Raw genomic sequence first — 53,861 nt, 5'->3', positions numbered from 1 at the left:
ACAGCTTTTTTTCAAAGTGAAAGTTCCCAATGAATCCTTTTTATTTTATTTTATAAATGATGCATTGCAAGTTATTATTTTTAATAATGTAGATACACAGCAATGAGCACAATTTCCTACTAGGAACATTGTAGAACAAAATCCTTCAATGTAAGCACCTTATTGACTGACCGCTGAATGCTGATGATGAAACAGCAGATTATTTAGGAATTTATGAATGCACATGCGTTTTGTACACTTGATTATATGTATTCACACTGGAAGTACGTTATTAATTCAAAAGTTGAAATCAATACTGCCGGTTGCACAATATGATTATGACCAACAAATCACTGAAAGTTCTTTTGAGTGCATCAATGTGATATGGATATGAATATGTGTGTGTGTGTGTGTGTGTGTGTGTGTGTGTGTGTGTGTGTGTGTGTGTGTGTGTGTGTGTGTGTGTGTGTGTGTGTGTGTGTGTGTGTGTGTGTGTGTGTGTGTGTGTGTGTGTGTGTACGATTATTGTAGCCTAAGTATTATCTGTATTTAGTATATTTTCTTGGATGTCTGTTATGAGGGATTTCACTCAGAGAGCAGTCTTTAGTTTGAAACGAGACTAATGCCTTTGACAAACATGGCTTATAAAACCTTGTCATAACAGGCTTAGGCAAAGGCGACACAATGCAAATCTGTGCAGACCAGTGTGTTTGTGTTTGTGAGTGTGCAGGTTTATGTTCATTTCTCCTGTATTTGTTGTTTCTTTCCATTTATTGTCTCCGCCAGGCCGAAAGGCATGGCGAGAGAGTATGTTTTGCACCCCGTCCGTCCGTGTGTGTGTCTGTGTGTATGTCCGTCTGTGAACAGCTAATCTCCAACACCGTTGGCTTGATCGCAGCGAAACTGTGCACACACACTCCCTGGATGCCAATTCAGAACCTTTCAACAAAAAAAAATCGGCAAATCGGTACACAGTATCTCTATAGTCATTCGAAACCGCTATTTCGAAACCTCTATTTCAGATTTTTCATATTCCATCCTGATTGGCTAAAAATAGCTTCCAAAGTTTGCAGAAGTGCTCCGTTTTGAACAAAATGCCTCAAATCATGATCACAGCATGCAACTTCCCTGAAATTCTGCACACACATTCCCACTATGCCGAGGAAGAAATGCCATTTCAAATTTTTTAAATCAGCCTCATGGTGGCGCTATAACAGGCCGATTCGTGTTTTTAGCTTTAACTGCACCGATCTGTATAAAACTTTGTATGCGCACTCCCTAGAGCATAGAACCAAGTGCGCCACCAAGAGGCCGACTTATGTAAAAAACTTTTTTTAATATTACTCCTTCCCATTTTATCCAAATTTCACGCAAATCGGTACACATGATCTATATAGTCATGTGATCAAGACGGATCTGTTAGATTTTTCATATTCCATCCTGATTGGCTAAGATTAACATCTAAAGTTTGCAGTAGTGGCTTGTTTTGAACAAAATGCCGCAAATCATGAACGCAGCGTCTGATTGCGGTGAAACTTTCCACGCACATTCACATTATGTTGAGGAACAAATGCCACCCTTTTAACATTGGCCTGTTGTAGCACCACCAGCAGTTCAAATTTAGCAAAACAAATTTTTAGAACAAAATGCCTCAAATCATGAATGCAGTGTCTGATTGCCGTGCACGGCCTAGGAAGAAATGGCACCCTTTTCACATTGGCCTATTATAGTACCACCAGGAGGGCAAAATAACCTACCTGACCTGGCGGAGACCTGTGCTCCGAGGAGCACTTGTTCTAGTCATTACCATTTTTTCAAATGGAGATCTTTTCAGGATTTGTTATCCACCATGGATTTTAAAGCTGCAAAAGATTCACCTATGTCCACTGGGAGACTCCCTCCAACCACTGAAGATGTGCTAGTTATATATACATATTCTACCATATAGATTGGTTAAAAAAATGTATTCACTAAAGAAAGTTCCATATTGCAGCTTTAATCTGTGTCTAGTTTAACTTTACATTTACTCAAGTTGTTTATTTGTTATTACTTACTCAAACACTATCTGTATAGCATACAGTATTTACATTAGGAGTGTTACATCAGTGTTGGTCCGTTGTTTTTCACATTGTGCATGTTTTTTTTATGGATTACTGCATACTAATCAGCAGTAATTGCCCATTGAAAAAAGGCTTTTGTTAGCAAGCAATTTTCTGGATGGTACAGTTTCTTCATGCCAATCATGGGTTCTCTAAAATAAATGTTCAATTCATGTACATAAGTAATTTAGACCATTGCAGATGATAAAAATTGTAAATGCATTGTATTGTGGTTATGTAGTGCGCTGCCTGTATCCTGTGGACATAAATGTTTTAGTTCTTTGTCTGGTTGGATGTATGCTGAGCCATATTTGTGTTGTGCCATGAGGCCTATCATTGAGTGTTTTGCTAAGAACCAGATGACAGGTGACAGAGAAATGTAAACATTGAAAGTGGATGAGTTACTTAGCTTAGAAGAGACTCCTCAGTCATTCCAAAGAGAGATGATTACCATGTGCAATTTATGATTGGGGACCTTTATTTTTTTTGTATTGTGTTTGACACAACTGTAAGTCTGGCCTGTCCAGAGAATGTGAATTTACAAAAAAAAAATACTTCTGATATAGATATATGTTCAAAATGTATTAAAAAAATCAGATGGACTAGACATATATTTTTCAGTGGTGATGTAAAACCTTTTCTTTCTCACATGTAGGTCTCTTGTAACAGTACCTGTCATTGCTTTGTCTCTCTGCACTATTTATTGTATAAAAATACATGACGTACAGATTGTCAATAAACTATTTTTCATGAACATACAGGTTTCTTCTTTTATTTGAAATTTACACAGGTTGCATGTTGAATTGTGAAATGTCACAAAAACTGGTATGAACGTCATTATGATAACATCGGTGCATCATGCAGAACTGTACACTAATCACTGCAAGATAGTATACAGCCTTTTCCCGGTTGTCATAAACTTGAAAGTTTTAGTCATTTAGTGCAATCACGTAGCTATCCTCGATTATGACTCATCTAGAATTTCTGCTCCATATACATTTACCTTACTGTGGTTGTGTCCGTTAGATAAGGTTAAGTAAAGCGTGTCACTTTGGCTGTCAGTGCTACAGAGATGAGTCAGAGTCTTAACGGATTTTAGTCTCAGGCACACAACTTTGCTGCGTCAGTAACAATAATCGCTATGGTAACACAAGGGGAGAGTTGCATCAAAGCCTTTGGATTGGTACGTGCCAGTAATTTTGGTAGAGTTGCACAACTGGTTTTTAATGGGTTCAAAATGTTCCCACTTATTTCCTCTTACAAAGACCCAAGTTCTGCAGGGTATATGAGATGCCATTCTGTAGCTGCAGCATGCCAACTGCTACCACAGAACAATAGAAACCACTGCAGTGAGGGAAATGGATGCAGTACAAAATATACCAAATGATAGCAAACAAAGATTTCAGAGCCTAGGGATGGCTTTAAATGTCATACTGACAGTCCCATCATAGTTGTTGCAATGTCTTTTGAGGAGGACTTGTGTTCCAGACGGTCCCATGGTAGCTTGGCCACTGCTGCTGCCTGGTGTCACGCACGTTCAGTGGGGCATAGGGGATCCGTGTGAGGCAATCTGCCAGTTGAAGAGTCGGTCAGCTGTTTTTTAGGAGACTATTATGGATGGTGAATAATGTCCAATTATCCCAATGGGTAACAATGTTGGTTGTTTGAGTTGGGATGTTTTGGAATGCAACGCGGAGCAGATGGCATGCAAGACATGCTATTCACAGACAAGCTCAATTTCACTATACTACAACAATGTGGAAAGATGGTATATTCATGTTTTACAGATATAACTCAATGCCACATGATATTATGGGCTTTGGTGAGATTTGGCATTTGTGCCCTGTGGCTCAGTTTTGAGATTTCTAACTCATCCATGTGTGTGTGTGTGTGTGTGTGTGTGTGTGTGTGTGTGTGTGTGTGTGTGTGTGTATGTGTGTGTGTAATTTCCCTTTTGATCCAACCATGTCTGATGCCTTCAGCCCAATGACCCGTGCTGTCTGTTTGGAGAGCATGTCACTGGCCCCGAGCTAAATCAGCCTTTTGTCTGTCCTGTCCTCCTAAGACAGGTTTAGGTCTCAGGCTCAGGTTGAGAGGCTGAGTCCTCTGCTCAACCGAGGGGAAGGCAGTGAGAAACTGAGAGTGGAGAGGCGAGAGACAGGTGCTGTTAGCGGTGGCTCATCTCATGCATTACTGATTTCAGACAGACCATAAATCGAATCGCATGGACTGCAAGAAGAAAAGGGGCTGTTTGAAGGGGAGGGGAATGGGGAGGGCTTAAGCAGATTCCTTTCCTATTCACAGCAGCAGATCAGCAATTCACGAGAAGAAAGAGTTGAGAGAAAAAGAGAGAGAGAAAAAGAAACAAGAAAGAGAAGAAAGTAAGTTGGGCTGAGTTCTGCAGAAACAGGTCCACCACAAGCAGCCAACCATCACATGCGGTGGATTTCCTCTTTGACACAGTTGCTTTGAGTTGCTTGGAGGGGCAGGGCCGCAGAGTTCATTAACAGCTACTGTAGCAGGACGGTGATGGTGCTTTGAGGAGAGTTCTACAGCCTAGTCCACCATGAACGTCAATGAACTTCAGCGCCGGGGCAGCCAGGACACTTGCATTCTGGACAATTCTCTGAGGAAGAAAGGTCGCCTGTGGTACCGCCGCTCACTGAAAGAAAGTGATGACAAACGGCGACAGACTGCTGGAACTCTACCCAGAGGCTGGAAACAGGTGAGCGATAGACCTATGAAGGGCAGCATGTGTAGTTCACACACCTGAACTAATATTCATACCAAGTGACTACGTTTTATACCAAGTGTAATATTGATACTTATGAGTTGTACTTGAGTTGAATTGTGCGATAGGCTACTAAGAAGCAATGAACTAACTGTTAATAACCACAACACACCAGCATCCCTTGACACAGGCACAAAGCCCTTTGACAATTTTAATCTTTTAGAGTTATGTAACAGACTAGGATCAAAATGTACAAAAATGTAGAATGCAATGAGCCAGTTGTACAGTGGCCTGACATGATTGAACTTAAGAGGAACTCTGCATTTCCCCCTTTGCAGACGAAACAATGCAACTCCAACAGTTTGATTGATTACTCTGACCCTCAGAGGTAAATATATAGATTTAATAGCTGCATAATCTTACTTTGACTCGTATTGTGAACTGCAAAGCTAACAACTATATATTTCTCATTTACACAGAATATCTATTGTTTTGGAGAAGCAAGACAATGATACGTATGGATTTGAAATTCAGGTGAGGCTCTTAAGGTTATACTGTTATACTGTATGTATTTTTCTTTATTGACGTTAATTTGGTAATATTGACTTCGTTTTCTGTGCCAATTTATTGCACTAAAATGTCTTTTCATTCTTGGTTACTTAACAAATTGGTCTGTATGTTTACCTGTTTTAAGTTGCTTTGAGTACGAGTGTATGTGGTGTTTTGTGATTGTTTGTTACATGTATGTGTGTAAAACATGTTGAAGAACTCAATAGAAATAATTGAATAATAATAAGGTTATACTGTTATTATATACAGTATTCATAATCATGTCAAGGTGAAGCATGCAGCAAACAAATATTTTTGCTACATTTTTGCTAATACTACATCCACATAGTGTCACTATGGATGTAGTATTACTTGAGTCAATCTTGTCTTGGCTGTTCTTGAGAACAAATTGTCTCCTGTTGCAGACTTACGGACTGCAGAAGCAGAAGAGCAGCACGGCTTTGGAGATGTGCACCTTTGTGTGCAGGGTGCAAGAGGACAGCGCTGCTGAAACTGCAGGCCTGACCACAGGTGAGCTTCCGATAATATACCTCCCACTGTGTGGCCTCTTTCACATCCTCTCTGCACACACGCACTCACTCACTCACTGACGTACACCCCCACACACACACACACACACACACACACACACACACACACACACACACACACACACACACACACACACACACACACACACACACACACACACACACACACACTTGCCGATCTACAAGCTCTCAACGCATCGATGCGTTGTGAGCTTGTAGATCTGCTATTTTCACAGAATGTTCGACCACACCATAGGGATGCTAATGCTATAGGGTTCATGTGCCTTTGTGTTCTTGCTATCTCTCCGTGTGTTAGGTGATGTAATCATCAGCATCAATGGGGCGAGCATTGAAGGACTGTCTCATCAGCACATTGTTGACGTGATCCGAGACTCTACCAACTTACTGAAGTGAGTAGCAAAGATTATACATGTATCTATATTCTATAATCATCGTTCTGATGAAGGGCTGAAATTATCGATTATTTTCTTAGTGATTATCCAATCGATTACTTTTTCAATTAATCGAATGATCAAGAAGCAGGTTTATTTTTATTTTCTATATATCAACAAATCGAACTGAAAAAAGTTTTTTATAACCAACTAAATCGATTTGTCTGATTAACCACTATTTTATAGTTTGCCTCAATGCAACGTGCTGTGAGCTTGTAGATCTGCTGTTCTTGCTATTTTTGGGGAAGAAAATAGATAATTTTGTATAATTTATTGGTTAGATTAACTGTCTTATATGCACTTTATAAAATCTGCTGTAGCTCCACTCTCTGGATACCAGTATTGTGAAACTAATGCACACCAACTGAAAGAGTTTCCTGGACAATGGTCAGACTCAATAATGATCTGTTTGTCTGGATGTGTGATTGCAGGATGGAGACCATCTGTGGGACTGTTGTGAAAAGGATTGAACTTGAGAAGAAGATGAGCTTGCTCAAGGTGCGTCGCTATGACACTGCCCATATTTGTAGTAAACATAGGTCTGTGGTTAGGTTAGCTATAGGTTTCATAAAGCCTCACAAATAGATGATAGAAAGCACTGGTTGACCTGTTGCGTCACCAATGTACAATAATAGGCTATGATCAGCTATTCCATAACTAAACCCATTCAAATTTGGACACAGGAACATGTGCACGCACACGCACACACACACACACACACACACACACACACACACACACACACACACACACACACACACACACACACACACACACACACACACACCATGATTTACCATCAATTTGAAATATTGCCCTATTAAGAAAATCATGATATTGGAATTATATGGTTCTATCTGCATGCAGAGTGGTTTTGAGATATTGAGATATGTCATAGTGTACCGATACAACCATTATCATCAATAATGGCAGTTACAACACTATAATTTTAATCTAAGGGCTCCAAATATTAAATGTACGGTCAACTGAACATTTTGTAACTATTTTTTTGTCCATACAGCAAACGTTAAAAGAGAAACGGGTGGAGTTACAAGCACTTACGTTACAGGAAAAGCGGCTGATGAGAGGTGAGTTTTTTTTTTGCCCAGCTGTCAAACCACAGCACTTCCTTCCCCACAATCATGATCATTTGTGCTTAGCTAGTAATACTCTGATGTAAAATCAAGTGCAGTCTTTAAGGTGAAGTACAAGAATAAGTTTCCCGGGTCAATTAACTAAGAAACTGTTGACACATTTCCTGTCTCTGGGATGAGCTTTCCTCTGAACCTGCTGGTTGATGTAACAGCTTTACATCAACCACATCCTGTACAGTTCAAATGAATTTCACATTTCACACAATTCACAACAACACTCACTTAATTCTCAGTCCATTACAGGAATTTGTTTTGATGACATTAGTGCTTGAATATACTGATACATTATGATGTGTACATACAAACATATGGTAGAGGGACAACAGGATCTCACATTCAGTACAATGAGTGAGACCATTTAATTTTGGCATAGATTATATATTACTGTACAAATATCTCTTCAGCTCTAAATCACAAACTGCAAGCAGTATGCAAAACAGTTGTGGTTGGCTAGTGAAGTGTGCAGAGTCCTGAGCAGACATACGAGAAGTACAAGTATAGGGCAAGTCCATATAAGCCATTGTCTGCACCCTGCCAGTCTACAATAATCATCTTTGCTGTCTCAATTATCCAACATATCACATTCTCAATCTAAGAGAAATTTATTTTGTATCCCCCCAGGTAACTTGAATGGAAGCTCTCTCCATCCCTCTCTGGAGTCCCAGGTGTCTTTAGACTCGCTGACAAGCCGCGGCCATGGCCAGCGTTTTTCCAGCGACAGCAGCTACAGGAGTGTGATGACTGAGGACAGTGACCAGGCCAGCAGCGTGTTCGGGGACCTGAACTCTCCCAGCTCATACAGCACTGCCAGCACCACTGATGACAGTTTATTCTTCTCTACAGATTTCCCAAACCCTGGTCAGATCTTATTTAGTCCTATCGGCTCCCATCGTATCCTCGGCCGCAGCCGCACATGCAGCTCCAGTTTGGCTGGCAGCAGCAGTTCCCTCTCCCCTTCCTGGGATGAAACCAGGGCCTCTACGTTATTTGGCACACTCCCCAGGAAAAACAGGCGAGGCAGCGTCCGCAAACATATTCTGAAGTTAATACCTGGATTCAACCGGTCAGTGGAGGAAGAGGAACCGGGACCAAATGAGATGGAAATCAAATGACAGTCCCCTCTGTGTCAGAAATGAACACTTGAGGGCACTGCCGTGCACACACGCACGCACGCACGCACGCACACACACAAAGAAGACAAGTAGAAGAACTTACTAAGAACAGAATTTAGAGGAAGAAGAAAATAGCCTATTCATTATTCATTTACGGGAGGACATTAGCTAACCAGAAAAAAAACATAGCAAGTGTTAGCCTACTTATATATTTGTGAGTGCTGATGACTTCATTTGCTTTTGCTGTGCCTCTTGGGTTGGTATACTCTGACTTTTTTCTTGTTATCAGGAAGAGAAAACAAACAAAAAAGTGCAAATGAACATAAAGAAGTATTCTCCATTGATAAAAGCTCATTTTAAGTGCTTATTCGTTCAAAGGAGAAAGGCACATTCTAAATTAGTTTGGAAAATGTGATAATTCATTACATAGCTCAGAGATAGACACTGGGGTTGAAAAAGCATTATGAAATTTTACATTACTTCCCCTTTGAGCAAACCTTTGAGTTATAGCCTACTGTATAAATGTAAAAAAAAAGAAGAGCCATTGTGAATGTAGCATTTAACTAAACGTATTGAAAGAGTTTCTGCTTTGCCATAATCACCACGAGTGATAAGCATTATTAATTGTGACTGTGAGAAATACTGTGTGCAGATTTTAGATGCTGTATGCATGTAGGCTACATGAAAACTGTAACGTGAATGTGATCTAAAATAATGCGTTTGACCTTTCATTAATGTTGTACTGTATACCTTAAAGTCAAAAGTGGATGATATATTATATGACTCTCTTACCATCAATTAACCTTTGTTGACAATATACTGTCATTTTGGCACGTTCAACATAGGAGGCTGAAAACCATAGTTCATACCACACTGATGAGAGTGAGGCTCAAAACAGGATGTGGTTAAGACTGAGAGCGTACTATTTTCATTTTGTACTTTCAGGTTCTGCACATCCTACTTTCAGAAATATACTACAGTGCAGAATAGTTTCCTTTATGGTGCAAATATGTTTTTTGTTCATTGTTTTTTCCCTCTAATGATAAAAAGATGCAATTGAAATGTTTTGATTTATTTGAATGATGCCTCTTTTGCTAATTTTCTTATACCCTACTGCTGTTAAAGCTACTGCATCCAAATATGCGGGCTACTCTTGGAATCAATTGAACAGAATTAAAACTGATAAATTGTTTCAATAAATGCAGTTGTGCCTCTTTTGATATTTGAGCTATAGTGTCCTCTAGTGGTCAATCAATGCAAGCATTTTACATTAGAAGAGAGAGCAGTGGTGGGAAAAGTACTCACAAAAGTATCAATACTGCAATGTAGAAATACTCAGTTACAAGTACAAAATTCAAAGTTACAAGTACAATTAAAATTGTACTTGAGAAAAGTACAAAAGTATTGGTATAACAATGTAGAAAGTACTCATTATGCAGAATGTCCCATTTCACAAGTTTTCAAATGTATAAAAATCGTTTGAAATGTATATGGCTGAAGTGGTTAATATATGTTTTGTTATAATAATCCAAATCAACAAAGTAACAAGTAACTAAAGTTTTCAAATAATTGTAGTGGAGTAAAAGTACAACGTTTGTCTCTGAGATGTAGTGGAGTAGAAGTAAAAGTACAGACATTTTGAAATGCTCCAGTAAAGTAAAAAAAATACTTCAAAATTGTACTTAATTACAGAGAGTAATGACCTAAGACGGTGAGCAGTTTTTTGAGTTGAACAAAGTTGAACAAAAGCGTACACGTATTAAATTTGATAGTTTTTAAAATAAAACCTATGTTCTTCAGTGTAGGCCAGGCTATAGTGTTGTATTTCATGTTGTTATCGAGTTTTGTCAGCATTCATTCAGACATCAATTTGTTCAACTTGTGATGAATAGCCACAATCGATTTACATGACTATTTGAAGCAGAATGTTTTTCATTTGGAGCAAGTGATATTCAAAATAAATATTCAGTGGTGGAGAGTAACTAAGTACATTTACTCAAGTACTGTACATAAGTACAATTTTGAGGTATTTTTTACTTTACTGGAGTATGGACTTTTACTTGTAACAGAGTATTTCTACATTGCAGTATTGATACTTCTACTTAAGTAAAAAATGTGAGCACTTTTTCCACCACTGTAAATATTATGTAGGATAATATTATTGGTTAGGGTAACCTATTTCTGGAAAGGTTCCTGCTTTTAAATAGTTCCCTTCCCTTTATATAGAGGCTATTGATGACCTTGAACATGAATTATGTGCAATCGGGTTCTGACTGCTTTAGTGAACATGAAACTGATGAGAATTTAATATTATTATCATTTTAATTTGAACTAAACTGAAGAAAAATAACAACCCTGCTACACTTCCCAAAAATATTTCGAATATTTCAAGGTAAAATAAATGTTTTTTTGGGAAGAAAACAAGGCGAGACAAAATACATTGTGTCCACCAGATGGCAATGCAAACTCATTCAAGTTCAAACATTGCAACCAACTGGGTGGCTCCACTGCATGGTGACCTATACTAATAATACAAAAGTTAATAATATCTACATACAAAGTACATTATACAGCTGAGTGTATTTATTTTTAGTCCAACATTTCAGAAGAACATTTGGTCCATTTCTTTAGAGAAATATCACCCTGTTAATCTCTGACTGTCACCATACACCAGAATTGCACTGAGATACTAAAACAAAAATGTAATCTTTCAGATTTCCTCTTTTATTAAGTAAAATATATGAATGTAATAATTTATGTATTCATTTTTAAAGGAGTTTAATAGCTGAGAAAAGTAAAATAAATAAATAACCGAAGGCAATCAGAATTTTGTTTTAGTTGAGCACTAAGAAAGTGTTGCAAGGTCAGGTAATTGAGCTACTTTTGAGTGTTATTTAAGAATTTAAGGTCTTTATATACACGTCATTAAATAAATACATTTCAATACGTAACAAGGCTCAACTTAGAACACATGGAAATAAATTCCAGTCTCATTAGCTTGCATTGCTGTAAATTGGACTAAACCTATGGCAGAATGTTAATCGTGCCTCATAATGTTGCTGGAGGAAGGTGGCCTGCCAGGAAAGATTAAGGAATCAGTACAATCTCTCCATTTGTGTATGCCAAAGTGACAAAGAGCCTTTATTGGCCCCACAACAAAAGTTCTGTTCTTCAGTGGCTCAGCAGTCAGCACACACAGAATTACATTGCGTAGTATAGCACAGAAAGACAGCGTGGCTATGCACCATTGATTAACATGCAGGGTGACATTCTCTCTCTACACTCTCACACTGTAGGATAAGAAAGTCTATTTTGATTGGACACAATGGCGAGCTGACCAAATTCAGATCCTCCTTTACTTTGGAAGAAGATTCTGCAAAAATCTACTTGACAACCTAGAACATCAGAGCAATTTGATTATTTACAACAGGCTTTGAAAACAAACAAACAAAGATGATGGAGACAGAACAGAGCATGGCCCCTCCCAGACCATCCCTGGATATGGGGATAGATGAAGATGCACTGGCTAGCCAGGTGGTGGAGATCATCAGTGGCATCACTCTAGGAGCCCTCCAGTCTCTGGAGGAGGCTGTGGATAAAGCTTCCCTCTCCCTCTCAATGGAAGAGGGAGACGACTCTGTATTCTACGACAACGAGGACCCCGCTTCTTCTAAGGACACACAAGAAGCTGCATCTGGTCCCTTTGGCACATCTGAGTGCGGGGTCGGGAGTCGTGTCTGCATTGATGCAAACAGAACACCTTTTCCACAGGAAGAGGATGCTACAGGTGGCACAGGTGCAGATCTCATCAGTGAAAATATGTCTTTGCAGATGAAGACAGATGAGTCGCACTGCGAAGCCCAGATGCCAGAAACCGAGCCCACAGACCCTGTTACAGAACATCAGCTCACCCTAGAAATGTCAGTCAGCGCCAGTGGAAAACCTGTTGAAGTAAATGACGGAACACACACAGGGCTCCAAACACAAACCCTACAGACAGCATCCACACAGGAAGGTAAGACAAACTCAGCATTACACTGTGAGCACATCAATAAACACCCAAGAGGGCTTTTTTTGGGCTATGATTATGGGTACAATAGTGATGTACAGTTATAGGTCCAAGGCAGTTACAAGACAGTTTATTGCTTAGTCAAGCAGTAGTTGTGCTTGTTGTATTTTGGTTCCTTTTAGCTATTATAAAACTGTTTGTTTTCAACCTTCCTCATACCAGATGAGGAGAAAGAGACACCATTGCCTCAAGACCAGACAGAAACACAGACACCAGCAATTGAATCCTTACATGTATCTGAAGAGGGGAGGGGAGCCGAGATGAATGGAGATACAGAGACCCTAGAGCTGATGCTTAGTGAGGAGCTCCAGGTATCTGGTGGGAGTCAGGGTGAGCTGGACCAGGAGCAGGATCACAGCTCCCAGACTTCCTCTGGATCACCCCAAGACTCCAAACCCGGCTTCTCCACTCTGCCTCGGGCAAAGAAGTCTGGACACACCGATGACAAGTCATCCTTCAACCATCACGACTCCTCCAAGTACAACACTGTTTCCTACCGCAAGATCCGCAGAGGTAACACCCGTCAGAAGATCGCCGATTTTGAATCCATGATGATATAAGAGCGGTTATTATTGCACTGTAAATATCTGTACACAGCCCATAAAATATTAAAATTGAGCATTGTAGGATGCTGAAATAATGAGCAATGTGGTTGTATGTCTCTCTGCACACAAACTAGAGACTTTGCTCTTACTTGAAAATATACTCGTACACAGTAAATTGACAGAAACCTTATGTAATTTATATGGCCAGGGTTGACAACAAATGCTATGACTCCAGTAAGGAGCATTCTATTCATAGCTGTTGCATGGTAACTGGGTGGAGAATGATCCATGGGACCTATCTATATCTAATCTCATAAAGTTTTTTCATTTGATAGCTTTACAGCATGAACCGTTTGATTACGTAAACCAGGTATTTGAACAGCAGATTAAAAAATAAGAGGCTTGAGGCCCTATAATCCTGCTAGCTAAATATTAATGACTGAGATGTTGGTTGGTAGTTATTAGAGCTTCAGTTCTGCAGAGACCCTGGATAGCATTCTCTGCATAAGCAACTATGATAAGTACATTAAGGAACCATAACAATCTCCCATATGCATTCAAGTAGTCTGTACCTAAATCTGCGCTGTTCAGATGGATTCTGTATTCTAGGAATAAGTTATTACATTTGACTTGAATGTTTTTAACACTTAATCAAGGTCCCTATTTTCCATCCTTAAGTAAATGTATAACACTATCGTACTGAATGTCTTTGTGGATTCAAATAAAGTAATGTGAAATAAAATAAAATGGTACAAAACCCTTTGTCATATCAATCATGTTTATTCTTACATTTTAATTACCCCCCCCCCCCATTTCATGTTTAGGTGATAGATAGATCACCAGTAAGAAAATCACAGCAAAGGTATCTTGAATCAACACTTCCCTATACTGACAGCAAGAGACATACCAAGAGAAGGTATGCATTATCAAAACTAAACCTTAATAATCCATTACTTTGGTTTAGGTTTTAAACCCCATTTACCAGCTCAAAGGTCTAATCAAACTATCTTGTGTAGTCAATGACATCTGAAGTCTCGGCATGTCTGCCTGATATGTATTACATTCATGGAAAAAACTCACAACATCGCATGCATTGGCATTTTATATAAAAGAATCATTTTTAACAATGAAAACAAAACTATCAGATAATGTTTTATCTTCGGCAGTCAAACCATATGTGGTTTGCTGTGTTATCAAATGGAGTGCTCATAAGTTCATCATCGAAACATCATTTTTATACACATCTCAGGAACGCCCATATTCCCATTCACCAAACGGAAGAGCTTTTTGAAAAAAAAAAACTGCAGGCTGAATATCCCAATATGTTCCTCCAGCACAGTGACTAGAGGCTCTCTTTCCACTCTGGGCCTGGTGATGTGACAAAGGCTGGTATCATCAACAAGCATTGCACAGTATGCCCACTCCACCTCCTGAGATCCCATAGTGGTGTGCTCCCCTTCAGGATACTGGTGGAATGAACACCGCTGCCAGTGCAGCATTCCACAGTTCCATGGGACAGGTGTGTGTGTGTCCACACTGGACCGCAGAGGGCCACTGAGAGTTTCTAGTTAAAAACACTTCTGACTTTTTAATCCCCATCACAGAGCGTGGTAGTGTGTGAACTGCCACTTCTGGAAGGCATTGCTGGATTCACATTGGCCGAGTTGGATAGTGTCACCCTGAAGACCAGCCTCCAAGCACATATGGGGAAAGAACTCTGCTATGAGGTGCTCGTCCTTGGCAAAAACAAAACAGATAATTAAGTTTAGTGGAAAGTATTTTAACATAGGTGTGATATGAGTCTGAGACACCAAATATTCTAGATTAGTGATTTTCAAAGACTGAGACAAGGTCAAACAACATTTAATGCCACTCATTTTTAGTCCTGTTTCAGCTTCATTTATGCTTGAAAGGCCAAGACACATTCAGGGAGAGAGAGAAGTTCTGTCATGACAGGTCTGGTACTGAATCTGGCCTTTGTGTTATTAGTTTCCTTGTACCACAACATTACAACAAAGGCATGGCAAGCAGTTTGTGGTTGCATGGAAATAAAGATAACTTTTGACCTGCAACCTTGGTTTTCGTCTGTCGTACAACTGAGCCTGTCACAATCATAAATGTGGCAACCGTTGTCGAGTGAATCTGAGTTCATAACAAGTAACTTCATGTTGTTCATCTTGCCTCACTTACCCTCCCCCCCGAGCCCCCCTTGTAAATGCTTGCCTCACTCTGTGTACATACCTCAATCACCACTATGCCATCTACCTGAGATATGAATGATTATGTCATTTTGACTTTGCCCTTGTGATTCATCAAAAGCTTTCCACACATTCTTGAGTTAATTTGCAACAGTTAAACGGAATAGGTTGAAAAACTAACGTTATGCATCAACATGGTGTCCCTCACTCTCACACACCCGTGCACATTACTATGTGCAATGTTTTGTGAGAAAATGTGAGAGATGCGAGTTACAGTGGCAACAATATAAATCAATAAATTAATAGGCCCCTATCCTAAAAAAACAACACATACATCTTTTGAGTCTGTATTTTGTGAAATAAATGTGTTGGCTATCATAAATGTATAGTCTACTGACACTGTCATCTTGCGTGACAGAGCAAGTGTATGAGAGAAAGGAGAGTGTGAAATTATCTTATGACGTGAGTTTTGTCATTTTATAATGAACTTTTTGACAACTGAGTAGTGAGAGACCAGTAGGTTATACAACTTTAGCATGCTCTTCTTATTGCGAAAAACACCCCTTATGGTGCTCAGTGAAGGAAAATACTTCAGTAAAACTATAGTTATAAATGTATAGAATCTACAACTATTGTGTAACACTTCTATTCCGCAATGCCTGCATGCAATTTATACACACGGGGAGGCTTTACAGCAGTTAGATTCTGTGTAGAAAGGCAAAGCCAACTTTAATGCCAGCTTTTTGTCATGCCAATATTAATATCCAGAACTAATATCTCAGTGTAAAAGTGGTTGGATGACAAGAGAAAAACACCATCCTCTCAATAGTGAATAACAATGGCTTAAGCCACACCCCTGCTGTTAGAAACTGACTGTACAGAGACGAAGATGTTCTGGATGAAAGAACATAGCTGTGGCAGACAAAAGAGAGTGCCCCGCCCAAAGCCAACCTACCAGTGCTGAGTTGGAGCCCTTGTGGAACCAGCGAAGAATCGGCTTGGCATTGTCACATAGCTCCAGAGTCAGGCTAGTGTGTTTGCCCTGAGGAACAATGCATAAATCTTGCTGGCGAATGTGCCTCATCCAGGTGTAATTAAAGTGCTGACTCTGAATTTTTGAGAGAAAGAAAGGGGGAAGAGTTTGTGACAGGCATATAATTAGGCTTCATGAAAACTATAGGTTATTCCAAGAGTAGTTCAGTGGGAGGGGGTGCTCTGAAAACCAACAAGAATGCATTTTGAAAGTCTCAGACTTTGTCTTGGCCTGGTTCTAGTCTTGTATATTTTTGTGCTGGGTTACTTGTCAGCAAAGATGACCATTTTGGATTATGACGAATGATAAATAAAATAAAAATCTGTGTAATACTAAAAGGAAAATGGACAAGAATTATTCTACAACTCTGAAGAAATAAAGTGCCTAGTATCACTTTAGCTTGGTCTGACTCTTGAGTCTTGACGGCTGGAATAATGTACTATACACATGCAAAGACACATCAGATAGCGGAGCAAAAGTATTTACCTCCTTGCTGAGATCACATATCTCAAATGACAGTGAGCCTTTTTGCAGAGCAAGGCATTTCCTTAAGCCTTGATTGAACACCTACAAAAGGGAGATAGGTAAAATAACAAGAATGTCACAGATCTGGAAGAACAGCACTAAAAGTATTTGTTCAGTCACTCATCGTGCCACATGACAGAGAGACAGAGCTTGTTTTCCTTCTCTGTTCCTTCAATAAACACTGACATTAGCTGTCACAGGCCAGTCTTTGTTCAATACGAGCACAACAGGCTCTTGTTTGGGTTGAGTCATTAAAGATCTCTCCACAGAGACATCACTGACTTCTTAGGGGACATATACAATTGTCTTTGTATTTAGAGAATGTTTTAAGGATATGTAAACAGGGTTAAAGTGAAAGCAAAAGTCAGAGCATTGTGAGTCGGTACTGAATACAAGCAACTGTTTGGAATCAAATCAACATACCAGGCCCTCTGCTTTGGTCAAAGGAGCATCAATATCTGGATATACATTCTCCAGGTACCACTTGAAGCTCTTGCACTTGAGCCTCTTCCTCAGCTCGATCTGCTCTGTGAGGTTGCCAATGTCAATGAGTTTCCTGTCCTGCAGGTGGTGGTAGCCATGGCCATAGAATAGGTCCTTGTATTCATCCAACCACACCTCGACCACCCGGGCTAGGTTACGCTCCACAGTCTTCTGCCTGTCCTTGGGGAACTTGTAGGGGTTCTGGCCTCTGAAAATGTGGCCCACTCTAGAACAGGGGATTATCTCAATTTCTCCTCCACACATCCAGATCTGTCCAGTGACAAAACATGAGGCAAGCATAGGACATAGTCATGAGGTTAGAAGTGCTGCATGGCACCTATACTAAGTATGACATCAACATGGATGTGTGTATGTATTGACCGCTTCACGTGAACATACTGTAGAGTCATGTTCATTTTGGAGGTCAAGAAAGTTTAGGCATTTCTGTGCTTTTTAATCTGTAGAAGCCATATGGCCATGGGTTGATCTCATCGGTTGATGTCAAGCCATTCGTTTTAGCAATTTTGCACAGATCAGTCATATATTAATTGTACTTTTTTCCCTAAATAACTTGTTTCTGACTCTTAATTCCAATTGAAAAAATATATATTTTTATATATATATATATATGTAAGAAAACCTCTTTTCAAAGAACATTTATTTGATTTCCTCTGTTAACTGACTTGCATGATTAGATATTGCATGCAAAATCGAATACCTCTAATGCCTGTGTTTTGATTATGTCGTTGCAAGGGATCTGTATTGAATGAGTATTAAATGAGCTACTTACCTTAAATGAAATCTCCATGTTCTCTCCACCCCATACATCCAGTCCAGGATCATAGGCACCCAGTTCATAGAAGTATTTCTTGTCTATAGAGAAAAGACCCCCAGCCATGACTGGACACCTGCATAATTCAAGGAGTAGTTTATTGAGCAGCAGTGGCAATCATTCTAATCTAAATGCTAAGATACAACTACATTTTGTTTGCTAACAACCACCACCTTTTGTACATTCAAACCCTAAGCAGCTGCAAAGTGCACAAAAAGCAACCAGAGTGTTGAGTTTCAATGTCTGTAATTGAACACTTGCCTAATTGGATCTATGACTGTCAGGTTGTTCTTCTTGATGTGGTTTTCTGATAATGTGCTCCAGCCAAACACCAAAGGCCATTTAAATATACCTCTTTGGAAGTTGTCGACAAGCACATAACTGAGAAGAAATCCCAACATGGAAGAATTAATACTTATGTCGAGATTTGCAGATCGATATGACATTTTCTTGTATACTCATTTCAACACTGCACAGACATGCATTATGACATTGAACAGGATGTGTTACACAGTCACCTCAAGTCCTTATCACTGATGACTTCAATAACTGGACATGCCACTTTCTTTCTGTCAACGTAGACTCTCTCTAACAGCGGCTCCAACCAGCCCACGTTGCATTCAACGTGGGAGTCAAGGAAAGTAAGAACCTCGCCTGAAAGAAAAGCAAACAAACTGTTTCAGTCAAACAGCCACATCTACAGGACAAGGATTCAATATATTTACTTAGTGTGGGTGAGGCACCATAATAATGTAATGATCACTTCCTGGAACGCTTTTCAGTGCCTCACTGATAAGACATTGTTTTATGTACACTTAGTAAAATAAATACAACAAACAGAAGTGTATATATGCAACCCTAATACAGTACATTAATAGATTTATTTGGGTGGACTACTAGTTGTGTGATTTGGTTGTCCATTGATGTAATGTAAGAAATGAAGAAATGAATAATCAGAACCCCTCTATGTAATGACAAGGGATTTCTGTTTTTGTACAGTATATATATATATATATATATATATATATATATATATATATATATATATATATATATATAGTATATTTACCTTTGGCAACTGCAGCTCCTACCATCCGAGCCCTGATTAGACCCTCCCTCTCCTTCAGACGTATAATGCGGACTTTGGGAAACTGGGACATGTACACATCCAGCTGTTCTTTCAGATAGTCTGTGAAAGGAAAGAACAGTGGTCAAACTGCAGCGCTCATATGAACACATTATCTATTTTAAAGAGATCATTTCTCTCTTCAAGAGAAAGTTGACTGATAATTGATATATTGATATCAGTATTTTTGTAAGATACTATGAAACAATTGAATAATAAGCTTGGTAAACATTTCTAATATATCCTATATTAACACCAACAAAATATTGATGCGTTATATTTCTTTTGTTTCATATTATTTAATTAATATATGTTACGTTTTTCTGGGTAGTTTACTGGGTAAATTTTAAGCAATTTCAAGATGTCTGTTTGGGCTCAGATAAGTTGTGATAAGCATTCCAAGCCATAATATTGTACATTACCTTATTACTAAACACACTATGGTCTACGTTAATCAACATATTTTCCAGGTTCAACTCCAGCCGGAGGACAGTGTTACATATCCTACCACAACCTAATACCTATATCTAAAAACAACAAAAACTGATGATTAAAATAACTAAAGCACTTAAAGTGCCTTTTTCCAGTCAATGATTAACCACTTAATCCATTAAGACCCGAGGCCGATTCTACAGATGCTTTAAATCAGTAGTTCTCACACTCATGATTTTTCAAAAATGTTCAGAAATAGCATATGTACAAGCTCGCAGCGCAGCACAAAGTGACACGCTGTGAGCTTGTAGATCTGCTATTTCTTTTATAGCCAACACAAGTCTTATGGTCCAGCCCTACAGCGAAATATATAGGGTTAAACCCTATATATTTCGCAGTAGGGCTGGACCATAAGACTTCAAATCAATATCACGATTATTTCAAACTTTTGCCTTGATTAGGATTATTTAAAATAGCATATCTACAAGCTCACAACGCATCAGGAGTCAGGACGCATTGTGAGCTTGTAAATCGGCTATTTTTGCTATTTTGTACGGCACCATTCTACAATGAAGTACAACAGTGTTAAGTGGTTAATCAGACTAATCAATTAAGTACATTTTGTGTGTCGTTTCGTTGATATATAAGAAATTAAAAAGCTATATAAAAAAACATGTAGGTTAAACTGCTTCTTGATTAACCTACATGAGCCAGATTAAGTCGTTATTGGTTCTAAATATTGGTTTCGATATATTTTCGGTTAATTGCCCAGCCCTACTTCATTGTACATCAATTAGCAAAATTCGACAATCTATAAGCTCACAACGTGTCACGTTGCGACGCGTTTTGAGCTGGTAGATTGGCTATTTTCACTATGTTCGCGTATTATGATATGCGCAGAATAAGGACACAAGGGACATGTGGCTAAATGTGCTGAGATATTTTCTTTTGTTAAAATAAGGGTTGAATAGCACTATATACTGATAGTAATCATTGCTATGGAGTGTTTGTTCAGTGGTCAGGAGTCTCCCCATCTCTCCAGCTCATTAAAGCAGAACATAGTCATACATTTTCAGGTGGGACACCAATTTCTTTCATCAGGAGAGAGAACTCATTTATCAGCTTAAACTTTAAAACGTCCCATATTGTCTGCTCATTTTCTTGTTTCATAAATTCCAATTTCACTTGTTTATCCTGTATCCTGTAAGAGTTCTCTCTCCTGATTGGATGAAATTGGCTTTAAGACCTGAAATGTATTTCTGTTCACCAGAGCTAGAGAGACGGGGAGACCCCTGTTACTGAACACTCCATAGCAATGATTACTATCAGAATATAGAGCTGAAACAAAAAACAAAAAAACACAAACGTTTTAAACAAAACAACATCCCTGGTATGTCTACATGTAGAAACATTTTCTTCTAAACATTCCATCACCTTTGGAGCTGAAGTCATCGACCAGGATGATCTCTTTGAGGAGCTGAGGTGGGGACCTGTTGAGAACACTGTGCACGGAGCGGAGCAGTGTGGACCACACCTCATCCACAAAGCAGAAGATCACACTGGTAGTGGGCAAATTGTCGTGGACAATACTCTGCGCACACCTAGAAAAACACCACTAACATTTCACTCACGGCAGACAGAAAAATGTGCTGTACAGAAGGATGCAGGATAAACAGTTTTACACTGTAAAATACTGAGTTAAATTAACATTGAGGATTTTAATACCATCTATAGTTCAGGGTCAGAGTGTCCTAGTTCATTCTTAAGGGACTCCATGCTTTTGATTGGTGTTTAAAATGAAGTGCTAATTTCCACTTAACCTAACTTAAAAACTGGTCTGTAATAATATACTGTGTGTGTGTACACACACTAGAGGTTCTATTGGGAACTCTGTATATGGTTATGGCTGAGTGATAGTGACATGAGCATTATACATACACATACAGTATATAAATATATATATATATATAATTCTTCTCATGCAAGACTCACGCCTCAGGTCTTGTATCAGGGATGGCACGGTCCACTGGGATCTGTTCGCTCAAGTAGACATTGAAGTGTCCTTCATTCCATCTCTTCTTCACCTCCCCGTCCTTGTCAATGGGAACGTTGGCAGCATGACCAAACTGGCCAACCGCATTGGCATCTCTAGGGGCATTAGTCATGTCAAGAGGGAGCACTTTGTGGACACCTGGTTTACGTGCAACCGTGGAGTTTACCTTGAAGTCCACTCCCGGTTTCAGGGGTTCCCTCACGTCAACTTTGACCTGCTTTTCCTGTTTCTTGCCATCCAACTCTTTTGTTTTGACCTCATTGGGAGCTGGGTGCACCGCCTCATTCTTGATTTGGTTTGCCTGTTTGTCAGACTTTGGCATGGGTTCATCCTTGCCTTTCTCTATTGTCTTTGAGTCCATGTTTTCAGCAGCTTTTTGAAGTGATTCCCCAATTTTATGGGGTTTCTTCTGTGAGGTAGGTTGGGTGAGGTGCTTTTCCTGAACACTAGGTGGCACTTTGGTAGTATTAGAAACCACTGCATGTTCTTTAGCTTCCTGTACTGCATGTAACATTACATGTTCTTTAGCCTCCTTTACTTCTGTGTTTGTCTCGCTCAGGTCTAGGTTCACTGCCATTTTGGCAGGTGCCTTGTTTTTTACAATTAAACTTTGCTTTGGTGTGACATGTTGTTGTGGTGGGGCAGCATTTTCATTATGCTTAGAAACGACAGATTTAGGACTGTCCAGCTTGGGTTTGACATGCCCTTGCTGTTGAAAGGAGCTCAGTTTATTGTCTCTCAACTTTTGTTCCGGTTTCTTTGCTCGGTGTCTGTACACTTCAGCGACTTTGTTCACCGCAACGAGTGGTCCTTTGCCCGCATAATCTATGTCCAAGTCCACCTTCTGCACTGGATGCTTAAACCCCCGGTTCGTCAACAGTGTCACTTTGGTGGCCTGTTGTTTCATGATCGCCCTTTCCTTGATCACACGCTCCTTCAACAGATGACTGTTGACATCATTCAACGATATGCGAAGTGCCGCCATGTCGAACAGTAGCCAAATGACAGAAGCTATGAAAACAAACGCCAGGACCCTCCCACTGTCCCTGAAGTATCTCCTGATCTTCATGGTCTTTCGTATTTTAAAAACGAAACTGGGGATCCAATAAAAGCAGGAAAGAACAACGACAGCAACAACTCAGATTGTCAAAATATCGTAGCGTAAGTGGCGCCACTCACTCATACTTATTACTGCGACAAAACGTTGCTGGTCTTTGGTAAAGTTACAGCTGCCTGCGTGGCACGTCAGTCACAGACGAGTCCGTGCACATTTTCGGTGACATCAACGGGAGGGACTCTCTCTTTCCTTGGTGTTTCGCCCAGGTGGGCGTGGTTATATGACTATCCCTAATCCTCCTAAACTTAACCTCACTAAAACTATGCCTAAACCTAAACCTAACCCTTAACTTAACCTCACTAAAACTACGCCTTAACCGTAACGTAACCCCTAACATTAACCTCACAGGAAGGAACTAGATCTATGCCTAAAAACCTAACCTTAAAATCACGCCCACCTGGTCGAAGCACCGAGAAAAGAGAGAGTCCGATCAAGGGAGGACCGCGCGCACACGCACACGGTGCACAGTCAGGGTGTCCTGAGTAATAAACTGCGGAGCGTTTCCTCCTGAGTCCCTGAGTCCTGTCACCGGACAAGTTGTTCTGTTTGGCTCAACTCACCCATAAGAAGAGAAGCGAAACGGTCGTTCCATATAAAAGCCAGCCTCGCCATGACAGAGTGATTCATTGTGGAACCACGACGTACGTAGAGCTTTCCTTCAACTTTGCACTCTTTCAGAGCACATGGTGATTGGACAGAGAGACACAAAGTTTCGGCCCACGCGGAGGCGGGGTGGCAACAAAGTGTCAAATATCCAAAGTGCAGTGGTGGAAGAAGTACTACATTTTTTTTACTTAAGTAAAAGTAAAAGTATCAATACTGCAACGTAGAAATACTCTGTTACAAGTAGTCCGGAATTAAACATATAGTGGTTAATGTATGTTTTGTAAAAATCTAAATCTACAAAATGACTAGTAACTAAAGTTTTCAAATACTTGTAGTGGAGTAAAAGTACAATATTTGCCTCTTGAGATGTAGTGGAGTAGAAGTAAAAGTACTGAACATTGAAAATACTCCAGTAAAGTAAACAATACCTACACATTTTAGTAAATGTACTTAGTTACTTTACAGTTACACCACTGCCAAAGTTATGTACTGTATGGAAGTCCGTTTCCCCTAATGTAAAGAAAGAAAGAAAGAAAGAAAGAAAGAAAGAAAGAAAGAAAGAAATATGTAAGTCAAAAGAAGCAACTTTCTCAAAATGAGTTAATAAAGTAAAAACATTTTGTGATCATAAGTCAGTATTTTGAGGTTTCTCATTATTAATTAATCACCACTCCATTATTTTAAGAAAGTTTATCACGTGTTGAGATACTAGTCATTATTTTGAGAAAGTTTCCCATTATTTTGAGATACAAGCTAGGTCATTATTTTGAGATATGTCATTTTTAAATACAAATATAATAAATAACAACGTGTTTAACCATTGCATAGCAGGCACATTTAAATACAGTCATCATTTTGAGATACAATTGTATCTAACTCTAATTAAAGTAATGTTTCTGATTTACTTGTCGATAATTTTCTACTCAAATTGCTGTAAAGTTGTGCTGTAAGGTTTTTTGTTGTTGTTAAAAGGTTAAAGCTCTATATTGTGATAGTAGTCATTGATGTTTTGTTTGTTCAGTAGTAACAAGGGTCTCCCGGTTATTCCAGCTCTTTAATAAGCAGACAATACATTTTCAGGTGGGTCACAAATTTCATTTATCATCTTCAGTTTTATCTGTTCCAATTTTGTCTGCTCATTTTTTCCATCACTTTCAATATCACATGTTTTTCCTCTTGTATCCTTTATGAGAATCGCTTTTGATTAGATGAAATAGGTATCTCGACCTGAAAATGTATTTTCTGTTTACTAAAGAGCTGGAGAGATGGGAGACAGCTCCTGAACATGAACACATTATAGCAAAAAGAAAAAAGTCACTTACACCACCTTCAATCTAGAGTAAAGCTCGCCCATGTCGATGTGGTTCAGCCCACCGTGTTGACTACTTGGTAAAGCTTTGTTGAAGTGTTGAATGAGAGCCTATGTACTCTGAAAACAGTAGTGTTTTAAATGGTCAAAATGTGTGTGATGCAAACATAACCAACTACTGCAGTTATCTATGGACAACTAGTAAAAGTGCAGTTCCAATTCAGGGGTGGACAGTATTAAATTTGCCTGTGGAACAGATTGAGGGACTAACATGACCCCACCAATGGAAAGTACTTAAATATCACCAGACTTGTGTCTCTCGCACATGCACACACACACACACACACACACACACACACACACACACACACACACACACACACACACACACACACACACACACACACACACACACACACACACACACACACACACACACACACACACACACACACACACACACACACACACATTCATAAAACCTGTATTACTGTGGCCATTAGGCAGTGATTAGTGAGGGCGACGACAGGTTTTTTCCTCTTCATCAGCAGACAATCTCCTGGGAGTCACACTGGCTCCATCCAGCCTATTAACAGTCCCCGACCTCAACATGAAGAGAGAGAGGAGTTGTACCTCCCCTGGTGGCTGCCCTTAGCCACACTACACAGGCTTTCATTAGCGTGTTAGCTAAATGATTGGCCTCAGGATAGCCCCCAAGCTCTGCAATGCATGTGTTAGTTTATATGTTCCATTCACTGGCCAATTTATTCATTTATTCATCCATTTTTGCATCCACACATGATGTGATCATTTGCTGAATTTGATTGCATTTTCTCTAAATTTAATGGCTGTGGGGTTAGGAAGACACTAGCCAGATAGAAAAGGTGACATGTTGTAGTGTTTGACTGTAAGTTTAGACATTATTTGTTAGTGTATAATAACAAAATCAGTTTCTGTAGTAGTCCAATAACCTGTGTTGTGACTTAATATTATGTAAACAGTATCCCACTGTTGTGACATAAATTATTTTGTAAATAACTATAGGTATTGTTTGACTTGACTGTGGAGAATTTTATTCTTCGGTGGTTCTCATGCTAGCTACTGTTAAAATACTGGGGAAAAAATATGGTTCTCCATTGGTTCTAATACAGAAAGTCTTGAAATTGTGTGTTGCTATGTGTAGAAATAACAGCTGTTCCACTTGGGATCAAGTACAGTACTGTAGCTTTTCAGTGTAGTTCTCCTAAATGGTCCTGTTGTGTAAAGAACCACCAAAGATTCCCTGGCAAAAGGGCACCTCTTGAGTCAATCACCATTACCTACTGGATTACACTGGGGGCCTGTTGACCTCAATATGGCCAGGTTTTCCAGTTCTCCAGCTGATGGTGCATTTATGTTGAGAGAGAGAGAGAGAGAGAGAGAGAGAGAGAGAGAGAGAGAGAGAGAGAGAGAGAGAGAGAGAGAGAGAGAGAGAGAGAGAGAGAGAGAGAGAGAGAGAGAGAGAGAGAGAGAGAGAGAGAGAGAGAGAGAGAGAGAGAGAGAGAGAGAGAGAGAGAGAGAGAGAGAAGAGAGACGGACAGACGGAGAGAAAGAAATGTAAGCGGTTGCTTACACTTCAACCTCTGGTACAGAAGAAATGCTACCCTAAATCAAGAGCTTTTAAATAGAATTGAGCAGAAGTGCAGCAGTGCATAGAACCTAATTTATACTTTGCTGCATGACTGTCATTCGCCAAAAATAACAGATTTTCTTTGTGACTCAATGGGTGTTTGAATTTTCAACCAATTTGAACAAAGAGTGAACAAATAGAACTGTTTCCATCATTGTAACATACTCGGTCATATCAAATATATCATCTTAGTATCATCATAGTATCATCATAGTATCCTATCCAAGGGATTATACAAAATGAAATACAGGCAAATGAAGGTCTTAAATTGACACTGGCATATGTAAAATGGGCTAAATGTAGTTGTAAGATATCTTTAGAACATGTTAATTAGACCCTGGAATTAAAATTACAACAGTTGGTCCCTGTAATTTACATAGAGGTCATGTTTTGCTAATACAGCAGTCGTTGAAATAGACAGCCAGCAAGAATATGGTTAAGTCTGACCCACTGACATTTTCAGCTCCAAATTATGCACATTGTGTGAATTAAATTAATTAGAGAATTCATTAAGAAATATGGCTTGCGGAAATGAGTACAATATTTAGTTATGTGATGTAATTTTCTTTCATTGTTAAAGCTAATTTGTTTCATAACAGTTCCTGCGGTCGTTTTCCCCCCTGTGTTAACTATGATGTATGTAATTTGTTAGCCATTTAATTAATTATGATTAGAATTAGTGAATGTACAGCTTGTTTTGACAGATGGTACCCATCAGGGAGACCTTTGCACAATTAACTTGAAATCAATTACACCCCCTTTTTCTGTTTGTTACATCTTGAAGTTTGTGTGGAAAATATCCATGGCACACACATCAACTGGACTGTACTCTGAATTTATCAACTGCTGTATTATCTATAATTTACCCCACAGTGCAAGCCAAATAAATAATTTTGATTTATTTCATGTGTCATGAGATACCTGAAGCCTACTAAAGCTTGTTCACTCTGTGACTGTGAGTTCAGACCGTAAATGTTGTACTGACTGTCACACACTGTATCTCTGTACATCTCTAATTGTGCTCCTACCAGTAAATGAGATGCATTGATTAATCTTTCTTGAGATTTTTCTTCTAAAAGGACGACACAGCAATTTGAGCAGAGTGACACTGACTAATGGATTTGGTGTTTCAATGTTTGACAAGTTTCTCCTCCCATACATGTTTGAGTTTATTGCTTAGTCTGCTAGATTTAGCACAACTTTGTTTGCAATCAGCCTGCAGTTGGCAACACAGGATAATCTAGGGAATCATTTGAGTACTCAGTCTGTACTAGAGTACTATACACATTTCAGGCCACAAGATGGAGCTTTTGCTCTGTTCATATTGCAATGGGGAGGGACTACTCTTCCACATAGGCTTCTGAAATAATTTGAAATGCAGAACAAGAAGTTCTGCACTTAGTAACTCTCTTTGCCATTTTGATAATAAGTTACACAAATATTTTGTATAAAGTCCCAATATATGTTTGAATAAATGAATATTGGATCCTTAAGGTAGAACAGTTTCAAAACACTATATGATAGTCATAAAACCACTATCAGTGATGATGTACAGGACAGGTACTGTAAGTACATGATACTGTGTTATATCAAACCATCTGCACAGTTTAAATCAGTGAAATCAAGGCTTTCTAAGCAGTGTCAAATACGGTTAGTCCTTACATAATAGTTCCATTTGTCATTTACCTACCACAAATGATGGATTGTTTTTTGATGTATTCTATTCATTGTTTTCTATCTCTCCAGCCTTTGAAGACAACAAGAGCACACACCAAAAGGAATTTTCAAGAGTTCTGCAGTATACAGGTAGAATATCTCTGCAATTATTGGCATTTGGATTTGTGCGATATGTTCCATGGTTACCTTGGAAGCAGAATACACTCTAGCTAAGGTGGCAATAGGGTTGAACATTGCTTGTGTCGTATTATACTGTGATTTATTTGTTTATTCATTTATATTTATTTATTTATTTTTGCCAAATTTCACTGACTGCAGACCCTATTTCGGACTATCAATCTACACTGCTGCTGTTAACTTTTCTTTTCTGAACCTTCAAAAGATGCCATAGATGCCATAGTATAAAAATATAATTGTTAATTGTTTATTAAGTCTAGCTTTGATAGAACAGAATATTTCTCATCGTTGTAGCGTAATTCCGCCATTTAACCACTTTTACCCAAGCATCCCTTTTTTGGGTAGGTCATAGGAGAAAACGTTTTTTAAAAAATGGGGGGGGGGGGTCTTTGAAATTTAACAGAACATTTTAATTGTTTGAAAATAGGACATAAATGGTTACGATGTCCACTGCCTTCCCCACATTCATTCTTTTGAGCAGGTGACATGAAGGTGATACTGATTTCCCTCCCACTGGACATGACTTAATGTCTGACATAAAAAATAACTACATAATTTGTCTCAATCCAAGGGGCTGACTTGGCATGGACAGCAGCAGACCTAAATGTCACACTATAATGAGTTCTGGCCAAAGGTACACAGTTAGGACAGTGCCCGCTGGCACCTGGGATGCCCACTGGCTAGCCTTTTCCCCCAAAGCCATTTGGACAACCCCGAGTTTGTTTTCTGCACACTGAGCACAAGGTTTTACGCGATGTGCATCCAAACAAAAAGTTTCAGGGCGTATAGGGTAGTATAACCTCCTGCATCCCTATTTTGGGAATGTAATCATTGACATTTTTAGCTTTAATTTTTTTTTGCCTAACATTTTCTAAAATAAGGAAAATAGCAGATCTACAAGCTCGTGCTGCATTGCACCGCGACATGTTGTGAACTTGTACATCAGCTATTTTCGCTATTTTGTAATAGGGCTTAATTGGTTAATGAAGTTTCAGTCTCAGCCCCTTTTCACATGAAGAATGGAAGGCAATTGAGAAGAACAGAATTGAATAGAGTAGTATATATACAGTACCAGTATGCAAATTATATATCTTATTTCATGTTGGATCCACTTATAACTCTCTTGTGATTAAACTTTTACGTTGATAATGTATTGCATGGCAGGGATAGGAATTGCAATGATCAGATAATATCCACAAAGTTGCCATTCTCTCAAAGGAATGCAGGCAGACATTTGAATTTGAGGAACTTGACTTCTTTTGTTGGATTCATATGAGACCTATTGGCAAACACGGCAGGTTTATTATCTTACAAAGGCACCGGAGATGAGGGAGCATTGTATCTAAATTAACTTTTTCTATTTCCTGGTAAATGAAATCAATTCCATCCCTTTATGTTTCTTTTCATCTGCCTTTTGTCTTGTTGCGGAATCTTTTCTCTTTCTCTCTCATTCATCTGTTTTGCCCTTTCCTTGATCTGATAGCATTAAACATATAATTAAGTCATAAAGGAGGGGACTGATGAGTGTACCAGATGGTAATTGCGTCCTACATTTGAATGAGACGATATGCATTGCTACAATTTACAGCCTTCGCCTCATATTTTATTCAGCAGCCTTTTATCTCTTTTCCTGCCGAATTATTCTGCAATAAATTTAGACATCTTATCAATAGCCAGAGTGATAGTGGCAGAAACATGGGAAAAATTTAGCCTCTGCCGTTTTATGCTGTTTAAAATAATTTTCCATAATAAAGGGCTTATCAGGGCTGCTCTATCACGGTAGAGGGGCGGATATTCTTATTTCTAGTAAGGCTGCCTTTGGTTTATGGACAAGCTGTCACTCTTCTGTTAGTCTGAAGAAATGCAAAGGGACCGAAGAAGTAGATAGTTAAAGTGAAGTTCAGTGGAGGCTTCTGAAGCTCAGAGGCTCAGTCACAGGCAGCAATAATTATGATACAAAGTCATCTTACTGGAGCTATAATCAACATAGAGAGGGTATGTTGTAAAATCATAATACGGCGCATAAGGAATTATTCATACGTAACTATTAGTAACTGTTCATAACATTATATGGATTTTTTTATTAGCGCTGTAAGGTGTTTCTTGATATAATGTTATACCTCTGTAAGGGTTGTAGATTTTAAGGAGTTTCCCAGATCCTAGTGCTCATTCCAATGTTTAGTTTCTGTGGTGCTTCTGGGTTTCTGAGTCCAGACTTAATCTCTATGTTAAATATCATTCTCAGAATTTCTATACTTAGACTAATCTAATGACTTTGACGTTACGGCATCATCATGGTCCTATACAGTTGGATGGCCAACAGAGGGACATTTATTTGAAACATAATTTATAATTTTAAAGACAAACTCTGATTCATGGGAGTGCAAGGATACAGTGGACACATACCTACAGTATGTTCACATCACTTGGCCGTCGCACTACTGCCAATATGTACAAATAAACAGATAGTAACCGAGGATGTAAACTAGTAACGCGACTAAGTTTGCCAAACCGATGTGCTTTTTATTCAAACTTTATCCTGTTGAATAACGCATGAGCTACAACAGGGATAGTGTGTTATCCACCTTTATGGTGAACCCCCTTCTCTTCCACTTAGTTTCTCCATGAAAACTTTTCTCCTACAGTAGCTCTCAGCAGATCAGTTGAATGGAGTGGTGCCAGGTGGAACTGCTTGTACAACTGACATGCTTTCCTCTCACCAGTCCCCAGTGAAGAGCTGGACTCCGCTGATATTTGAGAACTGGTAGCTGGGGCAATATAGGTTTAATTCTCTTGTTCCCCTCGACCTGCCAAGTACAGGAGCAGGGTGCCAGCTGGAAGGCTTTCACGTGTGTGTGTGTGTGTGTGTGTGTGTGTGTGTGTGTGTGTGTGTGTGTGTGTGTGTGTGTGTGTGTGTGTGTGTGTGTGTGTGTGTGTGTGTGTGTGTGTGTGTGTGTGTGTGTGTGTGTGTGTGTGTGTGTGTGTGTGTGTGTGTGTGTGTGTGTGTGTGTGTGTGAAAGAGGGGGAGAGAGAGACCGAGAGAGAGAGAAAAAGAGGCAGAGAAACACACATGACTGTCTCCAGACCTTGAAGGTGCTACAGAAGTGCTTTCTATACCCAGCCACCCCAGGCATTTAGTGTTTAGTCATGACACAGGTCCATTACCTTTAAGTACAAGTGCTTATGTTTGGTCGCCTGTTTTTACAGCCCCTCCAGCTCGGAGGGATTCTACCCGGGGTGACCCAACTCTATTTATTGACGCCTCTTGAGTTTCCACTTGCTGGTAATAGACTGGAAAACACAGATAATGTGTTTGATCGATCAGCGTGAACAAATTTCATTTGTGGGGATCAATAACAGTTTACAGTTGACAGAACCCAAAGAACTACATTTATCTGAGCCTTTTTTTTGTTTTTTTTGATTGAAGTCGTCTCGGCGAGCCAACAGTGTGGAGCAATCCATGCCGGGCCAGTATGGCAGGCATGGAGCCTTCTGTTCTGTTATTGCCAGCAATCTGTATTTAAAACTAATATCAGTGTGTGCTGCATGGCTGGGGGCAAAAGGCAGCAAACCAATCTGATATACAGTAGTGTTTCTTTTGGGTTCTTTGTGATGTGAATTAGAATGTGAAAAATAACAATTCCCCCCCATTTTTCACTGGCTATCCGTTTTTTTTTTCATGGGGGGGGTATAATGATTAGATTTCTTCCAGCAGAGCGTGATTTGTATTATGTTTTCGATGCGGTCGAAGCATAATAGAAAAAGTGATATGGAACCAAAGAGGGGCTGTTGGGGTGGGGTGGGGGGGAATTAACTGACGTGCAGAAGAAATACGTTTTCCACGGCTCAACCTTTTACAGTTTTGCTTGGTGTTTCTGCTTTTCATGATCATGCTCTGTGGAATGCCCCGAAGACACAGGAGCCGCTGCTCTGTGTCATACGGTTTATCAGCCACCTCTCTACAGTACCTCCTGCACACGCAGACCAAACAACATGAGATGGAAAGTCCACATGGATAAACATTTGACATGGTAGGTGATGCTCCCGGCAAGTGCTATTCAGAGGGAATTTACTGTGTATAAACTGGTATTGTCGCAGTAACCCTCTTATAGAGCCCCCCCCCCCCGTTTCTTTTACAACACAATAAAATCCTGAGTGTTAATGTACTTCTGAAAGTGTACAAAAGTGGACCCTTGCAGGTCAATTTGTATCCTTTCAGAGCTGAATTAGCACTCTGGATTTTGTTGTGTACTGCGCAGTAAACGTGGCTAACCTCAAGCTTGTCATTGTGTGTCCTATTTTACGGCATTCAATAATCAAGTTTTCATAGTTTTAGTTTAAGGTGGCCTTTCTATGCAGGATGATCTTAAAATGTATGAAAACATGACGATGTCTGAAGATAACCCTAACCCCCTTTGCTAAAAGCCAACTCTCTCTTTGTTTTTCAGCCTTCATTTCTTTCACACAATATGAACTGATTTAGTTGTTGGTCTTTGTGGGGGTTTCAGGGGGCCTCCAGCTAAATCTTTGACAATTAAGAACGAGTTTGTAATGCGTGTATAAATGGAACCAAATTGACCCATACTCTCTCAGAGTTAAATTAACACTTCTGGGGTCATTTTAACGTCTACTTTAGTGTGCACTCCAGACAGTTTTTAAGTTGCTTGATTCAATATTTAGATATTCATTAGATCAGACATGCCCCCCTCCTATAAAAGCCCATTCAACTTCAAACTCCATTTTAACCATGCTATACTCTAACCATGCTAAAACACACATCCCTGGTTCTGGTGGCAGATATTGTCCTTCTATTGTGAGGGGGTCGTGTTTTTTTCAATTAATTTTTTCCTTTTTAATTTTTTAATGAAAAAAATTAAATAAATGAAAAAAGTATTTGAAAAAACACACCCCCCTCATGCATTAGAAGGGCAATATCAATCGGCAGAAGCAGGAACGTGTGTTTTCAATGAGTCTGAAGTTGGGCTTATATAGGAGTGTCTGATAAAATGAGTATCAAATATCAAAATATTCAATCAAGCAACTTGAAAACTGTCTGGGATGCAAATAAAAGCCAGAGTAGACGTTAAAGGTAGTGATATATTTAGGTTAAAACAAAAAGGGTTTTGTTAAAAGGTTAAAGCACTATATTCTGATAGTAATCGTTGCTATAGAGTGTTTGTTCAGTAACAGGAGTCTCCATGTCTCTCCAGCTCTTTATTAAACAGAAAATACATTTTCAGGTAGGTGACAAAATGTCAGCCAATCAGCAGAGAGTACCCATTTATCAGCTTCAATTTCCAGTTTCCAGTTGAAGTGTTCCAGTTCAAATGTTTCTGCTAATTTCTTTGTGTCATCACTTCCAATTTCACTTGGTTAATCTGTATCCTGTCTGAGTTGAGTGAGTTCTATATCCTGATTGGATAAAAATTGATACCCTGACCTGAAAATGCATTTTCTGTTTAATAAAGAGAGACATGGAGACTCCTATTACTGAACAAACACTCTATAGCAATTAGTACTATCAGAATATAGAGCTATATAACACTTATTTTAAGTAGTATAATCTTCTCTTATAGGGTTCTCTGACACAAGATATATTTCAAATTGAGTTCTGCGGGCTAACACGTATACATTTCATGGTTCTTGACATGAAAATGTTTGAGAACCACTTTTGGAGAACAGGCAGGGATATGCTTTGGAGGCCATGGTAGGGACATGTTTCGGAGGACGGGCAGACATGGTCACTTTAGCACACTGAGAACAGGCAGGGACATGCTTTGAGTTTGAAGGACAGGAAGGGACATGGTTTAGAGGACAGACAGGGACATGGTTTAGAGGACAGGAAGGGACATGGTTTAGAGGAGAGGCAGGGACATGGTTTAGAGGACAGGAAGGGACATGGTTTAGAGGACGGACAGGGACATGGTTTAGAGGACAGGAAGGGACATGGTTTAGAGGACAGGCAGGGACATGCTTTAGAGGACAGGAAGGGACATGGTTCTTTAGAGTACAGGAAGGGACATGGTTTAGAGGACAGGAAGGGACGTGGTTTAGAGGAGAGGCAGGGACATGGTTTAGAGGACAGACAGGGACATGGTTTAGAGGAGAGGCAGGGACATGGTTTAGAGGACAGGAAGTGACATGGTTTAGAGGACAGACAGGGACATGGTTTAGAGGACAGGAAGGGACATGGTTTAGAGGAGAGGCAGGGACATGGTTTAGAGGACAGGAAGGGACATGGTTTAGAGGACAGACAGGGACATGGTTTAGAGGAGAGGCAGGGACATGGTTCTTTAGAGTACAGGAAGGGACATGGTTTAGAGGACAGGAAGGGACATGGTTTAGAGGAGAGGCAGGGACATGGTTTAGAGGACAGACAGGGACATGGTTTAGAGGAGAGGCAGGGACATGGTTTAGAGGACAGGAAGGGACATGGTTTAGAGGACAGACAGGGACATGGTTTAGAGGACAGGAAGGGACATGGTTTAGAGGACAGACAGGGACATGCTTTAGAGGACAGGAAGGGACATGGTTCTTTAGAGTACAGGAAGGGACATGGTTTAGAGGACAGGAAGGGACATGGTTTAGAGGAGAGGCAGGGACATGGTTTAGAGGACAGACAGGGACATGGTTTAGAGGAGAGGCAGGGACATGGTTTAGAGGACAGGAAGGGACATGGTTTAGAGGACAGACAGGGACATGGTTTAGAGGACAGGAAGGGACATGGTTTAGAGGACAGGCAGGGACATGGTTTAGAGGACAGGCAGAGACATGGTTTAGAGGACAGGAAGGGACATGGTTTAGAGGAGAGGCAGGGAGGGACATGGTTTAGAGGACAGACAGGGACATGGTTTAGAGGAGAGGCAGGGACATGGTTTAGAGGACAGGAAGGGACATGGTTTAGAGGACAGACAGGGACATGGTTTAGAGGACAGGAAGGGACATGGTTTAGAGGACAGACAGGGACATGCTTTAGAGGACAGGAAGGGACATGGTTCTTTAGAGTACAGGAAGGGACATGGTTTAGAGGACAGGAAGGGACATGGTTTAGAGGAGAGGCAGGGACATGGTTTAGAGGACAGACAGGGACATGGTTTAGAGGAGAGGCAGGGACATGGTTTAGAGGACAGGAAGGGACATGGTTTAGAGGACAGACAGGGACATGGTTTAGAGGACAGGAAGGGACATGGTTTAGAGGACAGGCAGGGACATGGTTTAGAGGACAGGCAGAGACATGGCTTAGAGGACATGGTTTGAAGGACAATGCTTTAAGTCTGCTGGTCCCTATGAATTATATTTGGCACAGGTTAGGGAGAGGCATGCAGTGCATATTGTTCGTGTTCATTTGAATAAGGACAAATGTCAGATTTCCATGGCTGCAGGCGGCCCGCATGTTAGATGATCAACTCTTTTGGGCCCCTGGTTGTGGGGTCATCAGTACTGCTTCCAGGTCACTGTCACTGCATGGCGGTTTGGGGCCATAATTGACCTTTTGACAGAGCGCAGGGAGACAGCCATTCTCTGAGGGCAGGAATAATCACTTTAGACTCGTGTCTTGTGTTCATATGAAAATAATTAAAACATTTTGGACCTCAGAATTTGTGTTTAGAAATGTTCTTATAATAAGAGTACGTTATTTTCTATTGTTTTATATTGTATTTTTCATCAGTTGTGGGTTTACCATTGTAAATCCTGTTTGTGGGAAACAGGTCATTGCAGATCAAAATACCATTATTGCCTGTGAATCAATGATATCTCATTGAGATTGGCTTTTTTACCAAAATATGATAACAACTGGTAAAACGTACAAAATAAAATATAATAATAACGGTATTGCTTTTCCTTGTTCTTAATATGCCACCGTTTCACGACTCTTTAGTCATCTCTGTAGTTTGATATATTCTGTTCACTATTTCCTTCTCTATATGCTGCCTTGTTATTTCAGCAGCTCATCCATCCCTTCATTCCATGTTGGTCCCATATGTTTTGGGGAATTAGAGATTCGTCATTCTTCTCATGGCATGGCGTAAAAGTGCCTCATTTGTCGCTGTACTTCTGCTTTGAGCTACGGAGAAAGGTTGAATACAGCCTACATCCACAAGCCCCTGAGCTCCCTCAGGGTTCCTTCCAGTTCAGGATCTCCAAAGAAGCGTATTTTTCACCCTTCACTGTGCTTGTGATTCTTCACAACAACAACACCCATGGCTATGTGTCTGTCTTCATAGCCCTAAACATAAGCTTACATTCACACCATGCTCTGTGTTTGCTTGCTTGGTTCTTACTACCTCTTCTCCACTATTGTTCTTCTTTTCTTTCTTTTATGTTTACATTTCCATTATAGTCTAAAGTACCACAGTTGCAGACACATGCACTGGTTTTAGGTTAATGTGCTATTAGAAATTGGTACACAGTCAAATCCTGACTGAACACTCAGGATTTTACAGTGTAGAACGCGTTTCCATTTACTCTCAAGCTGCTTGAGAACGCTGCTGTGTTAGGCCCAACCATTATGGATCGAATCCAGCTGAGAATGTGTAGAGAGAAATGCTCCAAGCATCTTTGTTGGTTTCTTGAAAGTGTTTACAAAAAAAGGCAGTGCGAATGCCAGGGGGCCAAGCCTTTGAGACTAGGGTATTGACATTATTAATTAAAATACAAGTCGCCTTGTTGCCCATGGGTATACAATGTAACACACTTGATTGAATCAGGTACTGGCAGCCGAGCCTTTTGTATTTTGCGCTTGAAGGGACGAGAGAAATTTGAGCTTGGCTGTATTTCTCTACACACACACACACACACACACAAAAATGTTTTGAGAAACAGTTGTAAGCTGTCATGGGAAGCAGTGGCAGACTTAAAAATCTGTTAAATCCCAGACTGGAGTCAGATTTATTCTATGATGAAAGTCTTTTCCCCCCCTCATTCACAGTTTCATAGTTACAGTAGAATCGAGGTGATACAAGCCTTATCAAGAACCCAGTGCTTTTTGGTGTGTGTGTGTGTGTGTGTGTGTGTGTGTGTGTGTGTGTGTGTGTGTGTGTGTGTGTGTGGGTGTGTGGTGTGTGTGTGTGTGTTGTGTGTTTACTGTATGTTCTATATAGAAAGGAATATATTTGGACAAAAATCCAAAAATATATTTTGGATTGTAAAACAGTATAGAGAGAAAAGGTAAAGATTTAAAATTTGGATATATTTGGATATATTTAATATCCAAAAAGGTCCAAAAACTATTTTCAAGGATATTATATTGTGGCCAGTTTTATTTTGAATGTACCTGTGAAATATATTTTGATTGTATTTTTTTCAGTATGGGTTTAAGTGTCAGTCCAGAATATTCATTGTTTACACCTGTCTTTAAAGAGATGGGGTTAGAGGTGGAGAGAGGCGGGTGTTAAGGATGGGGATGTTGGGATGGTGTGCTTAAGGCATTTATGCAAAAGAGAGCCACAACAAGTATACTATATATAGTACCACAGGTAGTTATTGCCAGCTGGAGTGTATCCAAGGCAAGGATGACACTCCAGTTGGGCAATAAGTTACCTGTTCAGGCCTGCAAAAAAAAGTATAGCAATATATATTAGCATATATTTTTATTGCACTGACTGAAACAGATATCCGATCAGTACTACACAGTTTGTGGACATGTCAGCATGTCAGCAGCTAGTACCCCTAACTAACTTGGATTGTAGCACTGCAAAGCAACTTACTTTGTAGCACAATTTTTTTCCCCACTCTACTTACATGACCATTTACCCTGTCATTTGTTGACTAGGGTTCATGCCATTTACTCTAATCTTGCACTTGTAAGTTGCTCCGCATAAGAGTGCCTGCTAAATGCCTACATTTTAAATTGCAACTGGTCCCTGAGGAGGAAGACTTACGTAAGACCACTAGTATGGAATAAAATGTAGCCACAGTCTCCATAAAAAGTGCTTTAATATATACAATACAGGCACATTTATAAACCCTATATACTTAAATGACTGGAGTCCCTCAGGGGTCTATACTATACCCCTCCTTTTTTCTCTCTATACCAAATATCTTTCTGGTTAAGGCACGTAACACATAGGCTTTGATGCCTGACAGCGTTTCCCCTGTCCCGGGTTCGATTTGCAGCGGATTTTCTGCATGTCTCTCCCCATTTCCTGTCTCTCTCCACTGTGCTATCAACAAAGGCGGAAAATCCACAAAAATATCTTAAATAAAGAATGAAAATAGCCCGATCTACAAGCTCACAACAGGTCATGTTGCGACACATTGGGAGGTTGTAGATCTGCTATTTTCGCCGAACATTCACCCCCAGAATAGCGACGCTAGATTCATTTTGTTAACTTCAGTGACTAGAAAACTGTTCTTTAACTTAATTTTTTTGTTATCTCTTGAACGTATTTGGCCATAGTTTAAAAATGAAATCTATTAATGTAGCTTACAGAGAGACTGCAGAAGGAGCTGTCGATGTTTGATCTTTATCATAATGTTCGTTTTATATACAGAACAACTGTTGGGAAGCTGGAGCATATATTTTGTGAAGGGCATTGTGGAATACCTCCATGCAGAGGTTAATTTAACTTCCTACTCATTAACATCTTTCTCATTATCCTAAGTTTATTCACCAAACTGCAATATGGCAGATCATAATATGACACAGTTATCCTAATTTAAAACATAATTTGCTTTACAAAGCAATATTTCTTCAGTCTCATCATATATAATACAATTGTTCTGCCCAAACTATAGGTAGAATGGTTTGGTGTCCACTCCAGCTCGTTAATGCCTACAGTATATAGCTTATGTCACAAAAGAGGAGTAAGAAAAACTCGATTAGTCTCCCTTCATGCTCATTAAGGCCCTGTCCTACAGAGGTGTGAGTACAGTATGTAATCTTCTAATTAGCACAGTGACAGAATAAAGGCGGTTCCTGTGCTTTTAGTGCTGAGGAGGGAGTGGTAATGGCACCAAATACTAGACAAAGGTAACCATAATGAGCCTAGAGATGCTCTGCGCTCGTGCGCGCCGCGCGCGCTGCGCGCGTGTGTGTGTGTGTGTGTGTGTGTGCCTGTGCGTGTGCGTGTGCATTGCCTGTGTGTGTGTGAGATAAGTTCCTTGACCATCTCAGGGTATGTAGGAAGAAGAAGAAGAATTTCTCTCTTCTCTTCTCTTCATCTTCATCTTCATGTGCTCTCCCTTCATTCCCACTGACCTCCAGTCTAGGTCTGTTAGATGTAGCCCCAGGTCATAGCTGACGAACGCATGACGGAAATATCAAAGCCTGCCCAGGGCTTTTACATTTGGATTTGTGCTCCAGATAATCACATGTGTGCAGATCAGTGCAGAGCACAGCCAGGGCCTTGTCTCATCTCTTTCATTCACCTGCCCTCCTTATGGCGCTGAATTCACAGAATCCATTTCTGCTGTCACAAGCAAATCGCAAGGTTAATTATGTCTTAATGCAGACCGGCCACAAATATCCAAAATGGCACATTCTAATGGGATTTTATTAATTGAAATAGTGCTTAGGCCAGATAATATATGCGCTGAAGGGAGCTTAGCATGGCGGCAACCCCGGCCGATCCGTTAGAAATAGACAGAGGGGAGAAACCTGAATCCATCTGGAGAGAGAAAGGATCTGTCAGTGAAGATGCCCAATTGTGTGAGATCATGCCTGGCTGTTCAGCATGCGAGATTCTGAGTGTATCGAGAGGCACAGCTGAGTGAGTTGAATAGTCTGCGGTCTATTGATAACTAGCGCCTGTTTTAAAATCCTGGCACAACAATGCAACCAGGGGCCTTCTGTGCACCGCTGTGCAACAATACCTTGCCTTCACTGGCGCCTCCGACGTAAACGATGACAAACAACAAAGGAGCTCTTTTTCATCTGCTCCTTATTCCTGGCACCTTTTGATAAGGACATTTCTCTAAGTTCACTTCGGGATGTATGTTTTATTATTTATTTAAAAGTTTTGGGGGTTCTATTTTTCAGTTTCTTTTGACTAAATAAATGGCGGAGATCCATGACAAGGACAATCGCAAAGCAAATCTTAAAATGTTTATGAATATACTAACACATACTCATCTTTTTCTCCTCTTATCTCTACCTACATCTTTCTCTCCTTTGATCCTAACCACCCCTTTGCCCTTATTCTCTTGCCCCCGCAATCACCCACCCAGGCACCCACCTCTTCTATATTGCCTCTTAGTACTCCATTCCTGTCTGTCTGCCTGTCTGCCTGTCTGTCTGTCTGTCTGCCTGCCTGTCTGTCTGTCCGTCTGTCCGTCTGTCCGTCTGTCCGTCTGTCCGTCCGTCCGTCCGTACCGTCCGTCGTCCGTCCGTCCGTGTCCGTCCGTCCCGTCCGTCCGTCCGTGTGTGTGTGTGTGTGTGTGTGTGTGTGTGTGTGTGTGTGTGTGTGTGTGTGTGTGTGTGTGTGTGTGTGTGTGTGTGTGTGTGTGTGTGTCTCTCTCTCTCTCTCTCTCTCTCTCTCTCTCTCTCTCTCTCTCTCTCTCTCTCTCTCTCTCTCTCTCTCTCTCTCTCTCTCTCTCTCTCTCTCTCTCTCTCTCTCTCTCCCAGTGGTTGTGGTGTGTGCATCGGCATGGGCCAGTAGCTTGGAGGTATGGTGGAGTGTAAGCAGTGTTGATGTGGATGGCCCCTGGTCAGAGGCCAGGGCCTGGCTGTAAAAAACGCAGGCTCTTTTGTGCGTCAGAGCTGGGTTTGCCAGTCCCAGTCCACCCCTGTCGCTAGGGGTGGGGAGGCATTTACCCACCACACGCATTCATTCCATTGGCATTGGCTTGATGCGGGGCTAAATGGCATTGTTACAACGCGCCTCCGAGAAGTGTTGACAGGTCCATATGCTAATTTTAATGAATACAAGAGAGCTGTGGTTTTGTCCGCCTCAACTCTGCTGTAGAATTCTATCTGCACCTAGACTAGCAAATATAATTGCAGCAAACTCAAATGAGCTCATTAGGAAATGTATTGAATTTACACATTATTTCCAGTAGTTAAGCTGAGTTATTTCCCCCAAGGACTCAATTACATACTCATTTGTGACTCAGGTAAATGGCTTTTCTTGTGACTTTTTCAACTGCAAAATTGTAGTCACTGAATAATTTGTAAGTAAGCTGTTGTACATGCACATCTATTGACATTCATTTCTGTGAGGAACTCAAAATGGAGAAGAAGAGGAAGAAAGGAAAAAACCAAACAAGATAACTACCCGCTTTTGTTCCTTTATTCACTTCATTTGATTAACTCAGAACATTTCAGTCTCTCGTGAATTATTTGTAATGTGGGCTCATCCGTCTTCCATGCGTTTCATGATCCTAATATTTTTGCTCACAACCGCCTTGTTGTCACTGTGTGATACATGTCATTTTGGTCAGTGAGAGTCTCTAGTCAAACAAAGTGTCATGTCAAAAGTGCAACAACAGCAAGTCATTTTCCACAATGGAAGACAGGAAGAAAAAAAAAGAGCAGAACAGTCAATCCAAGAGGAGGCCGGTGAGTCAGGGCTCAGTATCAGGGATTATGCCAGCCTACTGGGCTCAGAAATGAAAGTGAACATTCATCGACTGAGTCACTTCTTGAACCGTGTCCTTCCCAAGCCACAATGAGGATATTGTTGAGTGAGGAGACATGCTGTGGAAACTATGTAACAGAGAGGAGTGCCCAAAAATTGAACAAATCGGACGTCAAATTGGTGTTTGTTCTGTTCGAAAGTGGTCCGACTCGCTGGAAAACAACAAAGAATTTTTGGATGGGGTAAGCGCAAGAGTTTTCCACGGAGCTCTGTACAGGCTTGTGTTGGATGAACTAAAGTGACACTGGATTTTGGCAATGTTCCCGGCAGCATGTTGAGGAACTGTTTCAGGCAGTTGTACTGGAGTTCAGTGCTTGACATATGTTAATGATATTTTGGTATGCATGACTTATCGGTCCTCACTCTGATCTCCTCTCATAATTGGAATTGGAAGAGTACCGTTTGCCTCATTCTTTTCTGTATTCTTTTCCCATATCTGTGTCATTGGATAACGCACGTTAGAGAAAGGGAAGATGGGAGACAAAGTTGGAATGCTATGCAAACAAAGGCTGTGCACCAGAATGGTACACTCTGCCCTTGCCCACTGAGTGTGGCCAGCATGCCCACAGTATAGTACTGCTTTATTCATGACCCATTACGTGTCATTGTGTTCACCTTCCCCTTGTGACATAATTGTCCTATGGTTATGTGGACTGTGCTCTATAAGGACTGGGTGTCCTAGCTAGTCTATGGAGTGGCCATAGGGTATGTGGGAATGGGCCCTGTCCTGCCCTGGCCCTGCAAGCTCAGGTCCAAACACATCCTCTGCACTCCACTGTAAATACCACCAACAGCTAGTGGCATGCAAGTTAGTCATGCTTAACAAATTACTGGCCTACATGAGAAGGGCTCCAGTAGCCTCTTTGCCAACCAAGTTGCCATGCAAGTAGGCTATCTGGTTTACGGATATAGAGATGTATAGCAAAAAGGAGTTTTAATTCATTCTGATCTCATAGATTTTTGTTTTCTGTCCTGTAATGGTGCATTTGTATAACTTCAGCGTTAAACTAAGATTCAGTGTATGCCACACAATTGTGAGATTCCATCCAAATCCACATTTGGATGAAGGTCAGACTTGAGGGGCACAAAACTGTTTGATGCCACCCATTTTTGGTCTCATAGTCTCTCTCTCTCACTTACATATGCGCACGCACACACGCACACACACACACACACACACACACACACACACACACACACACACACACACACACACACACACACACACACACACACACACACACACACACACACACACACACACACACACACACACACACACACACACAGGACTCTGTTTGGAGAGATAGGAATTATCACTGTCACCTTTGAGCTCAGTAGCCTGTCTAGTGCTCATGGTATCACACATAATGACATTCAGTGTTGCCAAGATCACATTTATGATAGCATATTTGATACAGTTGTAAACCTGCAAAGAATACGCCTGCCTACGAGAATAAGCCCCTTTTTCAGTTTTAAACACAATCTATTTTCCAGTGTAAATCACTTGTCACTCTATTGCAAACGGAAAAGCTCCGACGTGAAAGAGAGGGGTGGAGAGAGAGAAAGAGAGAGAGTAAAGATTATCTTTTGGGCCATTTCACTGGCACCGTTGCGTGACAGAGACTGACAGCTCTTTCAGATGACTGACAGGTGTCCTTTGAAATGCCGGCGAAGCGGCCTCTGTTCAGACCGTTGAAATGCATATTTGGAGCTCTTATCATAAAGGCATGGATGGCACAGATAGGTGCCGTTAACATTGCAAATGGCTCCGGAATTATTCATTGTCAGTGTGGAGGGAGAGAATAGGAGGTTGAAGTTTGATTATTCTGCTCACACAATGGCAGGGTGCTTAATGATTCCTCTCCACCTTGGCAGCGGCATGTGCCGACTTCAGGCGCTAGCGGTGGGTGACACAGGTCTGGCCAAGTGTTAGAGCAAGATCATACGTCCGGGCCCCATTTTAATTTCTAATACATTAATCTTTCCCTCACAGATACTCCATGAATATTCCAGGGCTCCTTGTTTGTCAGGAAGGCTGTCTCGCTTTCATCTATTCAGGTGGTTTCATTCACTGTGAAAGCCAGCTAAATGGGCCCGATCAGTCAATGACAACCAGGGTACAATAGAGCCCAGTAACACGTCCCTTTTCTCCTTTCAGCCTTCTGATAGACAACCCTGACACCTGGTCCCTGGGGGAACCCTCCGCCAAGTCAGCGCTCTGTTCCTTGAGAGACTTCCCTTTACTTTATCAGCCCATAAAGGATTGTCACAGGTGACTGTATCAGCGAAGGTATGGAGCTGCTCCCTCTGACCTGCCCCGGCGCCATGCGGGTCGAGGCACGGCGTGCCGCATCGCAAGCGGATTAAGGTTGGCTTAAACGCTGTCATACAAGCGGGCTTGGGCACCTCTCATTTTTAAAAATGTTAAGCCTTTGTTCTCTCCCGTTAATTAGCATTGTCTTAAGTTCATTAGACCACCGCTCACGTTGTTGCTAATGAGGCGACGTAGACCACCTACAACGGCCGTAGCTTTGTAGAGTCTGACCTGACAATGGCTCCCAGGCTTTCTGTTTCATGGTGTAATGTTGAACACACACGCGGGGATGGATGCAGGAGCACACAGCAGCTCACAGCGAGACTCTCATATTCATCATTGGTTAAAGTCTAAACTCAAATACCATATTTTGATGAGAAACGGAAGGGAAAACATGTCATTTATATTTATGTGAAAATGAACATGCTTGCAATCTGCATTGAAATTTGTTGCAGATCAGATCCGTCCTTTCAAATCGGTTAGTAGCTGAGGCTGACGACATAGAGTGAAATTTCCAGTGACTTCGAGACTGGTGTAAAAGTTTGTTCTCTTTTCTGGGAGATATTTTAGGACAATGTGCTTGTGCTTAATTCAAATGAGCCCATCAGTCAAACCTCCCTTTTCTGCAGCTAAATGAGACTCACTGGGGCCTGTATTCTAGAGCCGCTCTCCATAATACTATAACTCAACAAAGAGAACACCTTTACGGTGGGAACTTAAATGTGCAATGGCATATATGGATATTACAAGTGTCAAGCCCTGTGATGTAGATAGGGTGCCATTCATAATTATGATATCTGATTTGGGCTCAGAGGGGACACTCTAAAGGGAGAGCGAGGGGAGAGCACCAATATTTTAATGGAGAGGAGACAGCGCTCTCCCTCAAGGAACATCTCCTGTGACACTGGCTGGTGGAAAATTGGGATTTATACTTCCTGTTTTCTATTAATATGGAGATGAATACAGGTGTTCTCATGTCGTAAAATTAGTTTAGCTCTTGCAAATTGCAATTACAAGTGTTGAGGGGAGAGAAAAGTGATGTCTGTGCAGAATTGCGGGCAAGAAAATGTGAGAAAATGAGAAAAATATCTGGATTTAAAATGAACATAATAACGGATAATTCTTAGCCTCAAGCACTCCCCCCACCCCCTCTCTGCCCCTTTTGGCAATCGTATCTTTTTGTTCTGGCGGTCGGTTTGCAGACTAGTACCCTTCTCCACGCTCCTCAGACACAGTAAGAGCGCAACAAATACGCTGTGAAATGTCTTCTTCAAGGGTGAAACCCTGGGAAGAGCTTCAAACCCCTAGGAAGTCGTCCAAAAAAAAATCCCGGCTGTCTTCCTAAGGGGTTTGCGGGAGGCATTGTTGAGCAGAGGGCACTTGTGAATGTACCATCAAGGTGAGGTGGGGGCACATAAATACTACAGCTGGTACGTTGTGAAGTGCGTTGTTGTCATTTGTAAAGTTTCGACTATATACTTTGAAACTAGAGTGTGTAGGCCTCACATAGAGTGGTAAAAAATTAATGATGAGCATAGGCTGGTGGAAACACAACAGCCTCACAAGACAGTTATGCGTAATTTATACTTTGTTGCAAGCCAGTGTCACGTGCCGAAATTTCACACACAATGTTGTGCGCTCATACATTTCGTACTAATTTCGTGTTGTGAGATTGTAGATCCGCTATTTTCGAACTAATGTATTCCAAGTGAACCGGATCTTTTTTAGTTTTAGTGGAAATAAACAACACTCACAGTTACACAGTACATGATCTGTGTTACATCTGTATAAATCTCTGCCTAACCATACTTTGAGTTACAGTATGGTTCACTTTAGTTTCGCTGCAGCAAAATTTCAACTCTTTGGAATGAAGTTATGACGATATAGAGCAATTTCAGCATAGCTGCTAAAACTACAAATCAAATTACTGATTTCTTTTATTTTTACATTTCTTTAGCAGTTAATCAAAAAGAGATTTGCAAATGTTTATGTCTCCCTCCACAGAGTTTTGTGATTTCATCAATATCACTATATTTTCAGCTCTGCAGTGTTGGGAAAACAAATGTGCCATTCATTTATAACAAGAAGCGCAAGCAGCAGCATTTACCTGGCACCGGGCAACTCGCTCACCATAGCCAATAATGGAGAGGCTCTAGTATTGAGGCGAGACATTAATTCACAGTGTCAACCTGTCCCCCTGGTATATTTATGATGCTAAATACATTTAATTAGGCGCTGGGGCCGCTGATGGGAGAGAAAATGCACTGTCAGTAAAAAAAGATTTGGTTACCTCTGATGCTTACAGGCTGGCAATGCTGCTTACTCATTTCCAATGACATGAGAGCCAAACAGATTGCCAGGGGAATTCACATCTTTCACAATCATTTGTGGCATGTGCATTATAAAGCCATCATGGCACCTGAAGAAGACAGCGGTACATTCTACTAACTACTGTCAAGCATTTGGTCTCAAGCATTAGGACTTATTAATTAACCTGCGAAACTGTTGCTCACGAAAAAAGAAATTGTTGTCTTAGTAGATTAAATTGACAAATAGTATAATACAGCATGCGTGCACCATGTAATAAGTGGGCGATTTGTTAATTTTAGTGCAGTCATCCCTGCCAGGATTAAACTGATGATGTTTGTAGACGTAGCTCAGGGGCTTTGTTAAGGAGGTCTTGATAAAGGCACTTTTCAAACTGCAAAGGTAGAGTAAGTTTTCTTCTTGGCGATAAAAGCAATTTCCGGATTGTTTAAGCCAATATGTTCTTTTACAATTTAACAAGCACTGCAAGAGAAGCTGTCCTGAAACATTTGACAAAACCTGCTATGTCAAACACTGGAAATTGTGTCCTGTTAATAATTTAACAAATATTAATTAATTAATATAATTTAGGCTCCAAAAAATACGCTCATATATATTTCATATATATTTCACACAGGTATACAAAATTATACAGAATGATCAGGTTTTGATGCAATGGCTGGCAGCCGAGAGTAAAGTGAGACATCATGTCTGTGTGTGATAAAGAAAAAAAAGAATCATGGCTATAGTAAATAATAGGCAGTCTTCATCTTGACATCTGTCATCCTAGTGGAAATGGATGGGGAAATGACCAGCTCTCTATCGGCCAAAGCACTGGCTGAATGATGCAAATAGAAGATAATGTCGGTGCTATACTGAATGACATTACTCCAAATGTAACGTCATTAAAAAGGGTGGGTATTAGCCGTGCTGTGTGCAGACGTAGTGGTGGTGGCGTGGGACGCTCCAGTTTGACTGACACACAGATTAAGTGCAGTGACAGGGAGCACAATAAAGTCATCAGAGAATGTGACATGTCAGTTAGAGGGACGAACGGATGAATTGTCACTCTCTGTCAGAGCCCATCCACTCCCTTATCCATGATGTCCCACACACCACCGTGGGAAAATAGGACAGCATTGGCGTTTCTGACAAATATTTATTCAGATGGAGATCAGGTATACCTACTCAGGCGTCCTGTGTTGGCCACATGTCTCTAGCTTTGTCCCCTGAAGAGGGGCTGAAGATGCGAGATCAGGCAAGAAAGGTGTTTGTTTTCACAAACCATCCTGGATTTGGAAAATATTTCTTACAATGAGACAAAGCTAGCACTGGAACATAATGCACAATTCAGTTGGGGAATTGTATTCTTTCTACTGGTCATGTTTTGTCCATGCCATATTATTTTAGATGTTTAATATTCTGCTTTACATGAGCAATATTACCTTCAAAGGAAATAGAAAATAAATGCACAATTTACCAATCAGGAAGGAACCGTGATCAATAGGTTTGTAGAGATAATGCAGCAATAGTTTACAAGATTGATTATTTTGTACATTCTTGAAGGAAAAAGCCTACGCTATAATGTTTCCTTAGAATCTGTGTTGTAACTTCAGTGTGGATCTAGTCAGATGCCTGAGCGTTTTGAGTATACTGGCTGGCCAAAAGATGGCAATGTTGCAGTGCTGAATTCCAAATGAGACTTGCTTGACCCTCCATCGCAGATTGGCCACTGCCTTCCCCGGTAGCAGTCTTGTCTCCAAACTAGTTCAGAAATTTGTCATCCTCACAAGGTACAATTGCACTGAAGTGTAAGAACTGTTGTCTGCCGCTAAAGTTCCAGCACAAAAGTTGATTATGCAGAGGATGAATCTAAAGACACATCTGGCTGTGTAGAGTAAAAGGAACTGGGCCACAATGCATTGAAGAGATTTTATTGTTTCATGTTTGTAAATGTTACGTTATTGGGTACAATTTTGATTGGACGCCATTGCTTTCTGTAGTTTTTATGAGCTTGGATTTTGGAGACAGAAGAAGTTGTCATATTTTCTTTAATCCGCACAAAATTGTATCTTTTCTACATAGCAGCTTTTATAGCTGTGAATAAATTAAAGAATTTGAACTTTATACTTCCAGCTTTTAAATATAGATATACTGCACCATCACTTTATTTGTGCAGTTTGCATGATATGAAATTGGTTTAGCAAGACAAAGTGTTATATGGACTTGTATGTTTTTTCTATTTCCTTGAGTGTTTCTGGGTAATTACAGACAGTAGGAAGGCACCGTGATGCGCTTTAGTGCATCCAAATGGTCACCCAGCAGGCAAGCAATTGGGCAGCTATTATAGGAATAAAATGTGCCTCTGTAAATGGATTATAGAGCTAGGTCACTCAGTGAAAGGGTTAACAGAACACGGCCGTTGAAAATAAATTGTCGATTTGCCACTCAACAAAATTACATCCTTCTCTGATGCTCATAGAGAGGATTGGGGAGAAGTCTTAAGGTTTTCATTAATGATGAACTAAGTGCTTATGTTCAAGAAAGCTCTGGAAAAAAAGAAAAATCATCTTTTTAACTTTGGATCCGCTCATGGTCTACTCCTGAAGAACACTTGTTTGTTCTGTTGTTTTGAAAGTAGCAGGAATAGAACTCTCTCCCATGGCCACTTTGCTGGTCTTTATTATTGGTCACATCAGGCTTATTGCCTTTAAACTGTCACCACTGTGAATGTTGCTTCTCTCATGGGATTTTCCTCAGGGACTTGTGTGAGAGCCTGGCTGGCTGGGACTACTCAGCTCTGTTGCATGTGTGCGCTCCTGTGACATGCTGTACTCACAGCACTGTGACAGAGCTTATTCACACTAATTTACATATGAAACAATCGCTCTGACATTCAAAATATCTGTGTAAGTGAGATGTGCCACTGTTTACAGTACAGTACTTACAAGATCAATTAATCAGGCATTTATCGTTCTGTTCATTACTACAGTTGTGCCATGCTCTCTGTTTTAGACCTCGAGAGTGGGACGCTGTGGACCCCCCCCCCCCATTTTGAACTGCTGCGTTCCTTTGGGGTATAAATTGCATTCTACAATAGGCTGTGGATGTTTTACTGCATAAGGTCAATACATATGAAGAATACAAGAGCTGAATGCTGGTCGAGCCTCAGTCAGGTAGCCTCTCTGCCTCAGGCAACTGTTGTTTATTGGCTATTGTATTAAAGCAAACCTGTGCCAGGCACAGGTTCAAATAAAATCCCCACACAGAGAGATACAAGCATAAATATTTCTCATGGAGAAAACAGCCTTTTCCCTCATTATTCCTTGTAAACAGATGAGAAAGGGAATCCTGATTTAAATGTTTGAGGGGCTTGTCATCTTAATTTAAATAATCTACATTATATATATATATATATATATATATATATATATATATATATATATATATATATATATACATATACAAACATTTACTGATTATGTAGTCATTCGCATGCAAGAAATTTCACAATAATTAGTTTAAATATCCCTTTTTAAATACCGCAGCCTTCTTGTGAAGTATGACAAACGGTGTGTAGCAATGGGGAAAAGACTTGATCTGAAGTGTATAGAAATCCCCAGATTTAGCCAGGAGGAGTGTGATTTTCTGCTCCTGAGCCTAATCCCACCATTCCTCCACCTCTCCTCTCCTCTATGCCAGTCACATTTTCTAATTAGCTTTCCCTGTGGAGGAAGAAGATGGATTATATTTTAATATCTGGGGCCTAAAATTAGTTTATATTTTAGCAAGTTAGCACTTCTTAGAAGTTGATTTACTCTTGAAGCTGTAAAAGCCGTGAGCTTGCAATTAATCATTCTCTCCGGTCTTGTTCTCAAGGAAACAGAGAGGCTGCAGTGTCACTAGCAGGATCACAATAGGTAAACACCTAATTTACACTATTTAGAAATCACTTCTCTAGTATTGTACAATGCATGACACTCGCTCCCCCGATTGTTCTGCCCTGCTCCAGTTATTAATTACAGTACACTTTTAACAAAGCGACATTGTCTATGACTAATCATCGACACGGCATGATTAAAGACGTTCCTCGCTTTTCTGAATTACTTCCTTCCCCGTCGCCCCCGTGTTCATTCATGAGCAACATGGCACTGCTTTTTCTTTTCCTTGTGGTCAAGGAGTCGGTTTTGCTGTTATCCGATTACCGGCGTCCTAAGAGGCTTTCACGGGCCCATCCATCAAGCCTAAGGGGCAGAGGGAGAGCCTCGACAAGGCTGCTGTAGTGATGTAAAGCACCCGAGGTTTCCACCACTGTAATTGTAGAGTGCGCAAGAAAATCCGGAGTCTTAATTTAACCCAGAGAGTGTAAAAATGTATCCTTCACTGATCAGTTTTTTTATACCCTCTGAGCTAAATTAATACTCAGAATTTTATAGTCACTGTTTTCCTTTTTTCTTTTTATCTGATGATGCACTCTGTAACCAGAAAGAGTGCTTATTTCATCAGAGGTCATGAGTCATGACTTCACTGTGTGTACCCTTACGAGGTTAATTTATGTATAGAAAATTACAACTGCTCAAATTACAATAACCATGTTCAACCTGGCATCCATATTCTGGGCATATAAATGTGAAAATCTTCAACGTTATTTTATTTTTTCACCCTCTAAAATATGTCACACGACAAAGTATAAATCAGGATTAAGTGGTTAAAATTGCATCCACTGAGTACTGCAGATGTTCACTTGATGGAAAGTTAGTCGGAAGATAATAGAATCTAGAGCGGAAGCGTGCCTGACAGAGGAGCAGGTGCGTAGATGCTGCGGGTCTCCTCCTCCCGACCAGTCCCCTCCTTCACATCCTCACATCAGCCTCACAGAGTGACAAGAGCATCTCCTCTAAGCCTGGATCTGGCAGAGCTTTGGCGTGGCGTTTGGTGACTGGAGCGGCGTCGAGAGGGGGGGGGGGGTAGGGGGTGGAGATCATCGGCATCTCTCCCAGGGAGATGAGCAGCGCAGGCCAATTTCATATGCAGGGCTCGGCCCCTGGGTCTGGGTGGAGGTGGGTTGGGTCCACCCAGTATCCTGGCTTCATTAATCATCCCGCCATGGCTTACCGGCAAACCCCCTCTCCGCCCTCTCCTAGACAACCCCTCGGATTACACAGAGCCAGCGAAATGTCAGCCCAAATCTGAGTCTTGATGCAGATAATCATTTCAATAATATTTCTCCATTTGTGCCCCTGATGCCAAGGGAATAGAGCTTTTCCACTGTCAGGTAGCACATAAGAGTACAGTTGGTGGGAATACTTGACTCTGAGCCAGATGGCTTAGCCGTGCTCGCAGCATATGTTCAACAAGCCGGCCTGTGCTGGGCACACGTCACAGCTTTATTAATTTGAGGCAGCCAAGAATGTATATATATTTACCTGATCCCCCCACCTCATGCCACTCTCCTGGCTCCCCGATGTTACCTATGGAGAAGTTATTGAGACTAGGCTTTATTAGGGTTTGCAGGATGGGGAAACCATGATGAGGATTCTTAGCTGATAGCATGATAAATGTCATAAGCGACTGATATATTGTCTTGTTAGTTGTAACAATTGCAATATAACAAATGTTGTTCCTTTCTGCAAAATATTAGCTTGCTACTTACAGTATTATGTCAAGAACATATGGGTGCAAAAGTGCATTTGATTTGATTTTACAATCTCAATATTTATGAACCAAAATATTACGCCCAATCAAAGTCAAAAACATGTTGATGACATACTGTACATTTAATTTACACCATTGCGGCACTGGTCGTTCCAAAGCAAAGCAAATGACCATTTAGATGCATGAGTATGCTTGGGTGCAAGACAAAAGAAACAGTGCTGCACAGGGGGCCAAATTTATTCATTACCACTAAGTTGAAGTTCCCTTTAACAGCCCTGTGCTCTGCAATCCCGGGAGTTCTTCTTTCAGTGACTTATGGTGGTGCGAGCGGGAGAGGGAGGAGGGGCGCCGGAAATGTCAATAGAAATAGTAAGTGTGAGAGGGAAGGCCTGCCTAATTAGTGCCCATTTAGATTTTATGACGGCTCTGAGATCTGCTCCTCCTGACAGAGAGCACTATAGTTGCATATTGTCCTAGCCTGAGGGAACCATAGGAAAATCCAGATTTATTGTACCTATCATACCAGCATATTTCATTTGCCATTATGAGATGCCATCTCACAATGATGCTGGATTATTTATTACAGATTAAATTGTGGGACCTAGCTGGTTGAGGAAGATTCCAGGGTACCATTCCTCTTATTAACTTCTTCATTATCTGCCTCTCTGTGATCCAAAAGCTCCCTCCTTCCTACCTGTGTTAACAAATACATTACAGATTGGACAAAGCTTAAACTGTTTTTCTGTACCTCTGTGTTTGCTTCACAACTTTAGATTGTATTTCTTCTATTTAGGGAAGACAATAATGCATTCCTTGTATCTGCATTTGCACAAAATCCAGGTGTACATATTTTCAGATTCACTGCAAATTAGTTTGTTAATAGCCATAATAATTAAGCAGATGGAAATCACGAACACCTCAATCATTGTGAATTGTCGCTCAGAGTTAGATTTAAATTAATTAAAATCGACATTGTTCCTATTGTAGGCACAATGGCACATTATCTCCACCAGCATTACATTCATGTGCTTTAATTTTGCATTTATGCATTTATTATTGCATCGCATATAATTATGTCCTTCAAGCCTTGCCTAACTCTGCCTTGCTTTCATCCTTCTGTCTCTCTACAGTAGCCAGATGCTCCAGTGGTTTTATGTCTTTTGTGGATGAGGTAATGTTTATTTACTATATCCCTTAAACCCTCGGATGTTGGCATTTATCCTATTTACACATCAGTATTACTTCTCCATGAAGGCCTTGAGAGTTGCATTTAAGTCGTTGTGTAGGGGCGGTATTAAAAATGCACTCCATACCGCGAGGGGAGATCGTCTGGGAATAGCTGGGCCCTGGACTCCCATTACCCAGTATAAAAGTGTCAGCCACTTTAATTACATTCATGCCTTCCCCAGTCCATTTTACTGCAGCCGCAATCTGATTTCATGCACAGCTCTCAAGCCTCTGTCTCACCGCTTAGCCATCGGTGGTGGTGAGATTAGCATCTAACTTGCGTTTTTGTAGCCTTTTTTT

At 40.5% G+C, this 53,861-nt stretch overlaps 2 protein-coding genes and 1 long non-coding RNA gene across 3 annotated transcripts; 2 read left to right on the top strand and 1 right to left on the bottom strand.

Annotated features, from left to right (window-relative positions):
* Positions 1-4,398: 4,398 nt before the first annotated feature.
* Positions 4,399-9,841, top strand: cytip (cytohesin 1 interacting protein). The gene is made up of 8 exons (XM_080413043.1): positions 4,399-4,803; positions 5,148-5,197; positions 5,289-5,343; positions 5,784-5,889; positions 6,226-6,319; positions 6,793-6,859; positions 7,383-7,449; positions 8,137-9,841. Exons 1-8 carry the CDS (start codon positions 4,645-4,647, stop codon positions 8,625-8,627), a joined length of 1,089 nt encoding a protein of 362 aa, XP_080269169.1. The 5' UTR covers positions 4,399-4,644; the 3' UTR covers positions 8,628-9,841.
* Positions 9,842-14,327: 4,486 nt separating this feature from the next.
* galnt5 (polypeptide N-acetylgalactosaminyltransferase 5) lies at positions 14,328-23,669 on the bottom strand. Its single transcript, XM_080413036.1, has 10 exons — positions 21,863-23,669; positions 21,305-21,471; positions 19,382-19,501; positions 18,831-18,966; positions 18,574-18,693; positions 18,271-18,388; positions 17,421-17,750; positions 16,959-17,039; positions 16,395-16,547; positions 14,328-14,977 (listed from the first exon to the last, which is right to left on the bottom strand). The coding sequence occupies exons 1-10, from the start codon at positions 22,990-22,992 to the stop codon at positions 14,840-14,842; spliced, it is 2,493 nt and encodes an 830-aa protein (XP_080269162.1). The 5' UTR covers positions 22,993-23,669; the 3' UTR covers positions 14,328-14,839.
* Positions 23,556-44,420, top strand: LOC308073859. Its single transcript, XR_013932050.1, has 4 exons — positions 23,556-23,681; positions 24,697-24,726; positions 28,371-28,430; positions 44,217-44,420. It is a non-coding gene; the product is annotated as an uncharacterized lncRNA (long non-coding RNA).
* Positions 44,421-53,861: the final 9,441 nt, after the last annotated feature.

Source organism: Gymnoscopelus braueri (assembly GCF_963280865.1).
Source record: "Gymnoscopelus braueri genome assembly, chromosome: 18".
Lineage (NCBI taxonomy): Eukaryota > Metazoa > Chordata > Actinopteri > Myctophiformes > Myctophidae > Gymnoscopelus > Gymnoscopelus braueri.
Note: the sequence above shows the minus strand (reverse complement) of the source record. Positions and strands in the feature narration are given on the sequence as shown.

Coding starts and splice junctions, on each gene's coding strand:
- cytip (XM_080413043.1), top strand. CDS start 4,645: ATGAACGTCAATGAACTTCAGCGCCGGGGCAGCCAGGACACTTGCATT. Junction 4,804..5,147: donor TACCCAGAGGCTGGAAACAG/GTGAGCGATAGA, acceptor CCCCCTTTGCAG/ACGAAACAATGCAACTCCAA. Junction 6,860..7,382: donor AGAAGATGAGCTTGCTCAAG/GTGCGTCGCTAT, acceptor TTGTCCATACAG/CAAACGTTAAAAGAGAAACG.
- galnt5 (XM_080413036.1), bottom strand. CDS start 22,992: ATGAAGATCAGGAGATACTTCAGGGACAGTGGGAGGGTCCTGGCGTTT. Junction 18,694..18,830: donor ATCAGTGATAAGGACTTGAG/GTGACTGTGTAA, acceptor ATTTCTTCTCAG/TTATGTGCTTGTCGACAACT. Junction 17,040..17,420: donor TGACCAAAGCAGAGGGCCTG/GTATGTTGATTT, acceptor TCCCTTTTGTAG/GTGTTCAATCAAGGCTTAAG.